This window comes from Rhamphochromis longiceps, linkage group LG9 (assembly GCF_057381845.1).
Source record: "Rhamphochromis longiceps isolate RC_006_pf linkage group LG9, R_longiceps_female_GT1.1, whole genome shotgun sequence".
Classification (NCBI taxonomy): domain Eukaryota; kingdom Metazoa; phylum Chordata; class Actinopteri; order Cichliformes; family Cichlidae; genus Rhamphochromis; species Rhamphochromis longiceps.
This window is the reverse complement of record NC_140565.1, coordinates 13,130,087-13,192,479: the sequence shown is the minus strand read 5'-3', so window position 1 is coordinate 13,192,479 and position 62,393 is coordinate 13,130,087. Positions and strand designations below refer to the sequence as shown.

At 40.8% G+C, this 62,393-nt stretch overlaps 1 protein-coding gene and 2 long non-coding RNA genes across 3 annotated transcripts; 1 reads left to right on the top strand and 2 right to left on the bottom strand.

Annotated features, from left to right (window-relative positions):
- Positions 1–9,746: 9,746 nt before the first annotated feature.
- LOC146661852 (uncharacterized) lies at positions 9,747–12,551 on the bottom strand. Its single transcript, XR_014913192.1, has 3 exons — positions 11,829–12,551; positions 10,293–10,421; positions 9,747–10,152 (listed from the first exon to the last, which is right to left on the bottom strand). It is a non-coding gene; the product is annotated as an uncharacterized LOC146661852 (long non-coding RNA).
- LOC146661851 (uncharacterized) lies at positions 10,422–13,125 on the top strand. Its single transcript, XR_014913191.1, has 3 exons — positions 10,422–11,911; positions 12,677–12,883; positions 12,964–13,125. It is a non-coding gene; the product is annotated as an uncharacterized LOC146661851 (long non-coding RNA).
- Positions 13,126–14,140: 1,015 nt separating this feature from the next.
- Positions 14,141–47,211, bottom strand: olfm3a (olfactomedin 3a). The gene is made up of 6 exons (XM_085417754.1): positions 46,982–47,211; positions 22,342–22,485; positions 21,792–21,947; positions 20,751–20,970; positions 16,371–16,477; positions 14,141–16,106 (listed from the first exon to the last, which is right to left on the bottom strand). Exons 1-6 carry the CDS (start codon positions 47,099–47,101, stop codon positions 15,429–15,431), a joined length of 1,425 nt encoding a protein of 474 aa, XP_085273880.1. The 5' UTR covers positions 47,102–47,211; the 3' UTR covers positions 14,141–15,428.
- Positions 47,212–62,393: the final 15,182 nt, after the last annotated feature.

Here is a 62,393-nt window from a genome sequence, read left to right as displayed (position 1 = left end):
CACAAGACCTAGACTATGCAACAAAAATGGAATCTCGGTGCTGATATGAGATTTCAATTACTTTGTTTTTGTTAGGTAGGGCTCAATCACACTTTCCCTTTCTAGTGTTGGGACGAGAGAAATCATGAAAGGTAGAAATATCTCCCACCTTGTTTTATTCATTTCACCAGCCGTGTTTTTGTAAAGGGTGCTAATAGAGCAGCATGCTGCCTTTCAAACAAATGTTGCCTCTTTTATTTTAGTGTTAACTGCTTTCAAAGAGTTTGCTGTCTAAAGAATAAAGAAGAAACACTGTATTTTTTTCTTCCACTGAATGAGCTTTTTAAAACTCATTTGGCATCCAGATCCAAATGTGCCAGCGAGATTAATGGCGCTCAGTTAAACTTGGCTATTGTGGGTTTCAAAACAAGCTTGTTTATTTAATCTTCAGAGCGAACGGTAATAAACTAGGAGTCAGCTGACGTATCTTCTTCAACCTTGTGGCTGTAGTTTCAAGGCCAACATAAACTTTGATGCATCCTTTGAGACACACTGCTTCATTCCCAAAGGACTCGATGCATTAGATCATTAGGGGATTCTGATGAATGCTTTCAGAAAGCCAATTTACAAGACCAAAGGATTCTTGATAAAAGCTTGTGTCACAGCTGAGGTCAGCTGAGGCTGAGTGACAAATTAAAGGAAAGAAAAGACAGTCGTAAGAAGCATTATTATACAAATCACCTGTGTTTGACTGACCCAATGCAATCACACAATATTAGAAGACAGTTACAATGTAATGCATCCTGTTTAAGGGGTTGTTGACAGTGTTTAATGGAGTTTTCTTCTTTGGACAGTTCTAAAAAAGAGAGAAAGATGAAGACGCAGATGTTAGCTGTGAAAGTAGAGCCAACGGCCGTGTGGTTAGCATGTTGATTTCCTGTGTGTCTCCTGTCCAAGACCACAGATTTATCTACAGTGTTTTCATTTTTCCAACCTTCCATGTTTTATATTATCCACGAGTATGAGCTTTACTCTTTCTTTTCCTTTGTTGGCTTGAGAAACTACTCTTAGATAGATTGTTCAATTCAATTCAGTTTTATTTACTGTATAAAAATCACAACATTACAACATTATGTGTATCTGTGTGAGATTTAGGGTGATGTCATCCTGGAAGGTACCACTCCCATCAGTCTCGCTGTAACAGTCAGGTTCACATTTCCTTGAATTTGTCATCCATCCCTACGCCTTCTTGTCTTGTACATGAATGAATGTTCCTGCTGTTGATAAGAATGAATTTTAGAGAGCGAGGGGGAATGTTACATTTATGGAAATTCACAATGGATTTGTAGGTTCAGCCGGGGAAATATAAATCAGTCTTCAACTTCTTTTTCCTCTTAAATATTAAACAATTGTGACTCAAAATCCTGTTTCAAACACCTCCAGGCTATCAGTGATTAAACAGCTTGTTTTTGAAACCAGTGTAATAAGCATTTTTTAGCTGTTTTACCTATTTACTTTCTGCCACCTTTGGGGAATGGTATCATCACTCCATCTCAAGGCATGCCAAGACAGAGAAAGAATCCACGAGACAAAAATTAGCATGCGATTTCCACGGCACTGTGACTAAACTCACTTGGCTGAAGTAGTTGTGGATGTCTCTCATAAAATCTATATTACTTCTGGGCTTTGAGAAGATAACAGGTGGGATTTTGCGATGCAATTAGAATTTATCTAAGATGGTTTAGCCTCTCCTGTTGATGTGCCAGCCTACATAGAGGTTGCATCCTGTTATGTGAACATAAACTATTCCTGGCAGGAGGCCCACCATCATTCCTTGACTTCATGGAAACTATAGTCAGGCAAAACTGTGGCTCACACCAACTTTTATATCCTGGCTTCTAAGGGAATTGGCATAAATCAAACAGCCCGGAGCAATCGAATGTGGGCAGATGACACAGAATACAAAGCGAAGCACAAAACTGAAACATGTGAATAGACACCTTCACAGAACCATTACAGGACAATCATAGAGGAAATGTCAAAGCACCCGGGTTTGTAGGCGTACTCCATGATGAGGTGAATTTAAAATTAATTATTAGCCCAGTGGGGTTATTGACAGACACCACCTATATATTCATTTAACTATGTGAACAAAATGACTTTTCTCAGGCAACTTCCATTAATTTAGCTTAAATAAAACAGCATGCAGCAGGATTGCTAAGCTACATTTGAATCGATGAAAAGGAGCAACATAAAACATCTGTCTGTCTTTCTTTCTTTCTCTCTCTCTGTTAGGTGCTCATGTGTGAGCGTCTGGTGCAGGTGGGGGACGGAGAATGAGTGTGAGCGTTTGAACTTTGCTTTTTTCACAGTGGTAATTCACTTTTTCGTCCTGTTGCAAAATCCTTTTCCCCTTGTTTTTTGTTTGGTGTTCTTTTCGGCAGCGCTTAGCTCGGTGCGATGGCCGGAAGAAATCATGCGACGGAGGGCTCTCCCAGCGGCATGGTATTAAAATACCGGTAGAGGAGTTTGGTTTGGCTGTAGGGGAAGTTGTTGGGTATGAAAGTATAAAGGCAGCTTCTAGGATGATTCATGCGGTTGTTATGTTTGTGGATTCTGTTGACAAAGTGAATAGCGTAGTTGAGAAGGGAGTTGTTTTGAGAAGTACGTATACCACGTACTTTCCTCTAATGAACCTGGCGAAGAAGATCATTCTGTCTAATTTGCCACCTTTTGCTGAATGATGGGTGTTTTAGAAAAGGTTTTTTTCTTTTTTTGGAATCAATGGAGAACTATGAAATGTCAGTTTGCTTCCTTACAGCAATGGTGGGACATTGGTAAAATAAAGATTTAGCATTTCTGTATTCAATACACATGTAATGTCACAAGAGAGATGGTGAAATCTATTGAAGAATTAGACTGATATAGTGGATCTTCAACGGTTGAGTGAGTCCACAGGAGACCGAGGCCATTTGCAGGCCCTTAAAACTAAAAACACTGTTTTGGCTGATCTGCTAGGGCTCAGAGCACAGGGAGCCCTGGTCCGTTCACGTTTTCAAAATTTTGCTGAAATGGATGCTCCCTCGAAATTCTTCTTTAGCTTGGAGAAAAAGAATGGACAGAATCGCCTTATTCATTGTATTTGATCTGAGGATGGGAAGGAGCTGACCGAACCCACTGCATAAACGAAAAAGGGCTGTTGACTACTTTTCAAAGCTGTATGTCAGCGAGTTTAGAGAAGACTTCGTGGCAGGTGCTGAGTTTCTCAGTAACTTGCCAGAGGTCTCAGAGCAAGACAATATCATCTTGGAGCTTGCCTTAACTCTGCAAAAACTGCAGGATGCATTGTCAAGTATGGAAAATGGTAAAGATCCAGGAATAGATGGCTTGCCTGTGGAATTTTATAAATCATACTGGTCTGTGTTGGCTGGTGATTTGTTGGAGGTTCTTAATGACAGTGTGGCTAGGTGAAAGCTCCCCTTAAGCTGTCGCAGAGCTGTGCTCACTCTTCTTCCCAAGAAGGGGGATCTTTATGAAATAAAGAACTGGAGACCAGTCAGCCTCTTGTGTGCTGACTATAAGATCATCTCAAAAGCACTGGCATGCAGGTTATAGAAAGTGATTGATCAAGTTGTGCATGCGGATCAATCCTATTGTATTCCTGGCAGATCAATAGGAAACAATGTAGCACTAATTCGGGATTATTTGGATGTCTCTAATTTATCGGGCTTGAACTTTGGTCTGATTTCCCTCGACCAAGAAAAGACTTTTGATCGGGTGGAGCTCCAATATCTTTGGAATGTTTTGAAGGCTTTTGGTTTCTCCTCTGGTTTCATTGCCATGATTAAGACCCTCTATTGTGACATTGAAAGTGTTTTGAAGGTCAATGGTAGTTTAAGTGCTCCCTTTAATGTAAAGAGAGGTGTTCGACAAGGTTGTGCAATGTCTGTGTATGTTGTACTCTTTAAGCATTGAACCTTTATTATAACCTGCATGGGATAAAACTGAATGGCATTTCTTTACCTTTTCAACTTTCTGCATATGCGGATGATATTATTGTGGCTATAACGGGAGAGTCAGATGTACTTGCTTTAACACGACTCATTGAATGTTTTGGTAAAATTTCATCCTCTAAAGTTAATTGGAGTAAGAGTAAAGCTTTGTTAGTAGGTAAATGGACAAGAGCAGGACCCAATTTACCTGATGACCTACAATGGACAAAAACTGGTTTAAAATATTTGGGTGTTTATTTAGGGGATAACATGGAGGTCATGAAAAATGGGGAAGGGTTTGTTGAACTGGTAGAGGGTAGGTTACAGAAATGGCATTGGCTTTTACCACGAATGTCTTACAGGGGTCGCGTACTTATTATTAATAATCTATCTATCGGCACCATCTATCAATTTTGGAACCTCCACCTAACCTGTTGGCCAAATTACAAACTATTATTTTGAACTTTTTTCGGGACAGGCTTCATTGGATACCTCAAAGCGTTTTGTTCCTGTCAAAGGAGGAAGGAGGGCAGGGTTTGATTCATCTCGAAAGTCGGAAAGCAGCTTTTAGGTTACAGTTTTTACAGAGTTTTTTGTATGGGGATCAAAATGTTTTGTGGAGGCAGGTTACAGAACACTTATTTTCTAAAGTTGGCAATTTGGGGTTTGGTAAGACTTTGTTTGCGATCACTCAAGGTATGGTGTAAAGTGTTTGTCACCTTTCTATGTTAGTGTGCTAAAGGCTTGGGGGCTGATGGAAACAGAACGACGGTGGAAGTCTACATCTTTGCATTGGCTTTAATGGAACCTATTCTCAAAGGGTCTCGTTTGGGTTCATCCTGGGATGATGCAGCAATGATGTCAGAGCTACTGAAGAGAAGGGGAGTTACAACGGTAAGGCTTTTGCTTGAACTTGCTGGAGCCAAAATGGAAGATGCTGTGTCCTTGGCAAGAAAACTTGAGGTTCGCTCTCTCCGAATTGTGGGCTTGATGTTGACAAGATTCAAGCAGGCACTCTCAGACGATGATAAAAGACTTGATTCCTGATAAAACGGACAGTTTCTTTGGCCTGTGCTATAGACAGCAGCTCAAGGACTTTGACAGCCCTGGTCCTTATTTGGAGAAGGAGAAGTACCGCTGGACACCACTGGATTCGGTGACTGGGAAGGTGTTGTATAAAAGCTGTGTTAAGGCAATAAACAAAACAAAGTTAAATGGTAAAACTGATACGCCTTGGAGAGAACATTTTAAGGTTGGTTTTGATGTGGGCCCTGTATGGGGGTCGCTGTACAAGCCACCATTGACCAAGAAAGCTGGTGATTTACAGTGGCGGATTTTACATGGTATCATTGCGGTAAATGCTTTTGTGTCCATCATTAAGCCTGGGTCTTCAGATGCATGTCCTTTTTGTTCAATGAGAGAAACTATTTTTCATTGTTTTACACAACAGTGTTTTATTTTTGGTTTTTCATATGACTAAGGGAAGAAGAAAAAGGGACTACTTTCTACAACTACTTGAGTAGAAAGTACAAGATTGATAATGGACGAAATACTGATTGTGTTGAGCTCTTCAAAAGTATGTCGAGAGCAAGAGTGATGTTAGAGTATAAATATTGTTTCAATATGAATGGACTGGATGTTTTTCAAAATCTTTGGGATTGTAAAGGTAGTCTGTTTACTTTAAATAACTCTGAACTTGTATTTAGCAATGTGTTGGTTTGAGCTGACTGTTTGTATGGTTCACTATTGAGTGAATAAATGTGTTTTTAAAAATCAAATCTTTCTTTCTTTCTTACTTACTTACTTACTTACTTACTTACTTACTTACTTACTTACTTACTTACTTACTTACTTACTTACTTACTTACTTACTTACGTACTTACTTACTTACTTACTTACTTACGTACTTACTTACTTACTTACTTACCATAAAAGAATCAAAAACACGCCGCCGGTCAGTCTGCTAGTCTGAAGCTAAAGAAGACTTGTTGTGATATACTTTGATATGACAGCCTCTGGACCTTTCTGTGCCCTGTACCCTGTAACAGCCGCTGAGCACAGAAAAAGATGTGTGTGGTAAAACATACAGATTTGGATCTGATGTTTGTACCTCTCTGAATAAGCAGCTAGCTGTCCAAGCAGTCACATGGTGTATACAGCGAGGAAGAGTGGGAAGATCAATACTAATTGAGTTCTCTGCATGAGCCATTTTTGATTCAATTAAAAAACGCTGATGGGAAGTTTTTGGTCTTTTTTTTCTTTGCTGTTATTGGTAAACTTGAGTAGACAATGATGATTCATTCACTCTTTTTAAGTGGCACTCGCCTCAAACCCCTGACGGGCAGTCAATAAATGAGGAAAGGCAGTGGTGAGAGCTATTAAAAACCCAATCACATAGTTCTGTAATGTAGTTAAATACATACACTGTGAGTTACATATTGCAAGGTACATATACAGTTATATCCATCCATGACATATATTGTAAATTTGCCTCACTACACCAATCCAGTCACCTAATCCCTGGCTGATCCTTGGACGGTCCTTGACCGTAACGAGATCCCCTGCCTGTGATGTGGTCATTATCACCTCGAATAGCAACACCCCTAAACAGCATTTAGGAAAACTGGTGGTAATGCCTTGTGTATGCACCAGAAGGAGTAGTGACAAAGAAAGCTTCATTTAATGATTGTTAAACTGAATATTCATGCTTTTTAAATTTGCTCAGGGTTTCTACAATTATCGCAGAATCATAAAGCTTTCTGCAAAATACTTATATGGATATTTACATGCAGCAACTAGAGGTTGTGCACACAGAACAGGCAAGATAGAAGGCAGAAACTAGTGCTTGCTCTGTATGTGATTATTGATGATTAATGTTTCCGAACATGAAAGCATGAAACGATTAATCAACCACACTGCTAATGTTTTTCTACAAACAGTCAAATTCCTAAAGAGTCAGCCCCCCCACTGCCTCCAGCAAAAAAACCAACCTTTTCTTTGGAGAGATGAAACCAAAATGAAGAAGAAAGTTTGAGGAAGGAAAAGAAATGCTCATAATCCAAAGCGCATCACATCATCAGCCAAACAGCGCAGTGCTGAGTGTGTAATGGCATGGGTGTGTATTCCTGCCAACTGATTCAGTTCACTGCTGATTCAAGTAGCAGAATGAAATCTGAAGTGTATAGGTCTATCCTCCCTGTTTGGATTCAGATTAATCCTGCAAAAATGATTAGATGCTGCTTCACTGTGAAAAGGGATAATGCACTGCAAAAGCAACCCAATATACTAGCCATGGGTTGCTTTTGAATATCCAATTTCTCAAGGCAAAGAAATGGGATATTCTTCAATGGCCAACTCAGTCACTTGATCTCAGCCTAACAGAGCAGAGTTTCTAGTTACTAGAGATAAAACTGAATGCAGTGAGCACCTCAAACAGCAACAACTGAAAGTGGCTCAAGTGAAGGGATAGCAGAGCATCTCTGGGAGAGAAACATAGCATTCAGTGATGTCCATGAATTCTAGACTTTAGACAGTTATAGAGAGCAACAGATTTTCATCCAAATATTGAAATCAATCTTCTTACTTATAACAATGTTCATTTTTTCAGTTCATTGTGAGGCTTTGAATATGGGGGACTATTGATAACAATGTGTAATGTAATTCTAAAAGACTTCAAGCAATGCTTTTTTTAACACTATCCTGGGTAATGATGAAATAGTCCAGCAATCAGTGTTTTCAGGTGGTGATGTAGTGTTAGAAATCTAACTTTCTGCTCTTTGAATATATACCATCAATGATGATTTATGAGTCACTGATAAGCTCAAAATATTACTCTGGTGTGGGAAAGTGTTAAATCACTTGAATTAAATGTGAAAGTCTGCACTTGAAGCAGATCTTGATGTTTGATTTAACTCTGGTGGTGTACAGGGGTGAAATTACAAAACATGTTTCATTGTTCAAGACCTTAATGACCCAGCTGTAATATATAGAGTGACTCTTGTGTCTCACGTTCGAGCTAAATTGCAGCACTTTAAAACCCAAGAAGTGAATTGCAGAGCTGTACAATACAGCGACAATGGATTACCTGTAGTGTCCAAACATACTGCTTACACAGTGGCTCTTGTAGGTCGTGTCAGGCAGATGACAGTGATGCCTGTGATTTCTGATGGATGCTGATGAAATTAACTGATTGCAGTCCACCCCCAAGCATGTGTCTGTGTTTGTTTATGTGTGCCAGTGCAAATGTATTTTGCCTCAGGTGTCATGGTCCTGGGTCGTTGACCCAGCGTTTTGCGTTTTTTCTGATCTGTATTAGTTAGGGTTAACCTGAAGTTTGGTGTATTGTCAGCCCTACCTGTGTCTGTCCTTGGTGCTCTGTTCATGTCCCCGTGTTGTGTTGTACATCAGTCTGTTTCCTGTTTTATTTTGAAGGCTCGTGTTCTGGATTTCCTGTTCTGTTCTGAAGGTCTGTGTCTGTTGTTATTGTGTTCAGCTTGTCTCCTCCGGTCCCCAGGTGTATTAGGTTCAGCTGTTCTTCCCTCCTGTGTGTGATTACCTGATTACCTTGTGTGGGTATATTTAGTGGGTGTCGGTCTGTGTTCGTTGTCGGCTCGTCTGCACTCATCCGTGTATTTCTGCGTATCTCTGCATTCATCTGCGTTCCATGGTGTCCTGTCTCTGCGTCCCTCTGCCCCGCACCCCCTTTGTACGGTCTCAGGTTTGCTATTTAGTTTCTCCCAGTTTAGGTTTCCGTTTGTAAAGTACTCATACCTCGTTGCCTGTTTTTGTCACCACCACCTTTGTAAATAAAACATCACTCGTATCATCAGTTTGCTGCATCTTGGGTCCTCCTTTTCCTCCACACCACACGGCTCCCTCCGCCAGCCGTGACATCAGGCTTGTTTCATTATGTGTGCATGAAAACATGACTGTTTGTTTACCCATTAAAAAGAGATAGACCACACTGTGACATATTCAAAACTCACCATTGGGGACTGTAAAGTAAACATATTCTTTGTTACTGAAGATAGAGACACAGTGGTAAGGAGAAGGAAATTATAGTGAACATCCCAGCAGCTCATTGCCTTTTTATGCTGCTTGAAATGCCAAAGGATAACTCTTAAGCCATTAGAAAGTCTAATGTTGAGTGCATGAATATCCTCTTCCCTCTTACTGAGAGATGCTGTCATTACCAGCATCATCATATCTATTCATCTTTACCCCTCATTATAATGAATGAAAAGAAGGAGTCTTTTTATGTTACGTTAAGCCCCACAATACCTTGCAGCTTCCATCAATTCCTTTCCTGAAGTGGGATCCACACGAGCTAATGGTATGCTGCAAGTGTCTCTGTAAAATAGCTAAGCATATTTAGCTACTTTATATATTCTATTAGAAGCACTTAAGCTATAACACAACCTGAAATACTCTAGTTTAGGTTATCTTCAAGTGCAAACAATTCCTTCCCTCGCTACTAAAATCCAAAGTATTGTGCTAAAGTCTCGACCCACTCCTCATTTCTTCATATTTTGCTTCCAAGGAGCCAGACTTTCTTTTCATTTGTTGGAGAAGTATTCAGCAATACTTCTCCAGGCTTTCTGAAGGTCTTTTGTAGGTTTGGCTGCTTGTCACTCATTGTCAGTCCAGCTCTTGTACCGGACCATTTTCAGAGGAATGTTTGTTTTATTTAGTTATTTTTGCTTGTTAAGCCATTTAATACTGACTTATGAATCGCACAAAAAGGCAACAAACACAAGAAATAAACCAGTCTTGTTTCCACATGTAACAGACAACTTAGCAAAGAGCAAATTTTAAATTGCCTCTTCAGGCAGGTTGTTGCTAGTGTTCTGTTGCAAAATTACTTAATTTATTCCTATTTCTATAGTTAAGTAATACAAATGGCAAAGATAATGAAGTCTGACAGGCATAAAGTAGTAGTTAGTTATTAGCTGAAAACTTGTCATATAGTATCTCAACATGGTGTACAGTGTGTTCTAAAAATATTTGAGGAAACTGAAACGAGGACAAAAGTAGAAGTGGCAGGGGGCGCCGGTTGAATTCAACTACATGCCATATGGCTGAGAGTGGCCAACCTGGGTTTGAGTCCAACACATGGCCCTTTGCCGCATATCTTCCCCTCTCTCTTTCTCCCTCTGCTTTCTTGTTGTTTCTTTACAGTATCTGTCAATAAAGAACTGTAAAAGGTCAAAAAAAAAAAAGAAGAAGTGGCAGGCTTAAAAAACTATCTACAGCAACTGAACAGTATCTGTGTCATGGTCTGCGGTGGGTGGCTGGAATTTCCATAAGGCTCCTGAACTGACCTGGGATCCGCCCCTGGGCAGGGCCAACTCCAGCTCCTGCACACCTGGAGCCTATCCGGTTGTTCAGTCTGACGTCACTAGCCGTGTCTGGGTCTAAACTCCGCTGCAGGTCCATATATCAAACGATCACTGTGGCATTACTGAGAGTTGAAAAACTGTCTAAAGTCTTTCATCTTTAATAAAATGATCAGCGTTCTGCTCTACCAGGTGTAACAATTGAGTTTAACATCCAGGCATCCATGAAAACGGGATTTATGACATTTAACAGAGTTAGAAGTTAGCAGGGAGTTAGCTCGCTAGCTTCTATCTAAATACAATATAGCATGTCCTGACTGCGGGGTTTTGGAAACAAATTAAAACGTACAGCTCTGTTATCACTTCCAGCATAAATGAAGACAGAAAACTAAACAGCAGTAACGTTTGTAGGGTTACTGAAGTTGGGCTAGCTGGTATATAATGATGTGCTGCGTGACCGCTAGCGACACAGCTACGTTAGCATAATATAAACAAGCTAACTTTTTTTTCCACTCGATAAAAGTTACCGTGAGTGTTCTCGGTGGTCAGGAACAAATGTAATCGCTTGGCAGGATGCTGTAAAAGGACCAAACTTCAGCCAGGAGAACAACTGAGATAATCCATCCACAATACGAGGTTAGTCATTCATATACTGCTGCATGGGCTGGGCTGTAGTTACACCCTAAGGTTTTAAAAACTGAGCTTAAATAAATGATTAGCGGTAATAAAAGCCGAGGGAGGTCAACAGTGATCACTGACTGTTTTAGGAGCTTTTTGAGATCAAATAGAAGAAAATACATAACATTAAACATGTTAACAACACAAAAGCCATATTAAACGCAGACTACTTTAGACCCGGAAGTAGGATTCGTCGCGTCATCACTGAACAACCGGATTGCAGGCAATCAAGCCAGAGGGATTTAAACCACACATTTGTCGTGTCCAAATTCATGGGCTGCATTCTCCTGAGGCCGCATTTGTAGACCGATTACGTCACAGCGACGCGCCGAAGGCTGTCCAAATTCGTAGACCCCTCCAAATGCAGCCGACAAATGCGTGCTCCTTTTTCCGAATTTGAAGGATGGGTCGGGTGTGTCCTTCGTGGCCCACCATATCCCAGAATTCATAGCGCGGCCCAGCCAAGCTCCAGTTTCCGGCTAATGGCGGCCGCTACTAAGTTTTAAAAATTACTCTTATTAATCTTTCTGGGTCACGAAATAAACTTTTAACATATTTTCAGGCGAGAAAGTAGCTGTGTAAACATCAAATATCTGCTCGGTTTATCAAGATATCGCATCTTTGCTAAAGTGCTTCGACGTTTTCGGAGACGTCTGCTACCCACCAGCTCGATAGCTAGCCGGGAGCTCGAGGGTTACTGATGCGGCCGAGAATGGCACAACTCCCGGCACATCATTTTCAGATCACCGCGGACTTTCGCTGCTCGGGTTAAACGTTGTCAGCCAGTGATCAGCTGTGATCAGCTGATCACGGGGCCGGGGTTAAAAGAGAGACGCCACCCACCGGTTCGCCGCTCAGACATCATTCTCTTCGTGTCAGGAGCTCCGAAACTCTGCCGACGTCAGTCTCCGCCTGATTCAGCAACCGTGAGTGATTATCCCTTCAATCCTTTTTCTCTTCCCGGCTCCGCTCGCTCTCTGTCGGTAACGACCGTTCCGAAGCCACGCTTCGTGCACTGATCGTTACTAGAATAACTGCGTGCCTGCTCCAAACCCACCGCTAGCCTTCGCCGCGCTTGGGTCTAGCCAGCACGCCACACGGGCACGCCGAATTACTGTGTGTAACCCGCCCGGCCGTGACAAACGTAATATATAAGTCACTTAGACAACCTAAAAATGTTATTGTTGGGCTTTTTTCAGTGTTTTGTTTGTTCGTGAGTAAATCGGTTTGGCTGAGATTAAAGTTATTAGATTAGATAAAATAAAACTTTATTAATCCCCCGGGTGGGTTCCTCCTTGGTTTTTACACAGCTGACTAAACGTCAAACAGAAAACTGATTAAACAGAAGTGTGAGATGGCCGAGAGTTTACTCCAGTGTCCTGTTATATTTTAGACAGCAAGGAGCAGACGGCCGAGTTTATTAAACTCCACCGAGACAGCGGTGACGCTAATCAGAAGGCTAGACCGTCCAATTTCACGGCCGTTTACTTCCGGCCTACCCGATCTTCTGAGGACCCGGCCCACGTAGACCGCGAAGGCCGGGTCCTCAGGAGAATGCAGCCCATGAATTTGGACACGACCATAGATGTTCATTCACTGCCAGTTTGTCATCAACACATGTTGGTAACAGGCCTTATACTTCAAGTTCTTGCTGTGATCTATCTTGTTAACAAGACTCTCTTGTGCTGCAGTTGCTGTATTCACCTTGGCTCATGCTCCACCTCTGGACTCAGGATACCAAGCAATCATTTTGAAAATCTCTCTGTGCCTCACCTGCCTGCCCTCCTGCCATCACACTCCATCTGAAGCCCCGGATCTCAGGCCAGCCTTTCCACGCCACTCAGCTTCCCTTGGATTCTCATCACCCCCCTCTCAACACTCCATGTCCCCTACTGCAAGTAAGAATTGCTACTCTTACAACTGGCCACTTCAGAGCTGCCTCCACTACCTCCCTAACTCCTCTATCTTCTCTCTTAAGCGTGACTGTTCCCTGCTCAGCTCCACTCTGCATCTCAGGCCTCATTCCCTCACCCTAGCCACGTTCCCAAGGCCACGCCTCGTCAAACTCCACGTCTTATTGTTTTTTTTTTTTTGTCTTTGCTACGTTTTCTTTTTTTGCACTTAAGCCTAATAAATTGTTACATCATCTGCTGTCTCTGCTCTGGGTTTCTGCACCTGAGTCCTGTTCAGTACAGGCCACTCGGCCCCCTGACAATCTGAAAGTCAAGTCCTTAAGAAATTGAAAAGAAATCCAGCAAAGGCCTGATACAGGAGCTAAGAGATGCATGCAGCCTGTCAGCTGATCCATTTAGTGTTTGCCAAACCCTTATTAGACTTCAATATATATGGAGGGAGGTTAGGAGAGAAGTAAAACAGTTAGTGTTGGGTAAGTTACTTTTAAATTAGTAACTGAGTTACATTACTAGTTCTATCAAAAGTAACTCAGTTACTTCAAGTTACTTGTTACTTTCAAAGTAACTAGTTACTAGGGAAAGTAACTTTGGTTTTACTCAGACTTCTCTTGTTAATGTGTTGCTTCTTTAACTGGATACCCAGCAAGATTGGCAGTCTTCTAGCTTGCTTACTTGCCACAAGTTCACTGTGCCACCTACCAATAGAAAGGAAAAAATAATCTGCATATTTCCACAAGAGAAATCCCACGCCTAGACCGCCATTGACCGCCGCCATGATTCTAGCCTACGTCATAGCGTCATGTGCGCTTTTTACATCCAACATGAAAACTGCAGTCGTGGTGCTTTCGATTGTACTCAGAACTCAAAAATTCTGCCTTCTGAATAGGAAGATGTAGGTAACACCAGACTGCAGATGAGCTGCTTACAGGGCTGGAGTGGGACAAAGTTGGCCCAGGCATTTTTACTAGAGACTGGCCCACCATTATAGGAAAAATCATAAAGCCTTTGAATGAAAACAAACGCTGTTGTGACAGTGATGTACACTGTTTTGATGGTATATATGTATCAATCTATTTTGATACTTTGTTAAACCAAAAGTAACTAGCTCATTTTGAAAATATAAGGAGTAGAAAGTACAGATATTTGTTTAAAAATTTAGGGAGTGAAAGTAAAAAGTTGTCAGAGAAAAACTACTCAAATAAAGCGCAGATACTTGAAAATTCTATTCTTCTAGTCATGACAATGATCCCAAACACACTGCTGATAACAAAACATACCTGGTTAGAAAAACACACAATAGAGTCATGGATTGGCCTCCCCATAGCCTGGATCTCAACTTTATTGAAGTAGTGTGGGATCATTTTGACATAGAAAGGAACAGAAGGGAACCAACATCCAAAGGAAAGCTTTGAATGTCCTTCAAGAAGCTTGGAGAACTGTTTCTGAAGACTACTTAAAGAAATAACAAGAAAGCAGACTAAGAAAGTTCAGAATATAAAGAATAAAGATGGTCGTTGAATTTCAAGGTTTTAAGAATTGTACAAACTGTTTTTGCCTTATACTCTGTATTTCCATGTATATTTAAAAAATACAGTATAAAGAAATGAGGTACGGCTTAAGACTTGTGTGCAGTACTATACTTCTATTTTTCCATCACCTTTTAGGAGAAGTCATTTGATCAAATTGTCCTGTTTAAGATGATACAGGTTGGGTTTCAAAAGGGAGAGTCATCTGCAGCATACCTCAAACTCTTTTAGATGAGTGCTCATATGCTAATATGAATACTGCATGCCTATGATGGACACAAACCAAACAAGGCAAATGGCTTCCACTGTGGGATGCATCGTTTCCTGACTGGAATAAGCCGAATGACTAGACTAGGGTGCTGACTGCTTCTTCATCAGATCAGGGGCGATATTCATTTTTAGCAGACAAAATAATTTGAATGAAATGTACAATAATTCGTTTTAATGAAAATGCGCCGATATAGTCTCATGGTTTTGGTTTTATAAAAAATACAAATGTTCTTCCACAGAGACATACATAACAATAATATTTTACAGGGCCATCTTTAAAAGAATGGAAACTACATTTTACAATCATTAATACGTTACTTTCAAGGTTTAAATACTTTTAAATAGAATTTTAATAAGACAAAGAAAGCAAACACTGTAAAGCAAGTAACAATTTTGCAACAAAACACAGTCATGTCATAGCAAATCACTGTGGACAAAATGTTAACATTCATGCAAAAGCGTCTTGTGCTGGCAGACCTGACACTTAGCAAATAAGGCATACTAGTCTGATCAGCAGCAACGGAAATGTGTATAAACCGTATAGCATGTTTTTCAGTAAAGCATTAAAGTCCATGCTCAAGTCAGCCAAGAATCCAGAGGCAAAAATTAGAAAAGTTCAAGTAATGCGAAGTAAAGAAACCACAGTCCATTTCAAATAGAAGAAAACATGGTCAATAAGGAGGTCCTTGTATCACAAACGATGGCGCTGTAGTTGTAGTTGAAAAGTATCACACTTAAGAATCATCATCAGTTTTTATGACATGAAAAAGGGTCACATTAAATATTACCTGATGCCCATTATTCCAAGCGTACAGCGCCCTCTCTCTGGCATTGTAGTCGAGCATGGAGATGTGAAAGTACTGGTTGTGGAAAGGAATGTCTATGTATTCATAGGTTGAAGTCTTGGTAGAGTAAGCGTAGTAAACCTTTGCTCCCGACAGGTGAGAATTAGTAATATAAAGTGTCCCGCAGATCATGAAAGATTCACCTGCGTTCCTTTTGGAATATTCGGTGGTCCAAGTCTTTAGGACCTGCAGAGTGTCAGGGTCGATCTGAGAGATGACAACATTTCCAGCATTTTGATTGGTTGCGTACACAACCCACATTCCCAGTTCATCAGCCATGACGTCGATGTCAGAGTATCCCCCCCACGTATATGGGTACATGTTGTAGAAGCCGGCAAATTCCAAAGCTCGCTGGGCCAGCACGCTGCCCGTCTCGAAGTTATACTTGACAATGATGTTGCTCTGGTACTTGTTGTAATAAAGCGATCCATTGTAGACCATGTGATTTGTTCCCTCCCATTTAAAGGGGAGGCTGTAGGTTCGAGAAACCACCCCTGCTACAAAGTCTTCCATTGTCTTGTATTCACGTACAATCTTGCTATTGCTGTAGCTGTCCATATACCAAACCTAACAAGAGATGATGGAGAGGACAGATGGTTAGAATCAGCCATCAGCAATACAAAATCAAATCTGAATCATTCTTGATATTATGAAAAAACCCCACATCGTACATCTTTTTAAAATCACCCCTCCCAAAAATAAATAAATAAATCAAAACCCCATCTATAAATGCAAGCCTCTTCTTAAATTGCTGTGATATTCTGCCCACTTTAACAACAGAGCACATCGCTGATATTAAATGCATCGCACCCTCATGCTCTCATAACTCACCCTGTTGTTTCTGGTTGATGCGAGAGGATCAGTCATCCATGCCCCAAACCGGGTTCCAGATGTCTTTATTGTAACAGGTCCAGTGATTTTCATTAATTTCCCACACGCTGTTAATAAAGAAATGCAGCGATAAGATGTGCTGTGGTGCTTTTTGTCTCTAACTAGATTTCTGAAGCCAATTTCATGCCTGTTCCACCACAGAGTGTGCCCTCCGTGCATACTAAGGTAGCAGTGGAAGCAAGATGCTTAATTTAACTTAAAACAGAATTACACAACTGATGTTTTAAGATAAGATAAGATAAGATAACCTTTATTAGTCCCACACGTGGGAAATTTGTTTTGTCACAGCAGGAAGTGGACAGTGCAAAAGTTATGACGCAAAAATTAGAATACAATAAGAATAAATACAGTACACAGCTGTACAGAATAGAATAAAATAATATACTATATACAGTAGAATAAAATAGAATAAAAATATACAATAAGATAAAAATAGAATACGAATGCTATATACAACTGAGTAAAAATACAACGATGCCAGAAAAGATTATTGCACTTAGTGTTATTGCACATGTGTGGATGTGTGTGTTTGTTCAGTTAAAGTCTTTGTTGTGGAGTCTGACAGCAGTGGGGAGGAAAGACCTGCGAAATCTCTCCGTCCCACACCGTGGGTGCCGCAGTCTCCCACTGAAGGAGCTGCTCAGTGCTGTCACAGTCTGCTGCATGGGGTGGGAGACGTTGTCCAACAGGGATGACAGCTTAGCCGCCATTCTCCTGTCACTCACCACCTCCACTGGGTCCAGAGGGCATCCTAGAACAGAGCTGGCCCTTCGGATCACCCTGTTCAGTCTCTTCCTGTCCCCAGCAGAGATGCTGCCGCCCCAGCAGACCACACCATAAAAGATAGCAGAAGCCACCACAGAGTCATAGAAGGTCTTCAGGAGTGGGCCCTCCACCCCAAACGACCTGAGTCTCCGCAGCAGGTACAGCCTGCTCTGCCCTTTCCTGTAGAGGGCGTCTGAGTTATGAGTCCAGTCCAGTCTGTTGTTCAGATGAACACCAAGGTACCTGTAGCTGTCCACAGCCTCAATGTCCATACCCTGGATGTTCAGTGGTTGCAGTGGAGAATGCTTGTGCCTGCGGAAGTCTACCACCAGCTCCTTGGTTTTACTGGCGTTGATCTGGAGGTAGTTCAGCTGGCACCAGTCCACAAAGTCTTGAGTCAGTCCTCTGTACTCCTTGTCGTCCCCATCAGTGATGAGGCCGACTATTGCAGAGTCATCAGAGAACTTCTGCAGGAAGCACTGGGTGGAATTGTGGGAGAAGTCTGCAGTGTAGATGGTGAAGAGGAACGGAGCCAGAACCGTTCCCTGTGGGGCCCCCGTACTGCAGACGACCCTGTCCGACACACAGCCCTGAGTCCTCACATACTGTGGTCGGTCGGTGAGGTAGTCCAGGATCCAGGTAGTGAGGTGATGGTCCACTCCAGAGTTCTCCAGCTTGTCCTTCAGAACCGAGGGAAGAATAGTGTTGAAGGCACTGGAGAAATCAAAGAACATGATTCTCACAGTGCTTCCAGCGGTCTCCAGGTGAGCGAGGGAACGATGTAGGAGGTGAATGACGGCATCATCCGCTCCAATGCCAGGCTGGTAGGCAAACTGAAGTGGGTCCAGTGATGAGCTTGTTAGGCGCCGAAGCTGAGCCAGGACCAACCGCTCCAGGGTCTTCATCAGGTGGGATGTCAGAGCCACCGGCCTGTAGCTGTTGAGGTCCTTGGGGCGTGAAGTCTTTGGCACTGGTACAACACAGGAGGTTTTCCAGAGCTGTGGGACTCTTCCCAACCTCAGGCTCAGGTTGAAGAGGTTTGTAGCTACAGGAAACTCAACTTATGTCTAGTGCACAGTTCTTTAGAGTATCTGAAGATTAAAAATGTACACATCTCTTTCTCTATGCAGACCTCCTCCACCTGTTATTTTGGTAAGTTATAACAGGCTTGATTTAAGCACAATTAGTAATGGATGGTTGATCTTCAAGTACGGAACAAGTGTCATTAAAATTGCCATCATATTAAGAAATCCATCTTCTGCTTGTTCACTTTGCCCCCCACTAAGAAAACAGATCCCTGAAAGTCACCATGTAATTTGAATGTTGCCTACTGTACTAATTAATAGCTTAACTTCCCGGGAGAAACTGTGCTTGTAGATATTAAAGGCACAAAGTGCTTCCTTTTTGGCCCATTAGGAAGAAATTAGGCATGGCACATTACTCTCACTTCCCTCAGAGATTTTAGAACATTTAATGTTAAAGGCCAAACATTACAGCAGTCCTTAAAAAATGTCTTTCACCAGCATGAATTCTAGATGAAACACACTGACATTCACAAGGTTTTTTATTTCTCACAGTTGTTATATCTCAGAGCAACATTTGTCACTCTGAGATGTAACAAGAAATAAGCAAAGAATAGTAAAAGTATCTGAAGTTGGACATTCAAAGATTTTGAAACTTTGGTTATATTAATTATATTATATTAAAGTACTTTGTGAAACTGTGTGCAAGTGTAAAGCCACTGCTCATTTTTTATATATTTTGCTTCCAAAGAGCCAGATGTTTGTGTCATTTTTAAGTGATCTTGAACAATTTAATCCAGATTCTCTTAAAGCCTTCTGGAGGTTTTCTTTGGACATTGGCTGTTTTTTTTCCACTCATTTTCAGTCCATTTCCTGCACCTCACTGATTTTCTAGGGTTTCAGGATACAACCCTCAAGTTGCGTCTGGCAGTTCAGCTGATCCATCTACTGTTTGGTGAAGCCTCATCACCAATGGTCTCAGTGGAAGAGTGACTGCCTTTCTTAATGAAGGAAAACGCAGTATGCCACGTTACACAAAAACTGGACTGAAAATCTCACGCAACAGGTGATGGAGTGATGAATCCACATTTTTGGTTCAATATGTTGTCAATATATATGGAGGAGATCAGAAGAGAGGTACAGCTATCTGTAAAACACCGTGGGGGCTCTGTCATTTGGGCTGCATTTCAGTGGTCTTGGGGATTTTTTCAGAACTGATGCAATCATTGATGCAGGCAAGTGATGCTGGATTTTGATCCATCTGGAAAACATCTAAATGGTAAAGGCTTCATTTTTCAACATGACAGTGATTCTAAAACTGCTGTAAAAGCATGTCTGCATAAGAAAACACACAATGTAACTGTGTGTTTTGTATTAATTAACATTATCTTATGTTCTTGTTTATTCTGGTTATGTATTCTGGTAAAATTTTCCTAGTTCTTCGGTTTTGGTTCTGAGCTTCTTCTCTTTAGTCTAGTCTAGTCATCCCTGCCCGTATGTTCCCTCTGTTCCCTGTCAGTATCTTGTCTCTGATTTCTGTCAGTCTGTCAACACGTTCTCACTCCCAAAGCGTAACATTTTACGCTAGGTGACAAATCATCGGTATATTGCGCTTACGGTCACCCAACAGGTCCCTATTTTACGAGTTCGGAAAAATGAGGAAACATGAGAGAAATGAATCTACACATTTACGTTTCTGTTACTTAAATCACTTTGGAAAACACTATCTAACACGATTAATGTGGTGGTTAAGATTAGGGATAAGGTTATGGTTAGGGTTACACGGCTGGAACGTGTTTTACTGCGGGAGTGTCATTCTGTTCGATTTCATCCACAATCCAGCGCGTAGCATAGGAACACAGAAGGTCACCTTTCGCATTTCCATGGAACGCCTCGGAATGTGACAAATCGTTGGTATATTATGCGTCAGGAGTGAGAATGGGCTGTGCTCTTAGTTCTGTCCTGGACATTCTCTGCTTCTGCTTGCATTTTCACCTTTTGGAATAAAGTTCACTCGCATCACAGCCTGTGCTTGCATCTCGGGTCTTTCTCATAAACAGTAACAGTATTAGTTCAAGAAGACTACTTAAAGAAGTTACAATAAAACTTGTCTAAGACAGTTCAGACTGTGATGAAAAATGAAGGTGGTCATACCAAATAGAACTAGTTACTTTTGTTTTCCACATGTTTGAATAAGTTGCTGCACTATTTTCCTGTTGTCCTAGCAACATACACAGAAATGAGCGATGGCTCTAGACTTAAGCACAGCACTGTGCATTTCCCTAGGTGGTTAATTTCTTTAGCAGGATTACTCACAAGTACACCATGATGGCAACACCTATAACATCAATACTCCTATGTGAACTTGTTACAACATACTAATGCCATTGTTTTTAACCACACACAGTAGTATTATTTTTAGATGAGCACAGTTTTCTCAGTACACATGTGGCTTCTTATTTTAGTTTATTGTGATAACAAGAAGAATTCAAACTTTTTGTACTATCAGCAAAATGCAGTGCACACTACTCACTCAGCTTGCCCATACAGCTGCGGAGCCGACTGTCTAGTCGCAGGACTCGCTGATAAAGCTCATCATAGTCATACGCCCCAAGTTCCTCCTGTATGCCTGTCAACACCGCAGACAGGTTTCTGATCTCATCCTTGAACTGAGAGATGAGTGCAGCATCCATCTTATACTGCTCCAACACAGGGATCAACGGCTTCAGCTCGTCCATCTTGTCCTTAAGCTCCTACAGAAATGACAGCAGCAGAGATGAGAAACAAAGGGGAAGAGGTGGGAGATCGCGGATAGGTGCAAAAGTTAGGAAGAAACGAAATTACTGTATGTCAGGAAATGTCCATGGTAGAGTTTTATTGTACTGTAGTAGAACAGTCAGCCTTACATGAAAGAATAAAGTAATGCTAGCACTGACATCTAGTACTATTAAACACAAGGAAATGGACCAATTTCCTATTTGCAATGATACAATGACATTGGAATTTGTTGGTGGTCAACCAACAGCTCAATTTCTGATTTTCCAGCTGCTTGTTGCGAATCTTTCAGTTCATTTGGTGTCAGACAATTTGCCACACCAGAAATAATCCTACTCCCCTACCAGCTGTCCAGTACAATCCACACGGGGCAGTGACAGCAGCGAAAAGAAATCTAAGATTTGAACCCTTTCTGAATGATTTCTGAAGGGTTTGTGGTAAATATGCTATACATTTTTATTATTATGGTGAAAATTCAAGGGAATCTGTAGGGTAGTTATTAGCCAACTGCACTAAATTAAGCCTCGGACAACAGTGGCTTTCTATTCACAGTGTCAATTAACTCAACTAGTAAACCCTTTCATGACTTAGTATTTCTTGGTTTTCTCTTCTTTGAAATATATTAAGTTAAAAGAACTGTTAGATTGAACTTATGTAAAGACTTGCATGAGAAAAGATACTGAGCCTGTTTACACTTTAACAGATTCATGGTACAGAAAGGCATAAAAACAACTAATTCACATAAATGAAAACAAAACACAAAGATCCACTGAACATTAACCAGGTAAAAATAAAACACCTGGAAATTTCTGGCTATGATGGATTTCCTGTCATCCTCAATCTGTCTGAACTTGGTTCTCAGACCCTTCATCTGGTTTTCCATCTTCATGACATACTGGAAATCCCTCTGAGTGCGCAGGTTCAGCACCTCAATGGACTGAGACATGTTCTGCACCTAGAATAAAAGAAGCCACGTTAAAACTGGAACGGGGGTTCCAATGCACAAACTGAGACGCTAGCTACAGTCCATGATATGGTTGTAAAGTAAATATATGACGTCTTCTGTTCTTTCCTTCTTTCCAGCCAGCGCAGCTAACTGAAAGGCACTTTGATGGGTTTTCCTGGTGAGCCTGTGTGTGCCTGAAATTTGTAATGGGCTATTGTTGAAAAGAGAAAAAAAAATCCTGGAAAGGCCTAGCAGCACCCCACTTCAGTTAAATTTCACAATAAAATACCTTGTATCGGGAGATGAAAGGAAAATAAAGCTTATAGAGACTTGTTACGTCTTTATTCCTATCCTTTATAAAACAACGTGTGTGTGCAGGTGTGTGGTAAAATCGTGTGTTTACCTTCTCTAGTAGCTGGCGGAGCTGTCTGCTCTTGGCGTCTCTAGAGCACAGGCTTTGTTCTGGTGCCACCACTGTGCAGATGCAGCGCCCATCAGCATCCTGGGCTGAGCTGTACACCTGCCAGCCCTCCTTTGGACCGATAGTCTGTAAGACCCAACAAATATATGTAGGGTCTAAGGATGGATAATATATTACATATACTCTAGTATATATATGGAATATGTATAGACTAAGGTCTGACATCCTTCACTTGTTGTAACTACCTATGTCCCATGCAGTATATGATACATGACTACATGACTTGCCCGAAGTGACGCTCAGCTTGATTTTTACGAACATTTATAGAAATGTAAGTTTGTAATCAAGTGCAGGTAGTTGTAGAATGAAAGGGAATGAGAGAAAGCCTAAAAATATTAAATATTACTTTATAATTTTACAAGAGGTAGTTTAAGAGGCATGTGTCCATTGCTTCATCAACTAAAGCTGCTAAATCAGTCTTTTGCACTTTCTGTGATTTTATGGACCAATATCAGTAATCAGATTTGTGACTTTTATTTTTTGGGGATGTGCAGTTTGTCTGGCCAGTCTGAGCAGGTGTCGCACACCTAAAGCTTGTGTTGGCTACGCTGGTGTGTAGTATAGTAATCCACTCTGAATTTAATAACACCTGAAAATCAAAAAGAAATGCTGTTTAGCTTTGGAATTAATCTTGATACTGGGTTTGGTCACTATTGGTAGCAGTAAGCTAGTAAATAAAACTGCTAAACATTAGTAACTTACATTTAGAGCACACATAGCAACTCTGTTTTTTTGGAAAGGTCAAGAAAGGCCTCTATTCTGCAAGGTTCCTATACACACAGTACAGTATTCAGAGTATTGCTCCTGCGCCTGTGCACACGTCAACATCAATGTGTGGAGAAACTTAAGCCCTTACTAGCCTGCTGTCATGCTTGCCATGATTGGATAAGGCAATTCAAGGATGTCAATTAACCTGTGTTGAGTGCAATACTTTTCACCACATCTGTCAGAATAGCTTCTAACACATCGATTTGTCAGCAATCCCTTCGGTCTTTTCTTGTTTAATCTCTGCGTGGATACATTTTTTGACACTATTCCCCAACTTTTAAGTAAGTTTTTACTGAACTGTTATGTTATCATGTTTAAACTATGGGAATATCTCAGTATAATGCATAATATATGACCAGAATCAAATACTCTTAATAAAGTAACACAACAGATCTAAAAGTCATCTATGAAACTCTGACAGCTTTGAACTGTGTGTAACTTACGTAGCTTCAAGTACCTTTTTTCAATTATTCATAGGACTCGGGGCCATGCACTCTCTAGCTATAGAGATTTAGCTGACTCTCCAGTAAAGCAAACAGACAGAGGAGCCAGAAGATGCATTTGTAATGATATAAATATTTATGTGCTTGTAAACCTTCTCATTCACTGTAATCTGACATCTGAAGAAAAAAAAAATGGGAAGAGGAGGGATATGAATAGACAGAAGAGTTGAAGAGGTGGTTATGTAGGTAAACAACATCTGAAAAAGGGAAAGAAAACAGAACATTGCTGACAAAGAAGTACTTTGTACAGTAAGCACAAAATGCTGAGATGAGGAATAAACAGGTAGGCATTCAAAATGTACTGAGGAAAAATGAAAGAAAATTGCAAAAAGTTGCAAAAGCAAAAACATTAAAAAACTAGGGCAGTGCAGTCCATCTCACTGATGCTTAACTATTGATTGCTAAATATTGATTTATTAAAGCTGCCTACTAATGCAAGACAAATCTTTTACAGTAACGTCCAACACGATGTACATATCTAAACCTGGCGAGCTACTGCCGTATCATTAAAATGTTGGGTTTTTTTTGCCTGTCCCGTTTGGTTCTTTTGCCATCAGAATTATTGTCTAAAGGCAAAGAAAGATGCCCAACGGATTTACTTTATTTACTTTACCAAATTGACCATCCCAGCCTGGGATGGTCTATTTGATTCTATTTGATTTGTTTATTTTATTTATTTTTTTATTTTCACTTGCTAGATACGGGACAGACTTGAATGAGGAAAAGAAAGGGGAGAAAGGAAGAGGGGGAAAAACTGCGGAGAAGAGGGACGGGGATAAAGGGCAAAAAACAAAAACCAACAGAATAAGCTGAGAAAAAAATACATATATCAATCACCTGGATCACCTGTTGAGAAAGAAAAAAGAAAACAAGCAGAAGAAAACGAGAGCAATACAATAAACAACATCATGATGATTTATGGGAATATAACAGTAAATACTAAATAATAAACATTATTGTGCAGCACGTAAGATCGACAGTGCACAGTGTGCTTTGAGGAAGGAGCCCAAAAGGGTGTATGTGTGTGTGAGTCCCCGTGTGTACACCTGTGAGCGTGAGCGCGCTTGTATTTAAAAGGTTCCTTCATGTAACGATCTGCTAGAGGGTGTGGGGGGGGGCCACAGCCCCGTCCTCCAGGGCATGAAGCAGGTATGGAGGAGAAACTCCAGACATCCAGAGGCCCCCAGAACTCAAGAGACCAAGGAAGACCAACAGAGGGGCAGCCGCGCCACTGTCCCAGAAAGAGCTGAGGAGAGTCTCAGATGAGGGGTCACTCAGCAGCCGCGGAGCAGAAGCCAGGGGGGGTTGCAGTGACGTGCCCGTGAGCTCCGCCGGCAGCCAGCTGCACCAGAGTGACCGAGCCCCAGGCCGAGAGGCCGAGGACACCCCATCCCCGAAGTGGCCCGAGCAAGCCCCAGGCTCCAGGCCCCGACAAGCAGCCACCAAGGAGTGAGCCTGGACGCCCATCCCCGGACACCAAGAACCACCAACGCACTGATGTCTGAGGGCGTCTGCCACCGGCAGGGGAAGTGGTGGTGGGGGGAGATAGGCCTCCATACCTTGGAGGGCCTGAGATGTCCCCAGAGAGGTGGCGTCTGATACCCAACCTGACATATAGACACAGACATACAGGCACACACAGATACAAACATCCATTCCCACCCTCATGCTCTCATATGCACTTACTCCACACTCAACCAACGTGGAGACAGACATAAAGAGACGCTGTACACACGATCACACTCCCCAAGCGTACTCTACAAACCGGGTCTAGGTACCCTTGCCCCCGGAGGGGGAACTGCACCCAGACCCAGGTGGTGTTACCCTTTTCCCTGCAGTGGGGAGAGGCAGACCGCCCCGACTCCGCAGCAGCAGGGAGGCCCCACACTCCAGATCCCAGTTGGATGGCCAACTCCTCCTCCCAGCCCCCCCGCTCCAGCAGGTCGCAGAGAATGGGGGTGTGTGAAGACTCCAAACCTCCCTCCACCCGCTCATTGTAGTGTTGATGCATGTGTGTTCTAAGGTGCATTTAAAACCCAGGAGCGCATGGAGCTACCTGCCAGAGAGCAGCAGGTAAGCGCATAGCCCCTCCTGATAGGCCTCAACGTCTACGTGTATTTAAAATTGAGAGGTGGGCAACGACACCAGGGGTGCCGTATCATTAATAAGGGACGATGTTTTTAGCTTGTTCAGCACAGGGACATTGTGTTTTACTTGTGCTGCCGTGTAGCCGATGAGGCAAACACTAATTTTCCGATATATTCTTCCTCCAAAACACTAAATACAAGAAGATCTTGCTCCAAGGCTACATGGGGTTTCACAGCTCTGCACACCAAAGCTCAGTCATTTATCATCCTTACAAAACAGCATCCAGCAGCCGAAAGCTCTGCCCGCTCATCCAGCGAGGTATCGCTCTCCTTGCAGGAATCATAGACATGAGCGCAGAATTGCATGAGTGGTCACATGCAGTATTTAACACGCACACAAGACACAGTATGAGAACAACTGTTTCCTGCAGTTGTTCTCATACTTGATCTCCCTATGTGTCTTTGCCAAGGTTTGACTCATGGATTTTTGAAAGGATGATTTACAGCAGTCATCAATATTTCTGGAGTTAGGTTGCCAACAGACACTATTTTGTGCCAGCTTTCAATATGTTTACAGTCGAAACCAGCAAGCAAGCCCAGAATTTGTTATTTCCCCATGATTTATAACAAACCGGAGTAAAAACCTATGACACATGCTAACATAGGCACAGACGATTTTGTGAAAGCACTCAATTTTTAACAAACCTGTTATAAACATTTATTTTTCTATGTGACTAAGATTGAGGATTTTCAATAATATCTGAGCTTTTAAATAATATGTTTCAATATGAAACTGTCTCTATAGCCTCCTACTCTCTGAGTGACCTCACAAATCCAAAGAAAGTCCTTAATAAATAGCAAATCTCGGTTCATGTCATTTGAAAGAAAGCCCCTTTTGACATTTTATTGTGTCTACTGACAGATTTAGACTGTTTACTACAGCTTCCTGCTTCCTGGGAGATTTGGAAGTTTCTGCACTAAAACACAACATGTAGAAGAGTGTTTCAATGCAGAAAACACATCATGACATAATAACACAGTGAAATGAAAGAACAAACCTTTACTGGACCCATTTAACAACTATGTACCTGTCTCCAAGTCAGATCAGCAATCATCAAAACTCGTAATATTTTAACTTTTATTACAAATGTGTTCATTCAACATAGATGTAAACAATGTTTGCTGGTCTTGATTTACTGACTCAAAGATTACACAACACCTAAGTAATGAATGAATTGTTTTCGTTGCTTTTATTGCCGCCCACAAAATCAGTCTCACTTCTGGTCCTCTTTATTGTTGGACTTGTGTCAGGCTGCCTGAATGAACAGTGAATTTGCCCCTAAACCTTTTATGTCTTAGTGAATTCCAGAGTGACATTTACAGTACTGGATCCGTCATCAGGCCAACAAGCAATAAGCCGATGACAGGAAAAGAATGGAGGCACCCCTCACATAATATGACATGCAATACTGATGTCATTTCACCAGCTTCATGTTGATTGTTTTGTCTGTTGTTTTTATGGTTTATTGACTAGTTTACTGTAACTGCTTGTTTATCACTTATATTGCTACCAATATTTATTTTTGCCCAGCGGTCCTGAACAGCTGCATCTTCTGCTGAAACAAAGCTTGCTGCTCATGCAAGGGGCTGTGAAATTACAATGGTTTGATAATTTCAGCACAAAACATCTCACAATCTCATGGAAGAATGGTGGGATTTCTTAAAATGTAATGTAGATTATGAATCTTAGTTATTACGTTAATGATCCCCTGCCCTTTTCTTACTGTGGGACTGACATTTGTGAGTTTGAGAAAAACAAGGCTTTCAGTAAAGGCTGAACATATGCTGGTCAACAACCTTCTAATATGATTCTTTATATTTATAGTAATTGGTTAATGTATACACAGAAAAAGCAGGTCAGTGTCATCTGCCTAAAATACCTCAGTACAATACACTGTGCTTTACAAAAGCTCAACGCGACCACCAAATTGCAAACAGTAATGATATAAACTAATCATGGTTAATACATCTCAATTTACTTGTCGCTGCTGAGTGAACCAATGTGTGTCCATTATATACAGAACAGTGAGTGAGTAAACAAGGAGATGATTCAACACAAACCTCCAGTCACATCTCACATTAGTGCATACAGTTTGTTCTACACCTCATGGGGAATTCACGAGAAATCACAAAGAGAAAAAAAGTAATTGCCTGTTTGTTGCCTTGCACCACCAGAATCAAGTTTGTATGTTGAAATGCGTAATTGTATTGTCCTTTCATGGTCCAAGGGCTTTGCTGTTGGATTCTTGGTTAATACACTGTATTCGAGTTTTGGGTTTCTGTTTGGTTCTCAGTTGTGGATTTAGTGTTTCAAATAGTTTTAGAATTTTGATTCTTGCTTTAGTTTGTCATTCTAATGATGATTTTTGACTTTAGTGATTCTGAGTCTTAGTTCTTGTGAAATTATTGAGTTCTGATGTTTGTTTGGCTTCTTGTTGTCATTCGAGCCTTGTGAGATCTCCCTATTTGTGTTTCCTCGACCTCGTTTGTGTCTTCTGTGCGACACTGTCTGTTATCACTCTTAGGTTAGCCTCTGGTGTCAGTTATCTTTTGTTTATTTCCTGCTTGATTACTTTATGATTACGAAGGTTACGTTAGACTGGTTTTACGTGCTTCTCTTCTGTTTTGTCTTTATAACGAGTTCCCCATTCATTTTTAGCATTTGTGACTTTTTGCTTGAGTACTAGTTTAATGCTCCCTGTTTTCCTTTAATATTTAGTATTCTCTTGCATTTTGCTTTTGGATACCCTTTAAGGTTAAATGATTCCAAATAATTATGACATATCTTCAATGGTCTTTATAGATTCCCTTTAAAAAGAAACAGATCCCTGGGGCTTATTCTTTTCCTGGCCACTAAAGTAATAAGCTAGCCAAATACACTGGTTCTCATATAGTATTGTGCGTTTCTATCCTACAAAAAGCACTCAATACAACATACTTCATTGCCCCCCATTTATGCAAGCAGTTTTTTCAATGCCCAAGTACTTGCTTCCTAACATTCATACCCTGATACACATAACAGAGAGCAGTAGAAGTTCAGTATTGTGCAAGGATCTAGGATGCAGACTGGAGCAGCCAGGGATTGAACTATCAACCTGTCAAATAGTGAAAGAGCTGCTCTACCTCCTGAGCTGCAGCCATGGAGAGGAACTGATGCATTGGACTTCACCAGCAAGGCTACTCTGGGAGAGTTTCGCCAAAAGATTAGCGGGGTCAGCATCCAGAGGTAGACTGTCAGAGGTAGACTCACCTTAGCACTGGCTTAAACCAGTTTCTGCATGGCCTGCTGTGACAAAGTGGGTGAGAAGACCATTTGTCTACATTCTTAGTTAACATTCTTGTTTTGATTTAACCATATTTCACATGTAATCTGCAATAGGCAAACATCTACTATCCCGGGTTTGTTTATGTTCTGCACTTTTACAGATTATATAATATAACATCTTGGTTTAAATCAATTCATGCAAGTTTGTTAAGTTAACATGTTATTTATTTCAACTGTTAATTTGTATTGTTTGAACTTACCTTTACCTACCTGTCTTCCAGAAGCAAAAGGAGGAAATGTAGTTCTACTTCCTGCTTTATACCTTCTGGGTTCATCTGAGGTCACAGGAAGAGACCAAGGGCAGGAGGGGAAGAATTCTTATAATTTAATAAAGTTGATTTTAAAGGGTTTATAAAGAAATAGATTTAATGTTGTGATATGTATTGATTACACCAGATTTTATGTTGCCAGTCAAGAGGAGTAGTAGAGGATGAATATAATCATGTTCATCTCACCTACCTACTGAATGGAATAGTCCAGAGGAGAAAGTGTTTGATTAAGGGGACTATTTAAGCAGACGAACTCAGGTGTTTCAGGAGAAGGGTTCAGGTCAGTGTAGCTGTGTGCAGTTTGAGCTTAATTTCAGTTCAGTTATGTTTATTTGAATTGAGTTAATTATAGAGTTGAGTTTCTTATTTGTTTCTTTGTAAATATTCTTGGGCCACAGAATGGTGAATAAATCACTTGCTACACTGGACAGCATCAGTCTCCTGCACTTCTTTGACCGCTTAAGTCGAGTCTTACCACATTTGGTGGCAGCAGCAGTGGGATTCCAGGCCAATTAAGGAGTGGAGAAGATGTCTACCCGAGCAAAGAGAGGGCATGTTCCAGAATGTGAAGCAGATGATTTACAAGATGGCAGCGACCAACAAGGGGCAATAAGTGGCCATATTTCTGGACAAGAGAATGTGGCTGAATTGTCCAAACTTTTGCAAACTCTGATGCAACAGCAGGCTGAACGCGATGCTAAACTGGAGCAAGAGCACAAGCGCCAGGATGATAGATGGAGGCAAATCTGGCATCAGTTTGCCCAGCTTCAACAGCAGATGCAGCATGGCAATCTAGAGCATCAGTTACTTGAAGTACAAGCATCTACATCGGCTTCTTCGAGAGCACCTACTCCAGAACCATCTGCCAGCACACAAGAATCAAATAGGCTTGACTTGGAGCCGGCACATCAACGCAGTGAGGCACAGCTTTCAACACTGGTGAGACATTCAGGCTGGAAGGGGCCAAAAATGCAACCTTACAATGAAGGTGAGGACATTGAACATTATTTAATCACCTTTGAAAGAATTGCTCATGCTTGCCAGTGGCCGCGAGATGAGTGGGCTCTTCACCTAGCACCACTGCTAGCTTGTAAAGCACGTTCCGCTTATGTAGCCATGGATATTGATGACACTATGGACTATGCAAAAGTAAAGTGTGCTGTCTTGCAGAAATATGAAATAAGTGTTGACACCTATCGAATGAGGTTTCGTTCTAGTACCTTTGGAGCAGAGGAAACACCAAGGGAGCTGCAGGTCCGCCTAAAGGAGTTGTACATCAAGTGGATGAATCCTGAAACAAAGACAAAGGATCAAATCGGAGACACCATCATCATGGAACAGTTTCTCAAGGTTTTGAATCCTGATCTTCGGACGTGGGTTAAGGAACGTAACCCAAAGACTTCCAAGGAAGCAGCAGAACTGGCTGAAGCTTTCTTAGCAGCTCGTCGACCATCAAAAGACTTCACACCAGTTAAGTCAAATTCCAACGTGCCATTCAACAAGTTAGGTGGTGGCCCTGACTTGAAAGTTAAGCACACAAGACAGAACTGGTATAACTCAGATCCTGCCAGATCTGAGACAAAAAATAAAACCAATAAAGCATGTCATTTGTGTGGTCAGATAGGTCATCTTAAAGCTCAGTGTACAAAGATGTCTGTTAGTAAAAATTACATGTGTTCTGCTAGACAAACTGAAGTCAGTGAGAATCACAAAAATGAAATTGAATGTCAGCAACGTGAGCCATCAATTGGGGTATTTGTTGAAGACAAACCCTGTGTAGCTCTGTTAGATTCAGGAAGTAATCGCTCTCTGGTTAGACAAGACAGTCTTCCCAGGGATGTGATCTTTTCAGGAGCAACAGTGGATATGTACTGTATTCATGGTGATAAGGTATCATACCCAGTTGCTGAAGTTGCAATTGAAGTAGAAGGCCAGTGTTACACTCTTTCAGTGGGAGTGCTGCAAACGCTGCCTTATCAAGTGGTGTTGGGCCGTGATCTCCCAATACTCACAGAGCTAATAGCCAAGCATCCCTGTCAGACTGAAACCGTTGAAAGTTTGTTAGCGGTCACAAGGTCAAAAGCTAAGGAGCTACAGGTTAATGCTTTGGGTTGGGATGAATTACCTTTTGCAAATGAGGATGCCCCATTGGACGAGTCTAGCACTCGTTCTAAACCAAAAAAGAGCAAGAGACAGAGAAGACATGAAAAGGTGAAGGGAACAAGAGTAGCTGAACACATTTTAGATCCTTTAAAGACTGAGTCTCTCCCCAGTGCTAGTCAGGTTGCTAGGCTTCAGAAAGAGGATCTAACACTTAAACCATTGTTCTCTAAATGTGTTCCAGAGTCAACTACAGTTGAGGGAAGGCAGGAAGTGTTTGTGGTTAAGGGAGATTTGTTGCATCGCCGTAGCAAGATTGGTGACCAGTTGGTGATCCCCCAGAGTTTGAGATCTACCATTTTGAAAATGAGTCATTCCATTCCCTGGGCAGGACATTTGGGACAATCTAAAACATTTTCTAGAATGATTCCCAGATTTTACTGGCCCCAACAGTTCAGTGATACGGTACAATACTGTAAAGCTTGCCCACAGTGCCAGTTAACAGCTCCAGGCAGGAAAGCAGATAGAGCTCCGCTTATCAGTATGCCCATCATTGATACACCCTTTTCACGCATTGCCATGGACATTGTTGGCCCACTAGAACAGAGTAAAGCAGGTCATAAGTACATACTTGTAGTTTGTGACTATGCCACAAAATGTCCTGAAGCCTTCCCCCTGAAGAAAATAAAGGCTCGTCAGATTGTTAACTGCCTGATTCAGTTGTTTTCCAGAGTAGGTATCCCAAAAGAAATCATCACAGATCAGGGGACCAATTTCACTTCTAAGATGCTTAAAGAAGTATATAGTTTGTTAGGGATCCAGGGTGTCAAGACCAGTCCTTATCACCCACAGACTGATGGCCTTGTGGAGCGATTTAACAAGACGTTAAAATCAATGCTCAGGAAATTTGTGAATGAAACAGGGTCAGATTGGGACCAATGGCTCCCATTTTTGTTATTTGCCTACCGAGAGGTTCCACAAAGTTCTACTGGGTTTTCACCATTCCAGCTACTTTATGGGCATCCTGTCAGAGGTCCAATGGATGTTCTGAAAGAAGCTTGGGAGGGTTCGATGTCAGAGCAGAGGTTTAGTGAACTCTCACATGTCCTCAAAATGAGAGACAAGCTAGAACATTTCCAAGAACTTGCTAATAACAATCTGGCCCATGCTCAACAGCGGCAAAAACAAAGATATGATAAAGTGTCAAGAAGAAGAGTCTTCCGTGAGGGACAGAAAGTTCTTCTACTTTTGCCAACTTCTGAGAGCAGTCTTCTTGCAAAGTGGCAGGGGCCATATGAAATCACAAAGAAGACAGGCCCAGTCACATATGAGCTTCATTTACCAAACCGTCGAAAGAATCATCAAGTGTTCCACGTCAATCTTTTGAAAGAGTGGACTGACCAGCCACAGGACTCAACATCCATGTGGGCATGTACAGTTGTGGATGAGGAAGAGCCTCAGGAGCAGTACTTCCCTTCTTCAGCTGTCAAAACTGTGTTTCCAGATTTAAACCATTTGCCTTTGGAAAGACGTCAGGAGGTGCAATCACTTATGACCAAAGAACTCTTCAGTCTAAAGCCAGGTCGTACACACCTCATTGAACACAAAATCACTTTGCATTCTCCAGCCAATTAGAGATACCACTTGCCGTATCCCAGCTAAGCTATTGCCTGAGTTGAAAAGTGAGCTGGAGGAGATGCTGGCTGCAGGAATCATTGAGCCATCGCACAGTGAGTGGTGTAGCCCTGTTGTGCTTGTACCAAAGAAAGATGATCCCAAGCTTAGATTTTGTGTAAACTTTTCCAAGTTAAATTCTGTGTCTGCTTTTGATCCTTATCCAATGCCGAGGGTTGATGAACTAATTGATCGTTTGGGAAATGCTAAATTTCTGACTACCCTTGACCTCTGTAAAGGTTATTGGCAGGTTCCCTTGACAGATTCATCTAAGGACTTAACAACATTCAGAGTGCCGAGTGGACTGTTTAGATTCACAGTGATGCCCTTTGGTTTGCATGGAGCACCAGCTACATTCCAAAGGTTGGTGGATCGAGTGTTGAAGGGTGCAGAACAATATGCAGCTGCCTACATTGATGACATTGTTGTTTATAGTGGTACATGGGAAGATCATCTGAAACATCTTGCTGATGTGTTTCGACGTATCGCAAATGCTGGACTTGTCATAAATGCCAAGAAATGTCACATCGCCAAGCCCGAGGTGCAGTACCTGGGTTATGTAATAGGGGGTGGAGGCATTCGCCCTCAGGTTGGAAAAGTGGATGCAGTTGCTGCAGAACTCTTGCCAAACACAAAGAAAAGGTTGAGATCATTTTTGGGATTAGTAGGTTGGTATCGTCGACTAATTCCAAATTTTTCCTCAAGAGCAGCTTTATTGACTGACATGACAAGAAAATCTAGTCCTACAAGGATCAGGTGGACGAAAGATGCTGAGGATGCATTTAATGATTTGAAAGACTGTTTGTGTCAGAAACCTGTTTTGCAGTGTCCAGATTTTAACCTTCCATTCACAGTACAAACAGATGCCTCTGAGGTGGGTCTGGGAGCTGTTTTACTGCAAGGAGAGGAAGGGCAGCAGTTGCCTGTCCAGTACATCAGTCGAAAACTTTTTCCAAGGGAAATGAGGTATTCGACCATTGAAAAGGAGGCATTGGCGATTAAATGGGCTCTAGACACCTTGCGATATTATCTTGTTGGGAAAGAGTTTGTTCTTGAGACTGATCATCGTGCTTTGCAATGGATTCATAATATGAAAGACACTAATGCCAGGATAACAAGATGGTATTTATCTCTCCAGCCTTTTCGTTTCCAGGTCCAGTATAGACCTGGACATAAGAATGTCATTGCTGATTTCCTGTCCCGTGACTCAGAGGAGTAACGGTCTTAAGGGGGGGGGGGAGTGTGACAAAGTGGGTGAGAAGACCATTTGTCTACATTCTTAGTTAACATTCTTGTTTTGATTTAACCATATTTCACATGTAATCTGCAATAGGCAAACATCTACTATCCCGGGTTTGTTTATGTTCTGCACTTTTACAGATTATATAATATAACATCTTGGTTTAAATCAATTCATGCAAGTTTGTTAAGTTAACATGTTATTTATTTCAACTGTTAATTTGTATTGTTTGAACTTACCTTTACCTACCTGTCTTCCAGAAGCAAAAGGAGGAAATGTAGTTCTACTTCCTGCTTTATACCTTCTGGGTTCATCTGAGGTCACAGGAAGAGACCAAGGGCAGGAGGGGAAGAATTCTTATAATTTAATAAAGTTGATTTTAAAGGGTTTATAAAGAAATAGATTTAATGTTGTGATATGTATTGATTACACCAGATTTTATGTTGCCAGTCAAGAGGAGTAGTAGAGGATGAATATAATCATGTTCATCTCACCTACCTACTGAATGGAATAGTCCAGAGGAGAAAGTGTTTGATTAAGGGGACTATTTAAGCAGACGAACTCAGGTGTTTCAGGAGAAGGGTTCAGGTCAGTGTAGCTGTGTGCAGTTTGAGCTTAATTTCAGTTCAGTTATGTTTATTTGAATTGAGTTAATTATAGAGTTGAGTTTCTTATTTGTTTCTTTGTAAATATTCTTGGGCCACAGAATGGTGAATAAATCACTTGCTACACTGGACAGCATCAGTCTCCTGCACTTCTTTGACCGCTTAAGTCGAGTCTTACCACACCTGCCAAGGAAGAACACCCCTTGGAATCAGAAATTCCCTTTAAATAGAGAGCCGGTCCACACTTTTCCCTAACCCTCTAACCTTAACCCCTGTATATGGGTAACTGACAGATCCACACACCTCCCTGTTGGACTTTATTGATTGCATTCCCCATATCCTCTTCTCAATTTAGCCTTCAGTGTAGATAGTCCTGTCTTACTTGAAGTATTTTCTGCATTGTCTGTGAATGTTTCTGTCTTGCTCCCTTTGTGCTGTAAATATATCAAGTCATGGATGAACAAGTGCCATATGGGAAACTGGGACTGTTGTGGTTGGACCAATAAACTTAAAAAGAGATCAAATAATTTTGAGCAAAACTGATTCCATCTTAACAGAGTTAATCTTGAGTTTAGTTGGTATAACCATGAATAGTGTAATCATACATTCTGCCAGCTTCACACCTAACTGAACCTCCACCTTGGCTACTACTCATTTGCCTTTAACTGTTTCTTCATTAACCTTTTTAATTCAAAAGATTTGGGAGACTTAGCTAGAGTCATTAGATTTCAATCACTTCCATTAATGATTGCATTTCTGTCCTGATCTGGTCTCTGCCCTCTTGCACTTTTCTTTTGCATTTAAAATTTTTTTCCCCTTGTGAGTTGTGATCAGTTTATCCGGATAAATTTGCACGTTGAATTCTGGACTTTTTTTTTTCTTTGCAAGCATTTCTATAAAGTCACAGCAGGTATAACTTGATAGAGGATACTGTAGCTCTTTTTCAAGTGCACCCTTGTGTGCAAAACTAGCTGGGCTCTAGCAGCGGAATGATTTTGTTCAGTGCTGAGTAGATCTGTATTAGCCGCTGCCAAGATTCACAGCAAGTCTATATACCATAGCTGACTGTCTGCACTAAATGAACCCCCCTTCCCCCTGCTGTGTATCGCTTTGGTCTCTTGATATAATTTCTTTAGCCATTTTCATGATGGCTTATTCTATTTGCTACGCTCTAGCAGTATGAGTCTGTGAGCAACCCCTCAGAGGAATAAACCAGGTGAGATGCTGGGGCTGAAAAAATTAAAAGCTTGTCATTGACAGCAGCAGAAATCAATGAGTTATAAATACAGATTAATAGCAAGGTAACTGACTCCCTCAACAGTATCAGTCAGAGCTGCAGAAAAGCCACAAATAGTCTAATTCTGATAAGCTGTCATCACTTGTTTGTCACAGTACTGTAAAATATGGAGTTATGACTATATGAGGTTCATTCTCAGATGGTAATGTCTGAAGTGGCACTTCCATCTCCACAGTGTGAAGTCTTGACAGAAGAAGGTGACAGACTGGAAATCCCTTCACTGTCACACACCTTAACTTTACTAGTTGTCACTACAGCTCGTCTTTGTCCATTATGTTGTCGAACATTTGAATTCCACGAAGTTACGGCAAACATACATGTTTGAAAAGTTTCCCATATTCTTTGCATTTCCTGTCTTTAAACTCAGATTAAAGCTGGCATTGTGTGACATTAAAAGACCCGTAAATATGTATAGAAACAAATCTAGCTGCCAGTGATACCGGCAAAGCTAAATCTCATATCACAATAAGGCTGCCGTTCTGCCTGCGACAAGACAGAGACCTAAACAGATGCTATCTCTCCAGTCATCTATCAGCCTGTCCAAACAAAAAGCCACCAGGGTATTGGAGGCAAGTGGAGTGGAATGCGCATGTCGGTGCTGTAACTGATGATCATACGGCTTAAATGACTTAACATTTTAACTCTAATGGCACGGGAAGATGAACTTGCATGTGCAGTCTGTAAGCAGTCTAATGCAGACATCCAAAACAGCGCTGACAAATGGTGACGCCCCAAAACACAGGAGAAAGAGCAGCAATAATCCTAAAACCAAAAAAGGGTTTCGGAAAGATAGTGACAAAGAGATGCCGCATACTGTGGAGTAAAAAAGGGAGGAAAAGAAGACGCAGCAAAAAGCAAAAGCCATCTTTTCTCTCAGATGTGACTATAGTGAAAGGCAGCGAGATTATTTTTTCTAGAGGCGTGCTACCTTCTTGCCTTTTCTGACCCCAGTGAAGAGACGATTGAATAGATAATTTTGCAGGCGCTCTGCACATTTTGCCCTAGACAGTCTCTGAATGAACCACAGCATTATCTTGTTCACACGCCTGTGCTTCTTCTCCGGGGGGGTACTTCGATGAGTCTTCTTACTGAATATGATGACATGTCAGTCATAGGCACCACGGAGGATGATAATGAAACGGTCATCAAACATTATCAGTGAAGTAAGGCCAGTGGACAGCTTCAGGCCACTGTGAATGGCACATGCATACACAAGCAGAATACTAAGGAGATCTCCCATGTAAATTTATTTTGGGATACGCTGAGAAAAGCATGCGGATGCTGGGTGCCAAGACTAGAATCTTTGTTCTTTCGGTCTTTGTCAGGAGTGTCCACATTCAGCTGATTCATAAGAGCTAAAGCTATGGAGCCTTTTTGAAATGCCACTCACATCCAGTCTCAGGACCCAACGAGGATTATTTTAAAGTTAATGTGTAGTAAATCTTGTAAAGCAGTCTGCCACAAAAAGAATCTCCATTTAATTGATGTTCAAATCAAATCTGTGTCATTAGCAATTACATGTCTTGGCAGCTTCTAAGGGTAAAAATGAGAGCATGCTCATTAGTATTACATAAGAAGGTTGAATCTTTGAAAAAGGACACTGCTGCCATATTAATGTCACAGAATCTGTAGATGGTCACATTTTACGAATTCTTGCTCTTTAGTACCCTTTGAATTCTCGCCTCCTAATTATGCTCTACGGTGGTGGTGGTGTCAGTAGGATAGGTAGGATGCTGAAGCTACAACGCAGATTCTTCTAGTACAAATTTAGACCTGGGTGCTGTGCAGCCCCTAGACCACATCTGGTCTTCTGATTCTCCATAACCAGTCGGTGTGTAGTCAGGAAAATTAGGATTAAAATGTAAATAATCCCAATCCCAATCACAATATGGTTATGCTGCTTTTATTTTGAAGGTGAGCGCTCGCCATACTGTGCTTTAGAAATTTATATGATTTCAAATCATTTTGAAATATATTTAAAACGTACAAAAAAGTGAATTCACTGAACTACGTTTTCATACCAACATTTGAGCAGCCACACTGGATTCCTGTAAAAAGTCAGAAATTAATCAAGCTTAATATTCAACCACTAACCCAAATGGTTCTGATCAGGAATGCAAGCAAATAACTGTAATTTTGCATATTTATCAAAACAATAACATGCTTTACTATTTTTTTCTGCTTTTTTTGTAAAACACACCACCAAACAAAAATGTCACAAAAAGCATACTGATAAACCACGTGCACCAGGCATAGCGGAATTGGCTCGGTTTGTCCCCAGTGTACCTTTTTTGCTTTCTGCTGACCACTACTCAAGCTCGGGCCTTCATCTGGGTCGGAATTTTCTTCCAGGTCATCCAGGTCATATTGACTAATTTTTCTTCTCAAATATTTATCTATTGCTATAATGTATTTTCTCACTCACAGGATGACAATTATGTAATATCGTCTTCTTCTTCTTCTTCTTCTTCTGTTTTAGTGGCAGTTGGCGTCCCCTTGAATTAGAGCAGGTAGTTGTACTGCCCTCTAGTGGTAGAGAATGTAATTGTTCTCCCGCTACCCACACTGGTCGCTTAGAGTACTAACCGCTGGAACCAGACAATCTTCATCGGCACACCTGATCATTTCTTATGGCACACCTATGTGATAGTGGTTGAGAAACACTGGCCTAAGTACTCACTCAAAGAAGCAAGAGGTAACGCTGTGTGATTGTGTGTTTAAGGATTTTACAATCTGGATCTCCATTACAAGACTAAAGACAGAGAAGCAGAATAAGTTGACCAATAATGTAGAGCAAAAATAGAGATCTGAATCTTTGCTAGCAAAACTGTAAAAGCAGCAAGCACTATTTTTTTTTTTTTTACCAAGCTTTGCACTCCAGGGATGTAGCGGTCAATTTATCAAAGAGTATTTGGTGGACTCTGATGTGCTAATAGAAAAAAAAGAAGAATTTCTAATGTATTTGCCTCTCCAGGCAAAGCGTAACAAGGTGGTCCAAGGAGCTTTAGCTGAAAATGTTGTCTTTTTCTTCTCGTCTCTGGATGAAAGCTGTGATGTAGTGTCCATTACACAACCCAGTTACTCATCTTCGTACATAGGAGAATAAAACATTTGATTTTAGGAAGAGCTAGCAGCAGTGTGATCAGTGAAAGAGAATAGGACAGGGAGTAATTTGTTCAACTGCATGCATGGACAGGCTTGGGCTGAAATGGGACAAACTAGTAGGTTTTACAACTGCTGGGTGTCTGAATCTGACTGGAAAATGTAGGACTTTTGAAGCAGATACAATAGAAGATAAAAGGACTGAAGTGAACCCTGAAATTGGTATTGTTTAATTCTATTATACACCAGGATGTGTCGTGCATGTCGCTGATGTTAACAAATTAACTTAATCAGGGCAAGAGAATCACAAATACTTTGTTGCACTACGAGATTGAACATGGTGACATAGGCCACCACATATCTGTCAGGTAGCTCAGGATGGGCAAAGTACTAAAAAGAGCATAGGACCTCAGTTTTGTGAGAAAGAAATTATGGATTTCCAGAGCTCTCAGATGCAGAATGGAAGGCAGATATTGTTCAGACAATGAACTTTTCAGTCCCAAAAAAGACTGTAATTTACTCAGTAACAAAGGAAAGGGAACTGAAAAACAGCAGATGAAGTAATTAAACTACAAGAACTATAGCAATAGCACACTGGATAAAGTTAAAAGTCTTCAAAATTTTGAACATTTTGCTTAGTTCATATTTTTATTTGCTTATTGTAACATCTACTCTCACCAGTAACTGTTTATAAAGAGATAAAAATTAACATTGAGCAGAAATGAGTTCAGCTTATTGATGCAGCCCATCATAACACTCCCAGTTTCTCATGTGACCCCTTGGGAAGAGAAATGTCCGCCTCTGGTCCAAATCCTGATGTAAAAGCAAGAGAGCACGAAGTCTAAAAACTGCCTTTTACCCACAAAAACCATCATATTAGTATGTTCAGTGCATTTCAGGCGGTTCTTTGAAGTTGTGTTGCAATTTATTTGCTCTAACTACTTTCCTTAAACTGAACTCCAACATTTCTACTTCAGTTAATGAGTTCCTTAAAATGTCTCTTAACAACTTTTTGGGAATATGCTTATACTAGTTGGCTCCAATAAAGCAGCATATATAGATATGGACAGTACTGCCAGTGTATAGCAGTATGTAGCTTGGTAAATACTTTTTAAACTCTTTAAGGTTGTCTGAGGCCACTGCCAATGAAGGAATTGGTGAGATTCTCTCTTATGAAAGCTGGGTGTGTGTGCTGACGAGTGGAAGAAGAAAGAAATGATTTTGAAGAAAAAAAGCAATACCTGATGGTTAAACTTCAGACTTTGGACTTGTACTGATCTATTTTGTACACAATTAATTCAAATGACTCTTTGCTTAACCTTAACCCTAAACAATCTTTGTCCTATTATAGCGTAACCTGTTAAACTCTGTATTTTGTTGCATGTTAAAAATGAGTACACTGAACTGTACTAAGATCAGTCACTGATATTGAAGAGTTTCTGGAATTATATTATAAGAGCAAGCATGTAACACTGATTGTGTGCCTGTCTGCTGTAATGCGCTCTACAACATCTGTTATCAGTTACATGCACAACATTGGTTGCAGACTATAACAAACATGCTGAATCAGGCTTGGAATTTAACTTCATCTGGTAAAATACAGAGAGACGGTCTCCGATAAAATCATTCCCACCTCCACTGAAGCCACCAAAGCTGTTGGCAAGGTTATCTACAAGCTGAATGTTAACTGACTGATATGAATTCCCATGTATCTTTTCCCAAAGGGTCTGTCATCAACCACACTATCTGGAAAAGCCCGCTAAGTACAGCAACATTAAGAATGCTGCTGAGGCTGCTGCTGAGGAACCCATGAAAGGAATCCTCTGATACACAGAAGACAAGGTGGCACCTAGAGGCTTCAACGGTGACCCTCACTTCTCCATCTTTGATGCTGGAGCTGGAACTGCACTCAAACCACCACAGCAACTACAGAAACCTGCTGTGTGACCCATTCGTGCATAAGGAGTCATCATTCTGGATTCTAGATGTTACAGCATCTGCACCAAGAGCAAACTCGTATACCTGATGAATGGGGAAATACCTTTTAAACGATTGTTATCTTTTCTGTTCAGTACTAAAGAATGTACAGATTCATTGTTGTAATGTTACTGATCTTGCAGCTCTTTTGCACTTTGAACAAAAGGCTGTAAGGTAGTTTACATCTCTACCTAAAAAGCAAAAGGTCCCCAGTTGGATTCCAACATTAGCACCCGTTCAAGTTCAAGTTCCAAAAATATAAAGACCAATTTCACGGCACATTTATTCCTCCTGCTCCAGTGCCTATGTACTGGGCAAAACGCTTGTGAACAAGTGTATTAAATAAACACTGACAGTAAAGCACATGAGTGGCTTTATAATGATGCACATTTGAGGTCCATGAAAGTTTCAGCTGTGTTGTAGCAGGCAACAGTCATATGAAAACATATTAAGCCAAATAAAGCCCTGACTCAAAAGCTAGTAGAACCCTGTTAAACGTAACAGCAAAAACTAAAAGTGATTGTTGTGACTGTTTTTTTTTTTTACAGCATTGCTTGAGTGCTTGAGTCTGGCTTCCTCCCACAGTCCAAAGACATGCAATTAGTGGGGTTAGGTTAATTGATCAACCTAAATTGCCCATAGGTGTGAAAGTGGAAGTGAATGTGAGAGCGAATGGTTGTCTGTCTCTGTGTGTTGGCCCTGCGACAGACTGGCGACCTGTCCAGGGTGTACCCCGCCTCTCGCCCTATGACAGCTGGGATAGGCTCCAGCATCCTCTGCGATCCTGAAAAGGATAAGCGGAAGCGAATGGATGGATGCTTGAGTTCATTGAGGTTTAAGGGCTTTTGTTTGCACATAGCTCTCTCGAGGTCCCACCATAGCATTTCAGTTTGGTTGAGGTTTGGACTTTGACTGGGTCATTGCAACACTTTGATTCTTCTCTTTTTCAGCCATGCTGTTGGATTTTTGCTGCTGTGCTTGGGATCACTGTCTTCCTCCAAGACCCACTCTAGATCACGCCTTAACTGTCACAGATGGCCTCACAGTTGGCTGTAGCATTGGTATTCTGGTATACAGAGGAGTTCAAGGCTTAGTCACCGACTGCAATATGCCCAGATTCTCATCAAATCATTACCCCTCCACCACGGTGCTTGACAGCTGGTATGAGGTGGTGCACATTAAAACATCTCCACTTTGCTCTTTTCTGCCCAAGGATGTTGTTCCAAATGTCTTTTGAAATATCTTGTGGTTTGTTCAGAGGCAACCTTTCAAACCTGCTCTTTCAAAAATGTTCTTTTTGGAGACATGCCTATCTCTACTAAGAACAATCCTATTATTGGCCCATTTTAGAAACACATCTGGTAAACACCGCTTAGAAAGAAATTCATGCATTCTGATGCATGTTTACTTTGACTCTAATGACTATTTAAATTATTGACATCAGTCTAAAAACTCAACTCTGCTCCAGTTTGTCTGCATCTAAGTAAGACATCAGGAATTATTGTCTTTATCTGGCTCTAAATACCTCTGAAAGTATAAGATCCATTTTTCCAGGCTAAAAAGGTCTTCCAGTCCTCTCATGTTAAGCCTTTCAGCTCTTATCCAGTAATATGCAGCTGATATACAGACCGCTTGGGCTGTAATTATAGTAATCAAAAGGGGAACAGGGAGAGGGCTGTAACTATGCCCCTGGTAGTTTCAACATCATGTTTCAACTCCTGTAATTATGCTTAGACTTATTATTAACTAAGCTGCAGTCACTCAGATGAGAGGGGAAAAAAACTACAAGTAAAATAAAACGAGGAAATGTCACTTCAAGAGTTATAATCATCACCTATATAAAAAAAGATGGAAACTTTAAGCGATTGATAATTGCCCACATAACTGCAATCTCTTGGTAAGTATCTGTTTTTGAGTGAATATGATGGCCAGTCGCCAGAAAAGGGAGAAGCAAAGGTGCAAAAGTAAAAACTTCTTCAGGGCTTGTTTGTGGGTGTCTATAGTTATCTGTATTTAGACACCGTGCTGCTAAACAAAAGGATGAATTCAACCGCTACAAACACAAGGTCAACTGAATTCTTCCGTCAGCCTGCCACATACTTCTCAACAGACAGGTACAAAACTATTTTTTTTTTTTAAAAAACTGACAGAAAAGTCATTACAACCTCTCAGTGACTCAAAAGGTCTAACATCTCTTAGTCCAAAAAGTGCCTCATATTTATCCTGCTGTTTGCACAAACTGTCCCCATCCATCATCGGTGACTTGCTTTCTTTATTTCCAGTCCAAGAGCCCTGACAACCTCCTTCCTGCTTCCATCATGAAACAAGCAGCATCAGACTAATGACTTTGCGTGCCGACTTGTGGCTAACAGTTTGGTTGGTTTATGTTGACACATAGTTAGAAGATGTCATTTTTAATTTAGCTCCTGGTGAAAATAGTCATGTGAAGTGTAAAACCTCCATTGTTTAACCACTGTGTGGATATGAGTAGGTGTGTGCCTATGGCACCTCTCATCTTTTGATATGGCATCTGTGCTCAACAAATTTCCCGGAGTGTATCATCCATATAAATGCTAATCCAAGCTGAAAAACTGATTTCAAACAAGCAAGAGACAACATCAGTTCCTGACAGATAGCCTCCTTCAGCCCCGCAAAACAATAGCTACATAAATGCCTTTCTGTGTTTAAGATGATTAATGATCAGTGTTGGATCAGTCACAGTATGCTCTCCCATGCACCCATGATCATTTTTCATTTCATATTATTCATATGTGATCAAAACCTGATTAAGTGACCTGAAACATTTCAGCCAAAACTGAGGCTGAAAACAGCATCTCTGTAAACTGACAAACCTGGCATTTATATTAATAAAAGGGACTCTGTGTGTGTGTGTGTGTGTGTGTGTGTGTGTGTGTGTGTGTGTGTGTGTGTGTGTGTGTGTGTGTGTGTGTGTGTGTGTTCCTGCAGGTTGTGTACTCCTGCCTGCCACCTACTCACAATGGCTACCAGAGAGGGCAAGTGCCTACACAAAGCTCCATCCCACTGGTGTTGTAACAAAATCCCCAGAAAAATTCACATTATTCACACCAGTTATGTTTTGTGCAGTCGTGCACATCATTTGTCATTTATATCCAAAGAAGAATTAATTATTCTAAGGAAACTGACAGGGATTTGCTGTTTTTGTCTCACCAAGAAAAAACTTTCCACAGGAAACAGCATTGCCCCTTTTGTCGCAAAAGACATGTCAGTCATTGATTACTTTAAGCCTCGCCATGAAAAAAAAAGCCTATCGTGTTAAGCACTCGCTAAAACATGTTAACACGTAACACCTTACATAAAAGCACTGTGTGATTATTTATAGACAAAATTGCTGCTATTAGCTTGGACTATGAGGAAAGATATGGGTGTTGAATTTGAAGTGGGCAGTTTAATTTTTGGCATCAGGACTGATGTCAGACTCTTCAGGTCAATTACGTCTCTCGTTCTTCTTCAATCGATACGTCCTCTGGGTGCAGACTATCACGTGTAATCATAAAACACAAATCCCAGTCATCATTTTGATCATAATGAGAGTAACACTGTGCCGTTAGCAGCCACTGTGTAATTACCCGGCTGGCACAGACCATAAGGGAAAACTACACTATGCAAATATTTCATTTTCTCACAAAAGCTCTTTAGGGATCCATTGTCTACACTGCAGAGGTAATATCTGCCAAACCAGATTGTGCCACTCCGCAACAAAGGAAAATTCATACCATTAGCCTTAGTTCTAGCCTCTTTGTCCAAGGTCTGGTTTGTAAAAGGTTATTTTCAAGTTGCCCAACTGAACATTTGAGGGGTAATGAAGGCAGAATGAACAAATAAACTTAAATGCCAAGAAGTAACAGCTGCCACCACTTACTACACTGAAGAAAGCATTATGTATAAGGTCTGAAAACATGTGAGTGACAGCTTAATAATTTCCAGCTTAGTGTAATACCATAAAAGGTTTCCCTTTCCAGATCATTTTTAAACACTGAAGCTGAAAGGCCTTTGGGGCCATGCAAGCAATTTGCATGCAGCTCTTGATCAAGCACAATATCTCCTCAATGGCAACGGTGTATTCATCGATTTAATCACAAAGAGATAAAAGATAGAGAGCGAACTGAATGATAGTCAGAGGAAACCACAACTGCCTTTGCAGAAAAAACATCTAAAATATAGAGAGAATACCAACGAGCAGATTTACAGAGTTCACTAGTGATGAAATAATGAAAACATATGCAGTATATAGCAGGGATGAGCTAATCAACTGATTAACTTATAAAGTATACAGATAAAAGTTAGAGATGAAGAACAGAGGAATCATGAAATCATGTGAAGGAGAAAAATGAGGCAGTATTTTGAGGACGTATATGCAGGAGACACTGTCATCTTGATGACATAAAGAATGAACTCATTAAAAAAACTGCCACCTATTCATTTTCTGTCTGTGCGCTAATTGATTAATCACCTAATTGTTCCAAGACTAGTAAAGGATCAAGGAACTCACCCCTATGAATAAAGCATAGAGTGTTCTTATTGCGCTTTTGGAAACTGCATACAAATGTTGGATGAAGTCGATTTTCTGGTTTTCCAGTTGGGAAGAACCACAGTTTCAGCACCACAGAGTGGACAGCTCCACAGAAAACCTTGAGCTCGATAAACTGAGCTTCAGACTTGAATTTTTGAGCAAAAAAACTACACTTGAAATTCTACTTTCCTCCAATTTTCTGAAGGTTAAACGCAAAGACAAACCAACAAATCCTGACAGAAACAGCGTCACTGACAAAAGAGCGAGACGCTCCTTTGTGGAGGATTTTGCTGCTGAAGTATTCACCATATAGGGCACGGATGGTGGCTTAGGGCTGAAGCTTCACATCTATTAGACAGGAAACAGCCCATAGCTTACGGTGAAATGCTGTGCACCTTCTCTCACAACTGCATTACAACCTGTTCAGCTTTCAAACGAAATGACATCCACAAGTGGCCAAGATGGGTGACGAACCAAAATGTATTATTCACAAAAGAATGATTTCCTTTTATTTTCATAAAGAAATTGAACAAATTAACTACGTGGCCGTTTTTTGGCTTATTGGGAAAACAGACCCAGGTGAATTTAAAAAAAGAAAGAAAAGAACGCACGGTGTATTTGGTAATAAGCCATACGCATTTTCTACTAACTAGCACTGCATTTAGAAAAAATGTGGGACGGCTTCAGTTTACATTTTAGAGAATGGCTCCAGGCATTATATTTATTCAAAGTTTTCATGGAAATAAGGGCAGCTATGCGCACCAAACCCAAACCGACGTGCTGTACTTCCTGCACATTCGTGAACCTCATTAAATCCCGTTAAAGCACTGCGACTTTAGAGTGAAGTTGGGCATACCATCGTAGAACAAACTGTGGCATCTATCAGTGCGAGGGTTACTGTGGAGAAACTACAGGTTGTGCATCCTCACCCCTTAGCAGGCTAGTGCGCGGAAAACGACATCCTCGCTCTGTAACGGAACAAGTGTCAAAAAATCAAACTCACCATAGAGGGATACAATCCGAAGATGGTGAGGGAAAGGACCGGGTACAGGACGCTCAACAGGACCCGCATGCTGACGGGCTCCGGCCAGCCACTTTTCTCCAAGATACAGTCCTTTATCATGGAGCTCCTGTCCTTTTGTTCACCTCACGCGTTTTTCTTTCTTTTTTTATTGCTGTGGAACCGCAGAGAGAGCGCTCCGACCGCGGCACTGCAACCACGCGTTCAGCGACATCACACACAGCGCTCCGACTGAGGGCAGTGCCGAGGAAAAAAAAGTTTTGAGACAGGGGGAAATATTCAAATATTTCAGTTCCAGCAAGCTGCAGGGGAGGCGCTCCAACCATGTGACTGCACTTCTATCTATCTGCCTGTGCTGAATGCCTTGTGAAAAGCGACCACATTTTTCATTTACACAACCTTCACGCAGATAATGTCTTAAATGGCTAATGAGGCCATTGTGGGACAGGGGGCTTCAGGTGTGACATCATTATCCGAATGCTGAAGAGGTAATGGTTTATCAGTTTAGTAATGATGGGGGAATGATTGTTCAGTAGGAAATATATATGGAAATGCAGTTGTGGTGCACAGCGCACTTGTTGAAAGGAAAAACGCGAAATTAAATAAAAATAAAAAGCTGAGGAAAGCAGTGCAGATGCACGACTGAACTGATGAGACAGAGAGAGAAGCTTTAACAGTAAATGGAGAAATCTGTCCATGTTGAATATCTAAATATTTCAGATACAGTGCACTGAATCTGTACACATGTGGTTCAGCTAGAGATCTGTGGATATAGTGGATGGAGGATTATGAGTGAAAAAGAAAGTTTTTACTGGACTCCGTGAAGTCCTGTGAGAATCTAAGTACACCCCATGATTTAGAATCACTCATAGCAACAACAGCTTTAAGTAATCATTGTCTATATCATCATTGTGGGGGAATTTTGGTCCACTGTTCTTTACAACATTATTGAGCATTGGGACATTGCAGCACCTCAGTTCTCCTTTGCAGCCATTTTTGTGTAGATACTGTGCTTGGAATCATTTTCCTGTAGCATGACCCAATTTGGGCTAAGCTTTAGCTGTTGGACAGATGGCTTCACATTTGACACTAGAATACTTTGACATAAAAAGAAGTTTCTGGTCAACTCAATGGCTGCAGAGTACCTGGGTCCTGCAGCTGCAAAAACACACCCAAATGATCAACCCTTTACCTGGTGTGTGGCACTTGGTGCTGGGTGTTTGTGTAATATGTAATTATGGTGCTATGCATTACGGCTAAACATCTCTGCTTTGGTCTGGTCTGTCCAAAGGTCATTCTTTTGTGGGTTGTTCAGATGTAACTTTGCAAACCTACAATCCTCTTGTTAGAAAGAAGAACCTTTCACATGGAAACCCTCCTAAGCAAGCCATTCAGTCTTTTTCTAATATTTTTGTCATGATCTTTAATGTTTAACATGCTAACTGATGCCTGTAGCATCTGAGCTGTAGCTCTTGAATTTAGAACACTACACGGTCTGACTTTGGGCTAGAATTGCTGGCATGTCCACTCCTGGGAACATTGTGGTGTTGTTTTAACACACTCCATGCTCCAGACCAACGAACAAAAGGTGCTCACACTTGCTGATGATCAAATAATCAAATGCATTTAATTAACAGAACCTGGTTGCAACTTGATGCGACTTTTAATTACTATGGAAAGAGCAAGGGTGCATTTACTTTTTCACAATAATGCATAAAACTCCTGTGAAAACTTTCTTTTTCACATAACTGTATGTTCAAATAACAAATTCCCACTTTACTTGTCATGGTCCTGGGTCGTTGACCCAGCGTTTTGCGTTTTTTCTGATCTGTATTAGTTAGGGTTAACCTGAAGTTTGGTGTATTGTCAGCCCTACCTGTGTCTGTCCTTGGTGCTCTGTTCATGTCCCCGTGTTGTGTTGTACATCAGTCTGTTTCCTGTTTTATTTTGAAGGCTCGTGTTCTGGATTTCCTGTTCTGTTCTGAAGGTCTGTGTCTGTTGTTATTGTGTTCAGCTTGTCTCCTCCGGTCCCCAGGTGTATTAGGTTCAGCTGTTCTTCCCTCCTGTGTGTGATTACCTGATTACCTTGTGTGTGTGTATATTTAGTGGGTGTCGGTCTGTGTTCGTTGTCGGCTCGTCTGCGTTCATCCATGTATCACTGCGTTCCTCCGTGTAGCTCTGCATTCTATGGTGTTTCGTTCCTGTCTCTGCGTCTCTCTGCCCCGCACCCCTTTTGTATGGTCTCAGGTTTGTCTTTAGTTTCTCCCAGTTTAGGTTTGTAATTGCTCATGTTGAGTTGCCTGTTTTTGCCACCACCACCACCTTGTAAATAAACATCACTCTGTCATCAGTTCGCTGCATCTTGGGTCCTCCTTTTCCTCCACACCACACGGCTCCCTCCGCCAGCCGTGACATTACTAGAAAAGTAAAATGGGAGATTTACTAGAAAATAGCTCTTGAGCAAGAGCGATTTCAATGAGAAAATACCCATTTAATTTGACTTGAAACAGTGTTTTAAGAGAAACAGTTTTTTTTTTGAGAAAAAAAGAAAAAAAAAAGAAAGAGAAACAGTTTTTTGAAACACTCATTTTACCTAACATCAGAGAATTTGTTTATGAGTACTAACCAGTATCACCAGTATGTCTCCATACTGGTTACCTAAATGCCATCAGGACAAATAATAATGCAAATTATTTTTATATATAAAGAGAAGCTTAGTATTGGTCCATACTGTCTACTTCTGTTCTTTTGGTTCAGGTATCATACTTGAGAGCTGGGACTCACACACTTAAAATATATGTATAAAAAATCATGCTGGAATAGATATGTATTGTGTTGGCTGTAAGACTGTGGCTCAGACTTTGCTAAAAGAGTATATCTACTTGATGCAAAATAGCTTTTCCGGCCTAAGAAGGTGTTTTTCTCCCACCTCATGCATTTATATGATATACTAAACTTTAGGGGAGGAAATAGCAGATGCAAAACAGGCTTTGTAATAATAAAAAGCCATCATTGAGAATAGACTGTGGTTCCTTACATTTTCTTGAGAAGATGAGGGCCTCTGTTTCTTTATGACTCTTATTTAAAACCTGGGCTGAGAGATTTTTATTTACAAAGTTGGTTACTGCACAGCTCTGTGGTTACATTCATATAGTTTCACGAATATATCATGTCTGAGATATTCATAACTGAAGCAGCAGTAGGGAGATGAGATGCTGGTGCAGGGTACAGTGATGAGAGGAAAGCAGCAATATAATGCCATGCTGGCAGTGGTAGTCAGCAGGGCTGTTGATGATCTGGTCATCTGGTTTGTGACACTGTGTTGGGGGTTCTCGTTGAGTTCTGTCAGTCTCAGTCTATCCAGACTGCTTCTCTCGCTCTTCACTGTCTTACACTGATCTATGTTTCTAGACAACAAGCCGGTTGTTACGAGCATCCTTTATTCTTCAGGATGTTTGAAAGCTTTTGAGCTCTGTTCTCAAATTTCTAAATTTCTTATTTTTTTATTGAAGCAGCTACACACACTCACTTTCTACGTTTGCAGCTCCCCACGTTAAGATAAATATTTCAAAAAGCAAAGCACTAAAAATGAAAAGTTCATCCTTGCTATTTTATGAATTGGAGATCATGGTGAGAATGCTGAAGCATACTTTGAAGCAAACTAAAAGCATAAATCAGTAAAATGTTCTTCACAGGGTCATCAGTTCGATGCTTTAATACATTTGTACTTGAACTTGTACAAACTTTAACCTTTAAATAAGGAGGATTATGGCTAATGTACATGCACATGATGATTAAAATAAGGTTATTTTGATTCAGCTGCAACACAGATCAAACAGACATGCAATTCAACCTTATCTTTCTTAGACCGATCTTAATACGTATTTCGTGGATGGATTTCCATGAAATCTTGCACAAACATTCATGGTCCACATGTGATGAATGCTAAATACTTTAGTGATAGCCTGGCTTTTGCTTTGGTTTAACCTTCACGTCCATGTTATCTTTAGATTAGACAAAGTATTACAGACTTCTGGGCATTGTAACGGTGGTGCAGTGGTTAGCACTTTGACCTCATAGCAATGAGCTTCCAGTTTCAATTGTCCTCTCTGTGTGTAGTCAGCATTTTCTACCTGTTTCTAGTTGTTTATATGGGTTTCCTCCTACAGTCCAAAGACACGGAAAGGGTAAACAGTGACTCCTGTTAGGTAATGGATGAGAGGTGGATAAAGTCCTAGTGTATAGCGTCTAGACTTGTGATCTAAAACAATTTGAATAGAGAGTAAGACTAGAAAAGCATTACATTGCATTCACACAGAATTTGCATATTGCCTCTAGAAAAATTGTAATAACTTCAGCCATGTATAATTATTAGCAGCATCACAGTTTTATGGCATAAAAATGGCATTCACATCACTATGTAATTAGAGGTAATTGACTCCTCTTGGTGTGCTAACACTCGAAAGTGGGATGATAAATATAATGGGATATAATCTTATAGCTATCTATATAAATTAGAGATGATGTAACATAAGCATGCTGACATGCTCGCTTTGAGCATCAAAGAGCCGCCAGGATGAAAGCACAATAGAAAAAGTGACATACAGTAAAGACAAAGTGTCACCAGTGACACTGTTGCCACTGTGCAATGATGCGCAGTGTTACACTGTGTAAACACAGGGACTTATGATTGGTTGATGCCTCAACATTATTTCTGTGCTAGAAATGTTGATCCCAGCCAACTTTGATTGGTCACCTTTCCTCTTCATCCGTACAAGGTCAGTCAATCCTTAAAAAATTAACTTAAATCTCCAGTTTCTCCTACTCAGAATGCAGTTCAGTAGATGCTGGTGTAGCTGATGAAATGTTTAATTCTGAAATTCATTCAAATAAGCCACATCCAATATCGTGTTATTATTATTCATGCTGCTACAAATTACGGGGTAGCTAAGTAGAATTGTGCAGAGGATTATGGCTAATGTACATGATGATTAAAATAAGGTCATTTTGATTCATTTGCTACACAGATCAAACAGACATGCAATTCAACCTTATCTTTCTTTCACCCATCTTAATATGTATTTACATATATAGAAGGAGGTCTATAAAAAGAAGAAAACATTCTTCATTCACTTCCCAAGCTCTAAGCCTTAAAAAAGTTATTATTGTTATTTTCACCTGGAAAAAACACCCCCAGATTTAGTCAACAGTAACATTCAAGCAAAATCTTGAGCTCTCTGAATAAGACACACTTTAGTTTCCTTATCCTCATGCCAAAGTGAGATTTCAAAAATACCAGAAAAAATAGTTTTACTTCTGAATTATATTATTAAACGTGCTTAAAAGACAAGACAAAACAAAAAATCTAATTTTAAGCTGTAAATATTACATTTTTATACTCTGAGGCAGTGTCATTAAAATTAAACTCTAGTTTTCAGAAGTTTTACCTGAAAGAAAGAAAGAAAGAAAAACCTTTATAAAACACACTGAGCAGACAAAAGCAACAGGACAACTTAAACAGATAGCACCCAAAAAAGGTAAAAAGGCAATAAAGCATTGAGATCTCCAGGGGAATATAGTAATTTGAGGGTAGTTTGAAGGTAGTTCAAAGAAGTGAGAAGTCCATACTAACTGAAACCACCTTCATCAAGTGCAAACATCGGGAATATGAAAGGTTAAATATTAATTGACTCTTTATAAAGCTTTTAAAACAAAACAGTTAGGACACACCATAGGTGGACACTAAGCTTGTGTCTGGTTCACTCGTGATGCCCCCAAATGCTCTTAGAATAAATGTGTAAAACCTTTACCATGAACAAGTCTGGATCATGTTTTCCCCACCAAACCAATTAGATTACACCAGGTGAGATCAGATTAGCATTGTGCTTTGTGGCCTTTGCTTATTCACCCCCTCATATTTTACTTCTAATTCCTTAGAGTTCCTTAAAGGATGTTTTTCAGCAGTCTGCTGTTCCCGGTGGTTTGCTGTATTCAGACTGCAGCACAGTGTTTCTTCAGTAGCAGACAGAAATGTTGGTCATAGTTTTACAGCAATGGGGAGTGAAGCAGTTTTCTCTACACCACCATAAACACTGCTTACCAATGAGCCCCACAAAGACTTTCTCAGCCCTTCTTTTTTAAATGAAGAAACACTGACAGTGAAAGGAAAAGCAGCTTGCATCCGTGTTTGCATCTTAATTAAATGCGACCTCTAGTTTTTTTTTCCTGGGACAATTAAAGGAATTAAATCTGTAGTTGAACAGAAAAGAAATACCAGAAGTGATGCGATGCCTGTTCCCACCAGTATAATGGAGTCTTAATGGAGCAAGAACAGAGCCGGTTCAGACGGTTAAGTTCGAGTAATTAAAATTAAACAGACCTGCTACTGCTCGGAGAGCAATGGGCTTATTTCTATATTCTTTAAGAAGATTGTGTTTGGGAACTCCAGGCTCTGCTGTTTGTCATGTGCAAAGCTGTTAACACACATCTATGTACAATGCTTTTGCGTCATTCATTGCTCCATCTCTGAATAGTGCTATTTGTTTTGCTAATTCAAAGCTTCCATCCGATCGCTGTTTTTTACACCTTGAAACAGCTCAGTCTCACACTCTCTTTGCTTCTCATCTCCCTGTGGTCTTCAGTTCTATTTTGGACTTATCAAAGGTCATCAGCAAAACACAGAAGTACAGACGTCCATAATGTATCAGCCGTTTAGCTGGTGTATGAGACACCAATAGTGTTATTTCACATTAGCTGAAATGTTTGCACATATGTCTGTGTGCTTACCAGATGTAAGCTGAGGTTAAAGGTTAATGCATCACTGAGGGATAAATGTTTGTGTGTGAATGCGTGTGTGTGTGTGTGTATGTTCATCTACATTAGTTTTCTTTGTAGGGCATCTAATAAGTAGTCTGGGGAGCTGGCCAGTCAGAGTCTCAGTAAACAAGATTTACCAGCAGCCACAGTGGGTTTTTTTGTTTTGTTTTCCCAGTGGTTTTGTTCAGAAGGGGACTCTTGAGCTTTAGCTCAGCATGGAAGGGCCGACTTTTAAAGATAGTTAAGCCGTGGATGATAAGAACACACCAAGTCCAAAGGAAGTGTGAGTACTTCACATGGACACATCTTAGTATGGGCACGTTTTCACTCCAGCATGGACTGTTTTTTCTGAGGTACTAGGTATCTGTAAAGCCTCCAGATATTTGAAGTAGCAGCATGGCTGTTAGATAAACACTGATGTCGACGGTGTTTTTAACTGTTTAGTACTTACCTTGTTCAAGCTGAAGCTGCCAGTCTCACTTCCAAAAATCAGACACTCCAAAGCAGGGCACAGCGGTATGATCGGGGCATGTAAAGTATATAATGGTACACAGACAATAAGAGCCGCAGTTTTATAGATCCTTTGTGTCTGATATTTCATGGCACCAGATCTCTACTGCAGTGAAAGAATTGTGAAAGATATGTTTGAGATAGGTTCGTTACTCATCAAGGCAAGTTTCATTACAGTTTATACAAAAAGTTTGAAAAAAGCACCAAAAGCGATGTGTGGATTCCATATGAACATGACTAATAATTGAAATAAGTAACTTTAATCCACTGATAACATAAAGCTCATGGTGAAGCCAAAGGAAAGGTCAGCAGAGCAGTAAAGGCTGTAGGATTCATCACCTGTGAACCTGTGAATGTGTTTTCAAGAAATCAATGAGTGGTTGTTAAACTGAGTCACCCATGAGAGATGAAGCATACCACGAAGCATGATGTGCTGCTTCATGCAAAGGAGTTATAGAGTTCTACTGTGCAATGCAACATTTTAACTTGTTGTCATCATAGTGGCAACAGTGACATAATATTTGAAAAAAAGTGCTTTGCATCCAATTTATACCATAAAAACAATGTGCCTCCATGGATTTCTCCAGTCTGGTTTAAAAGACGTAGACAGCCTGTCCATGACAAGTGTCTGTCAGAAAAAAGTGTTTGTTCACATTAATGAAAAATAAAAATGTTTCGAGATATCTCATAGAGCTATAGGTAGACTTGTAGTCAAGACCGCCTAATCCGAGACCAAGACAAGACCAAGACCAGAGGGTATCGAGACCAAGACAAGACCAAGACCAAGTCGAGACGAGACCGAGACCAAGACCGAGACCAAGACCGGTCTCGAGACATCCAACTCTATCTATAGGGGTCTTGTGTTCTTTTAGTGAAAGGTAACACAAGAGCAGCACTTGTGCAAATCAGGGGGACATCTGAGTCACCAGGGGGCACTCTGTTTTACACTTTAGTTTTAGTTTTACACTTGAATTGCTGAAGTTCTTTTCTGTAACATGATTGATGTCACACAAGCATAAACACTGTAAGCTGATTAAAGGTGTTTATCTCCAATCAGAGGAAATAAGGAATAAACTGATTTTCTTTAAATAACTTTCCACAATAAAGATGCTACTTAAGTGTGTGTACAGTTAATACTAATATATGTTAGATATATATGAAATATATCAAAACTAACACAGTTAACAGGCATAAAATAGCAGTTTTTCGCCAACAAGGTAATTCCTGAAGACCCATAACCTGAAAACTTGAGCCTGGATCTTGTAATTGTTGAAGCAATGTGGGATAATCTCGACAGAGAATAGAACAAAAGGCACAAAAGAGGTTCGGTTGTCCTTCTATGTTGGAGAGCTATTCCTGAAGACTACTTAAAGAGAGTACAAGAAAGCTTGCCTAGGAGAATCCAGGATGTGTTGAAGAAGAAAGTTGACTTTCAAGCTCATTATAAAACATGCAAACTCTATAAAAATATAAAGAAAATAGGTTAGCTCAAGACTTGCTCAGCACTGCATGTTTAGCATTTGGTGCTCTATACCCTATTTGAGAAAAGCATTAAAACTTACAATGCTTCTTACATCCTCTTCAGTTTGTCAAGACTCTCTTCTTTTCTTACCAGAAACATCACACAGGCAGACATTAGTGCACCATCCATAGCTCTGAAAGCTACAAAAAGTGAGTATGCATGTGAATTGTGTTTTTCATGCCAAAGCTTAATAGACCAATATCCTTTTTTCCCCCAAATTGTTCTTTTACTCCTTCCTCTATTTCCCCTTTCTTCTGTTCTCACCCTACCATTTTGCAGGAATTGCATTCCTTTTGCTGTGCTCATCTAAAAACCTTATATGCTATTGCTTTGCTATCCTTTTACTGTCATTCCCTCTGCTGTGCTATTCCTTTTTCATATGCTTGCTTCCTCTTTTCTGGCATTAGTTGCTCAGCAACATCAAGTGGTATTTGTTGGTACAGGAAAAAATAGTGAGGCAGAAACAGCAGTTCATTGTGAGGGGTCTTTTTTCATTTTGCAGAGCTGCAGGGTCCAAAAAGCAAATAACTTTGAGTGGAGTTATACCGAGGCTGTCTTTTAGCGATTAAACATTTTGCTAGTTATTATTTCAAAACTTAGAAAATGAAATAAATATTGAATTTATTTATTTGATGTGTACATTTAAGTATAACCTTTCTTCTGATGTGCAATGAGTGACAAGCACACTGTTAATACAGGAGTGCACATTACTACAGCACCAGTTTGTGGCAGTTATCCACCGTACAATACTGGGTTTTATGGGATGATGCCAAAACCACATTCTTGATGAGACAATAACTTTACCAGTGATCTGCCAATATATGTATACATATACAATGGATACAGTGAAGGCTGTGAATATGAGTATAGTATTAAAGTGGTGGATGAAGCCACTGTGACATCATACAAGGTTATTTTAAAGTCACAACTGCAGTTCCAGTGCGGAGCCCTGGTGGGCAATCCACTGTTCCAACACATATGTGAGAACAAACTGCAAATTCTTTATAGAGTTTATTAATTGCACACTGACAATATTCACTTGTAAATTCACCTCTGGGACTGTTGCAGTATTTTAACCACTAAAAACAGTGACATGCCTGCCAGATTTCCACTTTGGCGATGTTTATATATGCCACATCTTTTAAAGTCTCTCCGGTTACTCTGTCATCAAAGTGTACAAAAGTATATGCAGTTATATGTATCAAATCAGGATGTGTCAGTAACGTGGATGAGGAATTTCTTCATTTTCAGGCCAAAGTTGCCAGTTAACTAGCTAATGTAAGTTAATAAACAGTTCAGCATTATCAGGATTAGTTCTCAGGACTAACATCAAAATTACTCAGAATTCTGGGGCAATAATGACAAATGAGAAGGTTATACAGGGAGTGCAGAATTATTAGGCAAGTTGTATTTTTGAGGAATAATTTTATTATTGAACAACAACCATGTTCTCAATGAACCCAAAAAACTCATTAATATCAAAGCTGAATGTTTTGGAAGTAGTTTTTAGTTTGTTTTTAGTTTTAGCTATTTTAGGGGGATATCTGTGTGTGCAGGTGACTATTACTGTGCATAATTATTAGGCAACTTAACAAAAAACAAATATATACCCATTTCAATTATTTATTTTTACCAGTGAAACCAATATAACATCTCCACATTCACAAATATACATTTCTGACATTCAAAAACAAAACAAAAACAAATCAGCGCCCAATATAGCCACCTTTCTTTGCAAGGACACTCAAAAGCCTGCCATCCATGGATTCTGTCAGTGTTTTGATCTGTTCACCATCAACATTGCGTGCAGCAGCAACCACAGCCTCCCAGACACTGTTCAGAGAGGTGTACTGTTTTCCCTCCTTGTAAATCTCACATTTGATGATGGACCACAGGCTCTCAATGGGGTTCAGATCAGGTGAACAAGGAGGCCATGTCATTAGTTTTTCTTCTTTTATACCCTTTCTTGCCAGCCACGCTGTGGAGTACTTGGACGCGTGTGATGGAGCATTGTCCTGCATGAAAATCATGTTTTTCTTGAAGGAGGCAGACTTCTTCCTGTACCACTGCTTGAAGAAGGTGTCTTCCAGAAACTGGCAGTAGGACTGGGAGTTGAGCTTGACTCCATCCTCAACCCGAAAAGGCCCCACAAGCTCATCTTTGATGATACCAGCCCAAACCAGTACTCCACCTCCACCTTGCTGGCGTCTGAGTCGGACTGGAGCTCTCTGCCCTTTACCAATCCAGCCACGGGCCCATCCATCTGGCCCATCAAGACTCACTGTCATTTCATCAGTCCATAAAACCTTAGAAAAATCAGTCTTGAGATATTTCTTGGCCCAGTCTTGACGTTTCAGCTTGTGTGTCTTGTTCAGTGGTGGTCGTCTTTCAGCCTTTCTTACCTTGGCCATGTCTCTGAGTATTGCACTCCTTGTGCTTTTGGGCACTCCAGTGATGTTGCAGCTCTGAAATATGGCCAAACTGGTGGCAAGTGGCATCTTGGCAGCTGCACGCTTGACTTTTCTCAGTTCATGGGCAGTTATTTTGCGCCTTGGTTTTTCCACATGCTTCTTGCGACCCTGTTGACTATTTTGAATGAAACGCTTGATTGTTCGATGATCACGCTTCAGAAGCTTTGCAATTTTGAGACTGCTGCATCCCTCTGCAAGATATCTCACTATTTTTGACTTTTCTGAGCCTGTCAAGTCCTTCTTTTGACCCATTTTGCCAAAGGAAAGGAAGTTGCCTAATAATTATGCACACCTGATATAGGGTGTTGATGTCATTAGACCACACCCCTTCTCATTACAGAGATGCACATCACCTAATATGCTTAATTGGTAGTAGGCTTTCGAGCCTATACAGCTTGGAGTAAGACAACATGCATGAAGAGGATGATGTGGACAAAATACTCATTTGCCTAATAATTCTGCACTCCCTGTATGACATGAACTTAGTCAAAACACGAATAAATGACATACTAACAGCCTTGGCTGTTATACTATGGAGGAGGGATTGTGGAATTTGGCCACAGCATTTGCATGACAGCATTAGCAGTGTGTTCACATTCAGAGGCTTACCCTATGTTTTCCTAGCTGTTGTGCAAAGACTGAGTGGTCAGTTGTTAGCATTTTGGCTAGACAGTCCTGATAAAAAAAGCTAGAAAGCACAAATAGGAGCTCATTTTGCCTTTCAGCTGTATTTTCCCTTAATTATGTGACATCATTTGAAAACAACAGTATGAAACTATTGTTTTATAGCAGCAAGAGGTGATGATACTTGGACAAGAGTGCAACGTCAGCCGAAAATGCTGCCTAGCTTGGATAGCAAGGTGTATCCTGTAGACTGTTCTGTCATACACTGTGCGTGCATACAGTCTTAAAAATAAATCCACTCCTGTAATCAAAATCAAATCAAAAACAGATGTGTGGCATTGCTATAGCTATGCTAGTCTTTTACTTGTTAATGCAGTTTGACTTTATTAACAAAACTTTCACTTTCATATGTCAGGCTGAAAAAAGTCCATTTGCAGAAATAACTGCTCAGTGAATAGCATTTAGCTGCAAAGCTAGGACTGTATTAGTGTACCTTATCACTGTGAGTCATTAATTTTGCTTCAGATGATGTCATTAATAGGAAATAGTTGTCATATTTTATTTATTATTTTTTTGAAAATCAAAAGCTCATTATTTTGCAGATTAATGTTAACCCACTATGTGAGAATAAAGTTTAAACATGTTTTATTTGACCTCTTCTCTGCTCTGATTAGCATTCTTGGCTTTATGAAAGGAAGTTTTGATAAATTCTCATGGTGAGAGATAAAATAGACTCATTGAAATGGTGTTTTCTATTCAAATGAAGCTCAAGAACCTTCAGTAACACACTGATCCTACTGCGCATAGCTAATTACAATGTATAGTGTGCCAATTAGCTTATACTTGGATAATTGGCTCTTGAATGCTGGAAGTTGAGTGGCCTCTTGAGTATGACTCCTCCTTTGTTTGAGCCAAATAAAGATCTCTTTATTACTCACGATAATAAAATAGGTTTTCGCTTGTTAGTCAGATTTGATATTTAAGACAGTTAAGATCAAACTTAAGAGTGTAATGCATTCTGCCCCTGTATCTGGTATTTACAAGATTATGCTAATTTCAGAATCAGAATCAGAATCAGAATCAGAATGGGTTTATTGCCAGATGTTGAGGTTTACAACATTAGGAATTTGCTGCGGTGCTTCAGTGCAAACAATAAGAATTAAAGTGCTATGTAGAAAGAAAGATATGTGCATGAGATATACATGAGATATATACATGAGAATAAGAATTAAGAGTGCTACGTAGAAGGATATATACATGAGTGCAGGTGGTGATCAGTGCCAGACATGAGATGATGCAGTGACACAGCGTAGGGTCATGTGTGAGTGGCGGGGACAGTCATGTGGTTATTGTTCATGTGTCCAACAGCAGAGGGGAAGAAACTGTTCTTGTGGCGAGAGGTTCTGGTGCGAATGGACCGGAGCCTCCTGCCTGAGGGGAGCAGGTCAAACAGACTGTGTCCAGGGTGAGAAGGGTCAGCTGAGATCCGGGCTGCACGCCGCAGTGTCCTGGAGGTGTACAGGTCCTGCAGAGATGGGAGTCTGCAGCCAATCACCTTCTCAGCAGAGCGCACAACACGCTGCAGTCTCTGTTTGTCCCTGATAGTGGCTCCAGCGTACCACACGGTGATGGAGGAGGTGAGGATGGACTCGATGATTGCAGTGTAGAATTGTATCATCATCCGTGTTGGCAGGTTGAATTTCTTCAGCTGCCTCAGGAAGTACATCCTCTGCTGGGCTTTCTTGATGACGGAGGTGATGGTGGGCTCCCACTTCAGGTCCTGGGTGATGGTGGTACCCAGGAAGCGGAATGAGTCCACAGAGGTGATGGGGGTGTCAGTCAGGATGATGGGGGGGAGTGGGGCTGTGTGCTTCCTGAAGTCCACAATAATCTCCACTGTCTTCTGGGCATTCAGCACCAGGTTGTTGTGGCTGCACCAGGACACCAGACGTTCAACCTCCCTCCTGTAGGCAGACTCATCCCCGTCAGAGATGAGCCCAATGACGGTGGTGTCATCTGCGAACTTGATTAGCTTGACAGACTGGTGGGTGGAGGTGCAGCAGTTGGTGTACAGGGAGAAGAGCAGAGGAGAAAGAACACAGCCCTGAGGGGAGCCGGTGCTGATGGTCCGGGAGTCCGAGACATTCTTCCCCAGCCTCACGTGCTGCTTCCTGTCCGTCAGGAAGTCAGTGATCCACCGGCAGATGGGATCAGGCACATTCATCTGGGAAAGCTTGCCTCGGAGATGGTCTGGAAGGATGGTGTTGAAGGCAGAGCTGAAGTCCACAAACAGGATCCTGGCGTAGGTTCCTGGGGAGTCCAGATGCTGCAGGATGAAGTGTAGGGCCATGTTGATGGCCATGAGCTTCCGAAATACAAGCAGTATATTAAATGCCCGACCAGAGAGGAGAGGACATTGGACCACTGCTACAGCACGATCAGCGGGGCCTATTTAGCCAAAGGATTAGTTCGATTAGCTGAAAACCAATTTTTATTAGGGAATATATATTTCTCCATTATACTTAAAGCTAATTTACCAATAGCTGTGCATTTAGGGTAAGAAATGCAGGATTCTCTGTCTGGATTTCCCACAGATGCTGAGGTTAAAGGTTACTATGTACGCATTTGACATTATAGAAAGGTATACTGTGTGGTACTTATAGAGTAGTAATGCACAATAAAATTAGAGTAAGCACTTTGCTCATTATGACACAGACAGTAAGTTATTCAGTTTTGCTGTGTCTCTCATTTCTTTATTGATTTATTCAAACATGCACAAACAAAAATGTAAATGCAGCATATAGGGAAAAAACCAAGTCATCTTTATTCTTCAACACAGCCTGAACTCTCTTAGTCAAGCTTTCTTGTATTTCTTTAAGCAGTCTTCAGGAATAGTTTTTCCCAGCTTCTTCAAATACATCCAGAGATTTGCTTTGGATGTTGACTGCCTTTGGTTCGGTTCTCTGTCGAGGTAATCAACACTTCTTTGATAATGTTGAGGTGCGGGGTCTGGGGATGTCAGTCCATGCCTGTTACTGATCCATATTGTGTTTTTCTAACCAGGTGTGATTTTACTGCATTGGCAGTGTGTTTGGGATAATTGACATACAGAAAAAGACGTTCCAGATAACACTGCATGCTGGACTAAAATCTGACCACACTTTTTTATGCATTCCCAGTCCATTTTGACAAAATCCCCAACACCACCACTGTGTCTCACAGGCACCTATAAACACTCATTGCTTTACCTCTGTCCTGACCTCCTCAGTTCCCACATATTTGATGCTACAGATAAATCTACAGCAAAAATCGTTAATTCGATGGAATCTTTTAATCTGACTCAGCAAGCAGCAGGCCACACTCATAACAAGGAACATGTTTTAGAGCATGTTTTTCTCTGGGCCTGAACACGGACTATTTTTATATCTGAACACACATGTATTCTTTTTAA

Excerpts from the sequence above, each read along its gene's own strand:
- olfm3a (XM_085417754.1), bottom strand. The coding sequence starts at position 47,101 with ATGATAAAGGACTGTATCTTGGAGAAAAGTGGCTGGCCGGAGCCCGTC. Across the intron at positions 21,948-22,341 it reads TCCGCCAGCTACTAGAGAAG|GTGCAGAACATGTCTCAGTC; the intron begins GTAAACACACGA and ends CTTTTATTCTAG. Across the intron at positions 16,107-16,370 it reads CATCAACCAGAAACAACAGG|GTTTGGTATATGGACAGCTA; the intron begins GTGAGTTATGAG and ends ATCTCTTGTTAG.